We start from the raw sequence: 72,089 nt of genomic DNA, 5'->3' as shown, positions 1-72,089 counted from the left end.
TAACCAAACACCACACCCAATTTGCACAACACCCCAGTTTGTTTGCAAAATTTAACATATCAGCCAAAACCATAAACACATTGATAAAAATCTTATTTTGTTCTCATGTCACTAAGTCTTTCACCGATCATGCACTGTTTCAGTCTATTACATACTACCATAATGAATTCAAAACACATTTGTAAAAACCCTTTTAAGAAATAGTGATGGAATTTATTCAGAAATATTTTTTGAGAGCATGGTTAGGGAATAATTTAGATGACAAACATACACTGACAAACCCAATACATTCTTCATGATTACTTAGTACACAAATACTATAAACATACCAAGCACTGCACAACACTGATGCTGCAGACTGAAAATATTTATTTCTTACCATATTCTCAGTTATAGTAACATGTCAATCAACAAGGAAAATCAGAACAAAATAGTAGTTTTCTTATCTGTAGACAAACAGGACACTGAGGGAAGCTGGACAGAGTTCTGCCAAATCTCAGCAGAAATACAGCAGCGACAGTAATTCTTCTTTGTTCAGGTGTTATCACTTCTTCAGGTCCCTCTCTACCTCTTCCTCTACCTCGGCCTCTTCCTCGTCAGGCCCCTGGTTGATGCTGGGGCACGTTGAAGCAATAAACAGTAGGAGCCGCTTCACTCTGCACGAATATAATAAACGTAAGAGTACTCACAGTAGCAGAGTTCAAGTCCTGAGTCCCAATTCACCTCCCAACAGTGGTATCCGACTGGCTAATGGTGGCAGGCTAACCGTAGCCTGGCCTGAAGACGAGGATGGTGCGGTGAAGAGTGATGTGGCGTGGACACGGTGGTGGCGTGCCAAAGAGCGGTGTGACGGACGGCCAGGGGGAAATCTTTCTCCCACGTTGCCAGAGGAGCTACCGGGCTTTCTCCTGGTCACCCGGAGCGCTATCTGGGCCGCTACGTCCCACGCGGGCAGTTAGCTGGGCTTGCTAACAAGCAGGCTAATACACAATATCGGCTACAGCGTAGCTACCAAACTTATCACAGTGCACGCGCCGACTCACACACTGGAACTTTACTGATGTGCCGTGTTAGGCTATATATTCTGAACAGCACTACAACTCACAAACACCCTTTTCACCTTACTTGTTACTATATTTCTCAGTCCTTTCTTCTCTGGTTTTCGCCACTGCTTTTGGCGTCTCCGTCACCGCTCCCTCACTCCCTCTTCCTCGACCACTCACTCCCGCACCTCCCGCCCCACAGCCAATCACAAACAAGAACAAGTGACATGAACCATAAACAACCAATTAAATGTGAGAAAACGAAACAACAGAGGTCTTCATGTCAATAACATACAGGCTTACTATATACCTGCCAATAATGTATACTGAGACAGTTTTAAACTCGAATTGGACATAATAATATCAACAAAAACATTAACCTTTAACAAAACATATGTATTTCGAGCACTATAACCATCACATTAATGATAATGATTATTAAAGGCAAATTAAATTGCCTGGGGTTACGTGAGAGAGAGAGAGAGAGAGAGAGAGAGAGAGAGAGAGAGAGAGAGAGAGAGAGGATGCTGATATTCATTTATACTCTATTACACAGGAATTTCCCACACAACATATATCTTATGTGAAAGGTGTTATGCTACACATTATTTTCTTGATGCAGTAACACGAGCGGCGCTTCTCCAGCAGATGGCGCCATCGGCTAGCCTTAACCGACTGTACAGCCTATACTCAGAGCCGGTCCTGTGCACAGACAAGGTAGACTCGACGCCTCATGGTGGAATCCCAGTAGACTGACATCCGACGGCGGCGGCCATCTTGCCGCGGTCAACCCCGCGATTCACTGTGCATTATTGTATAACCAATACAAGCTTTCAGAAATAAATATCTATTCCCCTTGAATATTTTGAAGTTGTAGTGGTATAGTTATCACACAAGACTTATTATTTATAGACCCGGGTTAAATTCTCGCCAGAAGCATGTTTTTTTCCCCTCAGATGCCCAGGCCTATGGAAGAAATATACACTACTCACAAAAAGTTAGGGATATTTGGGTTTCGGGTGAAATTTCAGGATGAACCTAAAATGCATTATAACCTTTACAGGTGAACTTAATGTGACCCTTTGTAAACTTTTGAATGCACATGTCCAACTGTTCAGTGTTTCAGTATTTTTTGCACAAGTTGCTGTTCTCTAACAAGGAGCTTAACGGCAAAATTCACAACAGGTGTTTGATCCATGAATCGACCAATAAATTTCCTGGTTCAATTAAAATTGGTATTTAAACAGTCCTCCTCATCATGCTGTTCACATTTTGACATCATGAGACCAAGACGACACCTAACAACTGATCAAAAGTACCTCGCCATTGCGAGGCTTCAAACAGGATGTTCTCAGACGGAAGTGGCCACTGAGCTTAGAGTGTCACAGAGTGTCATCAGCAGATTGCAACAGAGATAGAGAGAGACTGGAAGAGTCACAGAAAGGCATAGAAGTGGACGTCCTTTGGCCACATCCCACACTGATGACCGCTTCATTGTAAACAGTGCCCTGTGGAACCGGATGATGAATGCCATTCAACTCCAGGCACTTTTAAGGGAGGTGAGAGTCACCCAAGTGTCACGTCAGACCATTCAAAACCGTTTACATCAGCATGGTCTGCGTGCTAGACGACCTGCAAGGGTACCTGACCACACCACCAGGCACAGGTGTCATCGTCTTGCATGGGCCAGGGAGCATTTACGCTGGACGAGGGACCAGTGGGCCTCAGTGCTGTTCTCTGATGAAAACCGATTCATGTTGAGCAGAAATGATGGCCGCCAGCGATGTTGGGGACGTCAAGGAGAGCGCTATGCATCAGTCACTGTTGTCACCAGATGAGCCTTTGGTGGTGGTGGTGTTACTGTGTGGGCAGTTGTGTCTAGTCAGTACAGAACTGCCCTACACTTTGTGAATGGTACAGTGACAAGCCCATACTACCTGAATAACATCATTAATCCAGTCATTGTGCCCCTGCATGACCAACACAGGCCTAATTTCATCTTAATGGACGACAATGCTCCAGCTCATCGACGTCGCATCATTAGGGAACGGCTGCTGGAGACTGGGTTACCTCAGATGGAGTGGCCTGAACTTGCTTCAGACCTGAATCCCATAGAAAACCTATGGGATCAGCTGAGTCGCCATGTAGAGGCTCGTAACTCTGTACCCCGGAACCTCAATGTCCTGAGGGCCGCCCTTCAAGAAGAGTGGGATGCCATGCCTCAGCAGACAATAAGTCGACTTGTGAACAGCATGAGACGTTGCTGTCAAGCTGTAATTGATGCAGAAGGGCACATGACAAGTTATTGACACTGACATTTTTTGTTGTGGTATACCCACCACTGTTGTTGGCTTTTGTTTCAAGAAATTGCTTGAGATGAGGAAATCACCAGTGCATGCGTCTACTTAAATGCCCTACTTTCATGATATAATATCACTGTAGCGTGAACTTTTTCCATTTTCCATAAATTTCACCCGAAACCCAAATATCCCTAACTTTTTGTGAGTAGTGTATTTTGTCAGCAGAATAAGGACACGTTATCAATTTTCAAGGTAAATATATGCACATTAATGTGACAGGCATATTAGTCTAAATAGTGTAATGTTGATGATTATCTAAAATGTGAAAACATGCATATATGGTTCTTTGTCAGAGGGCCTCATTTCATCATTTTCTTTCTGATATAATCAAATTCTCAAGGTAAATATATACACATTAATGTGATAGTCTAAATAGTGTAATAGTGATGATTATCTAAAATGTGAAAAAATATGGTTCTTCATCTGAGGTTCTCATGTAGTTATTGTACCTGTGAACACTCTGCCAGACCACCAAGGATCACACACACATTCATTCATTCATTCATCTTCTAAACCGCTTATCCTCACAAGGGTCGCGTGGGGTTCCTGGAGCCTATCCCAGCGCACATAGGGCGGAAGGCAGTGAAACACCCTGGACAGGTCGCCAGTCCATCGCAGGGCAGACAGACAAACACTGACATCCACACACACAATCACACCTAGGGGCAATTTAGCTTCTCCAATTCACCTGACCTGCATGTCTTTGGACAGTGGGAGGAAACCAGAGTGCCCAGCGGAAACCCACGCAGACACAGGGACAACATGCAAACTCCACACACAAAGGACCCTGGGTGGGACACACACACATTAGTATTCAAATAGACTTACTTTCTTTATTGTCATTGCACAGAAAAAAGAAAAAAAAAAAAACACACAGCAGTGACTTTTTTGCAACAAAATGTAGTTGCTTGGCTTCCGGATTACAACAGAGATGGAATTGTGGGGCAGTTTAAATAATTAAAATATAATCTATATAACTAGTCTGTAAAAAAAACAAGAGCTAAATAATAATGAGTGCAATGGCTCAGTAGAAAGTCAAGCATTAACATTAGACCCAAAATATACATTAAACAGTCTATGCTGTGGGAATGGCTTGAGGGAATTTGTTTAAAATGCACACTGAGTAAAAGGTTTTCCCTGGCTTTTGGGGGGGGGCTCAGGTGGTCTCTGGTAGGCTAAGTAATAATGGGTAAGTTATAATGACCAAATTAAACTAAACATGTGTCTCACATGTGGAAGGCCATGAAAAAAGGGGGAGTGGCTAATCTAGCCTCTTTCTATGTCTATGATCCTGTGTGTGTGTGTGTGGGGTGTGAGTGAGTGAGAGAGAGAGAGAGGCTGCTGATATTCATTTATTCTCTATTACACATGAATTTCCCACACAACATATATCTTACGTGAAAGGAGATATACTACACATTTTTTTTCTTGATGCAGTAACACAAGCAGCGCTCCTCCAACAGATGGCGCCATTGTCTAGTCTTAACCGACTGTACAGCCTATGCCCAGAGCTGGTCCTGTGTCTGTGAGTGAGAGAGAGAGAGAGAGAGAGAGAGAGAGAGAGAGAGAGAGAGAGAGAGAGAGAGAGAGAGAGAGAGAGACTGCTGATATTCATTTATTCTCTATTACACAGGAACTTCTCACACAACAAACATCTTATGTGAAAGGAGTTCTACTACACATTTTCTTCTTGATGCAGTAACACCAGTGGCGCTCCTACTTCAGATGGTGCCGTAGGATAGCCTCTACAGCCTATTACAGTTTTTTTTTCAATTGTTTACACACAATTTTGAAAACAGGGCCTCTTTTTTTCTAAACACCTCACACAATTAACCAAACACCACACCCAATTTGCACAACACCCCAGTTTGTTTGCAAAATGAAACATATCAGCCAAAACCATAAACAAATTGATAAAAAATCTTATTTTGTTCTCATGTCGCTAACACAGACTTTCACTGATCGTACACTGTTTCAGTCTATTACATACTACCGTAATGAATTCAAAACACATTTGTAAAAACCCTTTTTAAGAAATAGTGATGGAATTTATTCAGAAATATTTTTTGAGAGCATGGTTAGGGGATAATTTAGATGACAAACATACACTGACAAACCCAATACATTCTTCATGATTACTTAGTACACAAATACTATAAACATACCAAGCACCGCACAACACTGATGCTGCAGACTGAAAATATTTATTTCTTACCATATTCTCAGTTACAGTAACATGTCAATCAACAAGGAAAATCAGAACAAAATAGTAGTTTTCTTATCTGTAGACAAACAGGACACTGAGGGAAGCTGGACAGAGTTCTGCCAAATCTCAGCAGAAATACAGCAGCGACAGTAATTCTTCTTTGTTCAGGTGCTATCACTTCTTCAGGTCCCTCTCTACCTCTTCCGGCCCCTGGTTGATGCTGGGGCACGTTGAAGCAATAAACAGTAGGAGCCGCTTCACTCTGCACGAATATAATAAACGTAAGAGTACTCACAGTAGCAGAGTTCAAGTCCTGAGTCCCAATTCACCTCCCAACAGTGGTATCCGACAGGCTAATGGTGGCAGGCTAACCGTAGCCTGGCCTGAAGACGAGGATGGTGCGGTGAAGAGTGATGTGGCGTGGACACGGTGGTAGCGTGCCAAAGAGCGGTGTGACGGACGGCCAGGGGGAAATCTTTCTCCCACGTTGCCAGAGGAGCTACAGGGCTTTCTCCTGGTCACCCGGAGCGCTATATGGGCCGCTACGTCCCACGCGGGCAGTTAGCTGGGCTTGCTAACAAGCAGGCTAATACACAATATCGGCTACAGCGTAGCTACCAAACTTATCACAGTGCACTCGTCGACTCACACACTGGAACTTTACTGATGTGCCGTGTTAGGCTATATATTCTGAACAGCACTACAACTCACAAACACCCTTTTCACCTTACTTGTTACTATATTTCTGTCCTTTCTTCTCTGGTTTTCGACCTTGCTTTTGGCATCTCCGTCGCCGCTCCCTCACTCCCTCTTGTCTTGCTCGACCACTCACTCCCGCAGCTCCCGCCCCACAGCCCTATGCCACCATAGACATAATATACGTAGACGCCTCATAGGCTGCCGCTGCCTATTGGAGCTGACGTAGCAGCCGGCCGCCATCTTGGATGGGTCTCTAATGCGCTCCCAGTGCATTTATTTCTACTGTATCCCCAACTTTAATAATCCATAACTCCCCGAATTTTTACCCAATTTTCCCACGGTTTGGTTTGTTACAAACAGCAGAGTTTCAGTTATGATACAGGATGCTGTCACACATTAAAAATACGTACTTTCATGCTTAAAGACGTTGTATTATAACAAAAACATATGGTATGGCATATAGATACATGTATAAATGAATTAATTTTATAATTTAAAAAAGAAACAAGTTTGATTGTTCATTTGAATTTATTTCTCTCTCTTTCTCTCTCTCTCTCACTCACACACACACACAGAGGACATCACTGACAGTCTGACCCGTCCTGTCAAAATCATCAGGCTTGAAGTGCTCAGTACAGAGCTTTGACAACTCGGTCGCAACAAAACCCTCCCGTCTTATAGCAACTTCCCACTGCCTCCTCAAGCACGTATCACTGGGAAACCTTTAAAAAGAAAAAGAAAAAAAAAAAACAGCAAGAGTCAAAGAGAGAGAGAGAGAGAGAGAGAGAGAGAGAGAGAGAGAGAGAGAGAGAACCAGTTCCTGCTGTAATAACGTTACACGTAAGTAATGATGATATATTATAAATGGTAAAATAACCAAAATTATTGTTCAGTCTTACTTCTGAAAGGTAATCCCACGCGTTCTGGTTTAAATCCTGTGCCGGTTATTGCAATTATAAGCTGCACAAAATACCGGCATTTTTGCTAGCTCTCCATTGACTCTGGTGCTAGCCTAGAGTGAAGAGACCCATCCAATATGGCGGCGACGCTGCTCACGTTCCAGCACGTCATGAGGCGTCTATGTATGCCACAGCCAATCACTTCTTCTTCTTCTTCTTCTTCTTCTTCTTCTTCTTCTTCTTCTTCTTCTTCTTCTTCTTCTTCTTCTTCTTCTTCTTCTTCTTCTTCTTCTTCTTCTTGGGTTTTATTGGCGGTTGGCAAACATTGAATAGCAGCATTACCGCCACCTACTGGTTTGGAGTGTGGATCAGTATGACTACCTCCCCATACAATTAAATAAAAATAAATAAATAAATAAAATAAAGTAAATAAAGTTATATCCTCCTAATTAAATCACTTCTTCTCAAAAACTCAAACATAAACTCATAACTCTTATTCCCTGACTGTTGTTGTAATATTGTCCTGATGTCAAATGGCATTTTATTGTCTTTAAGCTGTTTAATCCATTTTTGCCTGTTTACTTCATAACCCTGACAATGTATCATTACATGTTCTATGGTTTCTTGTTGCCCACATTTCCCACATTCCCCTGTATTGTGTTTTCCCATTTTTGCTAATGTGTTATTAAGTGCAGTATGTCCAAACCTAAGTCTTGATATTATTGTTTCCTCTCTTCGGTTCCGTCTTGTAGCTCTCATTCCTCCCACTTCCCTTTGTATTGTGTAACACCAACGCCCTGTCCTGTCTTCCTCCCATTGCTTTTGCCATCTACTCCTCAATCTTTGTTTAATTATATTCTTGATTTCTGATTTACTAATATTAATTTCCAATTCAATATTTCTGCTTTTTGTTGCTTCTTTCGCAGCCTTATCTGCCTCCTCATTCCCTTTCACCCCAATGTGCGCCGGTACCCACAAAAATACCACTGTAATCCCCATCATTTGTATTCTGTATAGTGTTTGTTGTATCTCGATCAAAATGTCTGACCTGCTGTGTGACTGACTGTTTTGTAAACTGGTTAGTGCTGAACTTGAATCTGAACAAATCACTGTTCTCAGTGGCCTTATTTCTTCCACCCACTGCATTGCTAATAATATTGCCAACATTTCCCCTGTGTACACAGACACTTCCCCACTGATCCTTTTCCCTACTGTGACGTGAAACTCTGGGACAATAAACGCTACTCCTGTCTTGACTGAATTCTTTGATGCATCTGTGTATACCTTAACGTAATTACTATAACCTTCTATGTATATCTGAATGGTCTGAAAATTATAAACACCCTTTCTGTCCTTGCTTTGTGTTAGTAGAGTGAAATCCACTGTGGCATTTGGCAATATCCAAGGTGGTATAGCTGGCAATGGTACTGTCTGACTCACGTTTAAATGTGCTATTTCAATTTCTTTTGTTTTCTGATTCATTACCCAACCAAAGCTTTTACTGTCCCTTTTTTCCTTTTCCCAGCATGGTTCTAGAGTGAGTTTTGTCGGATGTTCTTTACTGTGACCCTTTAAGTTGACCCAATACACCAATGATATCTGCAACCTCCTCATATCTAATGGTAATTCTCCCATTTCTACCTGTAATGCTGCTGTTGGAGTTGTTTTAATTGCACCTGTACATAGTCTCAATGCTTGGTATTGAATATTATCCAGCTTTTTTAATGTTGTATTTGCTGCTGATCCATACACAACACATCCATAATCTAAAACAGATCTAATCAATCCACAATAAATGGCCTTTAGTGCGCTTCTATCTGCCCCCCATTCAGTTCCTACCAAGCACCTCATCACATTTAACACTTTTTTACATTTATCCACCACCTTTTGAATATGTACTGCCCATGTGATTCTCTCATCAAACCATATTCCTAAAAACTTAAATTGCTTCACTCTCTCCAGTTCTTGATTGTACAATTTTAGTTTTATTGCTTTATCAATTCTTTTCCTTGTAAAAAACATCGTCTTTGTTTTATCCACTGAAAATTTAAATCCCCATTTATATGACCACTCCTCTATTTTTGATTGCATTTTGCATATTTTTAACAATGAATTCTAAATTTCTTCCCCTTTTCCAAATTGCCCCATCATCCGCAAAAAGAGATACCCCCATTTCATTTTCTAAACTCATAAATACATCATTTATCATTATAGAAAACAATAATGGACTTATTATACTCCCTTGAGGCGTTCCGTTTTCAATATACATTTTCCCTGAGTACCTTTTCCCTATTCTTACTTGTATACATCTTTCAAATAAGAAATTCTTAATCCATCTATATATACGCCCTTTGATACCTAATTTCCACAGTTTTATTAATAATCCCTCTCCCCACATCATGTCATATGCCTTCTCTACATCGAAGAACACAGCCACTACACTTTCTCTATTTATCTGTGCCTTTCTCACCTCATATTCTAAACTTACAGCTGGATCCATAGTGTTTCTTCCTTTTCTAAAACCACTCTGATATTTGGTTATATACCCTTTACTTTCTACATAATATGTTAACCTGTCATTTATCATTTTCTCCATTACTTTACAGATGTTAGATGTTAAAGCAATAGGTCGATAATTCCCTGGATTTGTGCAGTCTTTCCCTGGTTTGCGTATTGGAACTACCACCGCCTCTTTCCAACTTTTTGGCAATTTCCCACCCTCCCACACTTTATTATATAATTCCAATAAAATTTCCTTGGATGATTCACTGAGATGTTCCAACATTATAAAACCAATCTGGTCTTTTCCTGGTGCTGACATCTTGGTTTTGTTGAGAGCGCGGTTTAGTTCTGTCTTTGAAAATGTCTCATTTAATAAATCATTGGGATCTTCTTCAAACTGTATCAACTCTTCATTCTCTACTATTGTGGTTTCCCTCCCTCTTCTCCCTTCCCCACTGATATTTTCTGAGCTATGAATTTTTGCAAACACCTTTACCAGCATCTCTGCTTTATCTTCATCTTTCACTGCTATTGTTTCACCTTCCTTTAATACTGGATATCCATATTCTCTTTTAATCCCATTCATTCTTTTTATCATTCCCCAAATTTTCCCAATTTCTGTCTCTCTTCCTACTGTGTTACAAAATGCCCTCCAATATTTCTTCTTTGCGTTCTTTATGACTCGCCTTACATTTGCCACCATTCTTTTGTATTCAATGAGATTCTGAAAACTGTGATTTCTTTTCAACATTTTAAAAGCTTTATTTCGCTGTTTAATTGCTTTGTCACACTCATTTGTCCACCACGGAACAATCTTTTTTATGTGCTTACCTCCCTTCTTCTGAATGGTTTTCCTTGCTGCCTCTAAAATAGCTTCACAAACAGAAAGATTCAATTTATCAACATCTTCATTAATATCAATCATTTCCATTTTTTTTGCACAAATATATTCAAATTTCTCCCAATCAGCCCTCCCAAAAGCCCACATCTCCACTCCTTCACTATCATATTTTTCTAATTCCACACCTAATACAGTGTTAATAGGATAGTGATCACTGCCAACAGTCGTTTCTTTTATCACTTTCCATGTACAAACACCTGCCAATGAATGTGACACAATTGTAAGATCTATCGCCGATTCCAAACCTGTTCTCATATTAATTCTTGTCCCACTCCCATCATTTAAACATACTAGATTTTTACTCTCCATTAACTCCTCTATCACCATACCATTCTCATCATTACAGCTACCCCATAATGTACTGTGGGCATTAAAATCCCCACACCATATCACTTTCCCCTCTAAATGCCCAGCTAGTTCATCCAATAACTCCACTGATAACCTTTTACATGGGTTGTAAAAGTTTACTATTTTAATATTACCTTCCTTTGTCCAAATTTAAACTATTATGTATTCTAACAGTGTTCCTTTCCTCAAAACTTGGTATTGTATTCCTTGTTTCACAAATATTGCACATCCTCCTCCACTGCCCTCTCCTCTATCTCTGCGAATATTATCATATCCTTTAATTACAAATTCTAATGATGGTTTAAGCCAGGTTTCCTGAACACATATTATTTCTGGTTTCTTTTCCAAATCTTTAATGAATCCTTTAAATTCTTGACCGTTTGCTAGGAGACTTCTTGCGTTCCACTGTATAATAATCAGTTTGCTTTCTCACTTGAGCCTCCTGGTTTTCCTTCTGTTTCAAGTCTTTTGTTAATTTGTTCCCAAGACATCCCTTTCATACCCAAAAACTTTTCAGCACCCCTCACAATTATTTTAACCTTCTCTGTTTTGTGTTTAACTTGATCTGTGCAATTAATAACATAGGCCATGAACAGAATTAATTTGTCGACTGGCAGTTCTATATTGGTCTTCTCTGTTCGATCTTCCTCTACTCTAGGACCTGGGTTCATTGTGTCACCCCTTCCCTTTTGTCCTTGTACCCTCTTCACTGCTTCTGCATAGCTTATGTTGTTAGTCACTTTGACTTGCTCAACTTCAACAGCCCTTTTCCTCACTTCACAGCCACCAAACGTAGCCCTGTGTTGCCCACCACAATTGCAACATTTATTTTGTGCATCCTCTTTGCACTCCTCCATTCTATGCTCACCTCCACATTTGGGACACCTCTGCTTCCCTCTACACACCACTGCAATATGTCCATATCTCTGGCATTTGTAGCATCGAAGTGGCGGCGGAACATATGGCCTAACTGGAAAGCTCATACACCCTATTTTGACTTTTCCTGGAAGCACTGATCCCTGAAACTCCAGAAGAACAGACAAACTGTCCACCCTTTCCCCATCAAGTGTTTTCTGCAGTCTCTTTGCTCTACTTACCTCGCCCCCCACAATACTCCTTTTAATCCTATCCAAATCTTCATCCACCGGAATCCCTGTTATTACTCCTCTTACCACTTTATTCTCTCCCAGAATCCTTCTTTCACTAATTACCTTCTTGCAAACACTTTCCATTGCCAAGGCCCTTTTCTTCTGATCCTCCGATCCACAAATAATCAACAGGTTTCCATCCCTGAGAGTCTTAGCCGTCTCCACCTCTCCTAATTTCTTTCTCAATTCCCTAGACAGCACTACCGGACTCAGATTAACACGCTTATCTTCCTCTCTGAATTTAAGGATTATTTTGAATTCCTCCCTTACCAGTTTTTTCCGAGCACCTCTCCTGTCTTCCTCTGAACTATTCCCGTCCCGGTTTCTTTTACTATTTTGGTTAATTCCCTCACGCCTGCCTCTTCCTCGCCTTCCTCCACTAGAAACTAGAGACCATTCATCAAACTCCATTTCATCATCATCATCATCCACTTCCACCCCCTGATTCGCCATCCTGATCCAGTCACAAACCAGTTTATGTCAACCGCCTCGTCCAGAATCCAGAAATCGTCGTCAGCAAAACAGTCCGTGTCCTTACAATCCGTACCAAACAATTTTTCGCAGTCTCACCAAACAATCTTCTTCTTCTTCTTCTTCTTCTTCTTCTTCTTCTTCTTCTTCTTCTTCTTCTTCTGGTTTCCGGCAGACTAGACGCGTCAAAGGCGTATTGCTGCCCTCTACTGGTCGTTAATGCTGGTTAAACAGCGTCTCAAATTCTTTTATACATTCCAGTCATGTGAAGAAATTTTAAAACAGCTTTAGCCGTTTCGTGATGATCCCAGCTGAGAAGTGCCGCAGTTGAAGTGTCCTTGATTCCAGATGCAGTCAGGTCTGCTTGCATAATAATTCTCTCCTTGTTATATTTGGTGCATACTGTAAGGACATGATTTACACTCTCTTCCTCTCCACAGGAGCATTTTCCATCGGGATGTTTACCTACCATTGCCAGCCCATGATTTAGTGCACAATGCCCCAGCCTCAATCTTGTGATCACCACAGTGTCCCTCCTCCCCATTTTTAAACTCTGTGTTATTTTGATATTTGGTTGTATTGCAAAATAAAATCTGCCTTTGCTCCCCTGTTCCCACTCTTTCTGCCAAGTTCTTGCTATTTCTTGTTGGATTAAGCTCTTATACTCAGTTCTTCCATATTGTACTTGTATTGCTACTTTCTTTCTGCTGAGTGCTCTTCTTGCTGCCTCGTCGGCCTCCTCATTACCCTGAACTCCAACATGGGCTGGTACCCAGACAAATCCAACTGTGCAACCTAATTTTTCTATTTTGTTAAGAATAATCTTTATTTCAGTTATTAAGTCAGGCCTGGCCCCACTTTCCCCCTTCATTGCCATTAGTGCTGCTGCTGAGTCTGAACATATAACTGCATGCTCTGGTCTGATTTCCTCCACCCACCCAAGTGCCCATAATATTGCCACAAGCTCTGTAGTGAAAACTGAAACCCAGTCTGATACCCGCTTTCCATATTGTAATTGTAAATGTGGAATGCTCACTCCTATTGCTGCCCTTCCGTGGATCTGATTTCTGGAGCCATCAGTGTAGATCTGCATATACCCTGCCCATTTTTCCTTCAGATGTTTGCTTGTTAGAGCCACTGGGTTGCCTGCATTCTTACTCTTTATTTTATCTAAAATCAAGAGATCTACGTCTGGCTCTGGTAGGAGCCACGGTGGGACAGGTGGCCTAAATACCACAGGGCCAAAGGGTAAATTTGGTATTCCTAGCTCCACTGCTTTTCCTCTCAAGGAGTGCATTAGATTCCCTTTCCTCCCTTTTGCACTATTCCCTTGCAATTCCCAATGCTCTCCCAAGATTCTTGTGGCAGGATTGAGGGACCCCCAGCTCTGTAATTTTGCCCAGAAGTTCAGTGCTAGTTTGCGCCTTCTCAACTCTAATGGGGTTTCCCCCATTTCCACCAGAAGTGCTTGAATGGGGGTAGTTCTAAAAGCTCCTCCGCATATCCGTAGTGCCTTGGCCTGTATTACATCCAACTGCTTGAACACAGAAGGAGCTGCTGCCCCGTATACCAAACAACCATAATCTATGCTGGATCTTATAACTGCTCTGTATATTGTCATTAGGGTTTCTCTACTTCCTCCCCAGTCAGTTCCCACCAGGCATCTCAAAACATTGATAATCTTTTCACATTTGGTAACTGTTTTCTTTACATGCTCCTTCCATGTCATTCTTTCCTCAAACCAAACACCAAGGAATTTAAATGTTTTAACCCTTTCAATAGGGCTTTTATACAGTTTGAGGTCCAGTTTTGACATTTTCCTTTTATATCCAAAAACAACATACTTGGATTTTGTAGCTGAGATTTTAAACCCCATTCCTCTGCCCAAGCCTCCACTCGCTCTAGCGCTTGCTGCAGTTCTCTATAGATATAGTCCAGATTTCGTCCTCTCTTCCATATGGCCCCGTCATCTGCGAACAGCGACAAGCCAAATCCATGGCCCACTCCACAAAAAATATTATTGATCATGATATTAAACAAGACTGGGCTGATCACACTTCCCTGTGGGGTTCCATTAGTTACAGCTTCTACAGATGATAAAGCCCCACCTACCCTTACTTGGATGGTGCGCTCCCTCAGAAAATTATTTATCCAGTTTAGCATTCTTCCTCTGATTCCAGCGTCGTATAGCTTTAAACCTAATCCCTCCTTCCACAGCATGTCGTACGCCTTCTCTATATCCAAAAACACCCCCACTACACATTCTTTATTTGCTAGAGCCTTCCTGATTTCTAAATCTAACATCAAGATTGAATCCATGGTGGATCGGCCTGCCCTAAAACCACTCTGATAAGGAACAAAATATCCCCACTTCTCAAGAATGTATACTAGTCTATCTGTAACCATACGTTCCATAATTTTACTCAACACTGCTGTCAATGCAATTGGACGATATGATGTAGGGTCATTAGCTGGTTTATCAGGTTTCCGAATGGGAACAATAATTGAGTGTTTCCATTCCATTGGCAACGTGCCATTTTGCCATATTGTATTGATTAATGCAAGAACTTCCTCTAGCACTATATCTTCCAGGTGACTAAAAATCTGATACCCCAGTCCATCCCTCCCAGGAGTTGTGTCCTTACCTCTCTGAATAGCTAGTTTTAATTCTTGCATTGAGAAAAAATTGTTTATCACATTCGTATTATCATGATTGTGCTCTAGCTTGAAGCTTTCATTTCTGAGTTTCTCTTCTCTTTTATTTTTGCTCATAGCACTTAAGTTTTCTGAGCTGTGTATCACTTGAAATGTCTTAACTAGCATATCTGCCTTGGTATTATTATCAACTGCTTCCTTCCCTTCCTTCAGCAGGACTGGCACTGCTGACACCCTGTACACTCCTGCCATTTTATGTACAACTGTCCATAATTTCCTTATTTCTGTATGCGGTCCTAGAGTATTACAGAATTTCTGCCAGCTCTCTTTTTTTGTATCTTTTATGACCCTTCTAGCTCTAGCTCTGAGCCTCTTATACTCTATTGCATTTCTTTCAGTAGGGCTTTTTTTAAATTTCCTATAGGCTTTATTTCGGGCACGAATGGCACAATTACAAGAATCATTCCACCATGGTACTACCTGACGCTCTTTTGGGCCTTTTGTTCTTGGGATACACTCATCAGCCACCTTTGTCAACATTTTGCATAAAGATCTATTCCAACTATCTATGTTAATATCACACACATTCCCAACCTCCTCCTGAGTCCTTCCTCTGAAATCCTCCCACCTAGCTCTAGAGTAGCTAAACCTCTCTGGCCTATTCTTTTGTTCCTTTATTAACTCCTTACCAAACCTGCTAATAATTGGAGCATGATCGCTTCCCATTGTGTTCCTATCCATTACTTCCCATTCTCCTACTAAGGCAAGCTCAGCTGATGCTAAGGTTAGATCTATACATGATTTTGCTCCCCGACTTACCTGAAACCATGTCGGTCTCCCATCATTTAGGACTACTAATCCTTGATTATCTATAAAATCCTCCAATACAGCACCATTTTTATCTTGTTTGTCACTCCCCCAGACCACACTATGTGCATTGAAATCACCCACCCAGATTACAGGTTTCTCTACTGTACCCATTAGATTTTCAAGTAGTCCACTTTCCAATTGTGCTCCAGGGTTATAGAAATTAATTACACTGATTCTCCCTTTGGTTGACCATATTTTTACAACTACACATTCAATCTCTGTATTAGTTTCTACTTTACTGAACTGTATGCCTTTCTTTATGAATGTGGCACACCCACCCCCCGGTCTGTTTGCTCTATCTGCTCTTACACTTTCATATCCAGGAATTACAAAATCTAAACATGGCTTCAGCCAGGTCTCCTGTACACAAACTAAATCCGGTTTATCTTTAACCATATCAACAAAGTGTTTTAACTCCTGCCCATTAGCTACCAGACTCCTGGCATTCCATTGTAGGATATAAAACATAAACCAGTATTTAATTATCCATTTCATTTCCATCTGAGAATATGTACTCCTCATCTGATATATCTCTGTCCTGACTCCTAGTTGATTTCTGACTTCCAGTCAGTCCTGAGTGAATGTACTTATAAAGGGTTTCAGGAGAAATGTCACCAACATCAAGAAATTTGTTTGCCGCTGATACTACTTCCCTTGCAACATCTGACCTATTTTTTGCCACCTCTTTAATGCGCCACACTGCCTCAGAGAAGAACGCAAGGAATGCACTCTTTTTGATCACTATAGAATCTTCTGGCTCTGCCACCGGGGGCGCTTGCTGTGTCAGAGGCCTTGCTGCCTGGCTGCAATGATTTGTTCCCTCAATTCTCTTCAGAGCCTCCGCATAAGAAATATTGTTCTCATCCCTAACTTTCTGTACCAATTCAGCCCTTTCACGATGCGGGCATCCCCGATATCCCACCATGTGACTTCCACCACAGTTACAACACTTGACAGGACCTTTACACTCTTTAATGTCGTGATCCTCCCCACACTTCCCACATCTGCGTTTTCCCCTGCACACTGCTGCTACATGACCAAAACGCTGACATTTGAAACATCTTAGTGGTGGTCTTTCATACACTTTAACTGTGAAGCACAGATAGCCCAGCATAACCTTCTCTGGTAATTCTTTCCCCTGAAACGTCAGCAACACAGGGGAGCTTCCTCGTCCTTCCCTGATACTTTTCCCCATGCGATTTGCTTTTATCACTTTTCCTCCCTTTAAATTGGCCTTAAGTTCTTCTTCTGAGATGTCTTTTGCCACATTGTAAATCACTCCTTTTACACCTCTGACTCCGGGTATAAAGCTCTCCACATTCTTCCCACCGATGATGTTCATTTTACTTGCTTTAGCTTGCTGCTCAGCAGATTTACAAATCACAAGCAACATCCCATTTGCTAACGTTTTAGCATGACGGACCTCCCCAAGCTCCCGTTTTATCACACTGGTTAGTTTTAGGGGGTTTACAGCTCCAAATCCAGCTCCTGCATCTTTGATCTTAAACATCACTTTAAATCCCTCCTCGTCGTTACCGACGTCAACCTTTCTGCTCTTTGCCTGCATGTCTATGTCACTATCAGCTGATACTTCAGCCTCTTGAGTTGCTTTACGCTCTCTCTTTTTCCTTCTGCTTTCCACCACTTTCCACTCCCCTCCACCCTTCCATTTCCCTTCACCCTCCCCAGTCATGGGCTGGCTTCTGGTGAAACAACCAAAGGGTACCTGTGTGCACCGACCGATTGACAAAAGATCTCAGTTTGTCTCTCGTTTAATTTGTTGATACAAACAATTGAAATCTGCCGCCGCGTGTCTCCGTCATCCACTCCGTCCGTCTCCAAGCTCCTTCCCCCTCTTCTTCTTCTTCTTCTTCTTCTTCTTCTTCTTCTTTGATGTTTATTGGCGGTTAGCAAACCAGCTTAAGTGCATTACCGCCACCAACTGGACTGGAGTGTGGACGAGAGATTATGCAGTAAAAAAAAAAAAAACAACAACAACAACAACAACTAGATTCTGCTGTCTAACTTTGTGTCCTTAGTGAATTTGACAATGTCGTAATGTATTTTCCTTGCTGAATTTCCCAAAAGCCCTGCTATTGTAAAAGTGTAATGTTTCCTTTTCTTTAATTCCTATCTAAGAGTCCTCCTCTGTATTTCATATTTCTTGCAGTGAATTATTACATGTTCAACTGTTTCCGGTTGGTTACAGTGTGTGCACTTTCCGGTAGAGTGTTTTCCTTTTTTGTATAATGTATGATTGAGACCTGTATGACGTGTGATGATGTTTTCTTCCCTGCGTTTGTAGCTCACTTTCCTCCCATCACCCACGTGTCTTTGTATGCTATATAAGTGTCTTCCAGTTTCACTGTTGTCCCAATATTCCTGCCATGTAGATTGTGTATATTTCCTAATAACTGATTTAACTTCTGCTTTACTTAGTAGAATGTGAATGTTTATCTGTGTATTTTGAAGTGTTTGCTTGGCCAGAATGTCTACCTGCTCATTTCCTTCCACACCCACATGAGCAGGGACCCAGATGAATTGTGTGAATATGCCCTTAACATGCATTCTGTACATGACTAGGAATATTTCATTGATTATATCCATTCTGAATGTTGATCTGCCTGACAGCTGAAAAACTGTCTGATGCAATAACTGTTGTTTGCATTTCCTTCTCCTCTATCCACTGCAATGCCAATAGTATAGCCAACAGCTCTGTGGTGTATACTGAGAGATGATCTGTTACCCTTTTCTTAATGTATGTGTCACTCACCGGGATATACACTGCTGCACCTGCACATCCAGTATCTGGATCTTTGGATCCATCTGTAAAAATAAACACTGATTCTGGGAAATGCCGATCAAAATAATTCTGAACTGAACGCCAAACCGGAAGTTTTCCTGACTTTTCCTTCAATTCTTGTTTGATTTGGTGAAGGGAATAACCAAGCAGGAATGGAAGATATTGAGACTGTGGGGCTGTACTGTAAATTTCCTAATCCTACATTTTGTGCTTTTGTGTCACCAATCCAACCAAAACTCCTGAAATTTGTCTCATTGTGTTCCCAGCAATCTGCTACAATCTTCTTGGCAGGATGTTCATCACAGTGCCCCTGGAGATTGACCCAGTATGCCAACATGAGTTTAATTCTCCTGATTCGCAGAGGCAACTCTCCCATTTCCACCTGCATTGCTGTCACTGGAGATGTTTTAAATGCCCCGCTACAGATTCTAAGGGCCTGAGCTTGCAAAACATCCAGCTTCTTAAGGTTTGTTTCTGCTGCTGACATATAAGCTATACACCCATAATCCAATACTGATCTCATGAGTGCCCAGTATATATTTTGTAGAGATGATCTACTTGCTCCCCACTCTTGTCCTGCCAAACACCTCATTACATTCAACACCTTTTTACTTTTACTTATTACTTTACCTAAGTGAGTGCTCCATGTAAGTTTCTCATCAAAGCAGACCCCAAGAAATTTGATGACTTTAACCTGTTCAAGATGCTGTCCACAAAGTTTCAATGATACTGGTGTAATTTTCCGTCGCCTTGAGAAGCAAATCACTTGAGTTTTTGCCACCGACAATCTAAACCCCCACTTATTTGCCCACTCCTCCACCTCAAGTATTGCGTCTTGCATTTTCTTACTCACATGAACTACATTACGGCCCCTTGCCCACAGAGCTCCGTCATCCGCATACAAAGACTTCCCTACATTTCGCTCTACCTTGTATGTCATTAATCATTATATTGAATAATAACGGACTACACACACTTCCTTGTGGGGTACCATTCTCTACCTCATATATACTGGAGCATTCTGCCCAAACTCACTTGGATTTTCCTATTGATTAAAAAATCCAACACCCAGTTATATGCCCTTCCACCAATTCCCAGTGATTTTAATTTAATGAGTAGACCTTCTTTCCAGAGCATGTCATATGCTTTTTCAACATCAAAGAAGACAGCTATCACCACTTCTTTATCGGTCTGTGCTTTTCTAATGTCTGACTCTAAACACAATATAGAGTCCATTGTGTTCCGACCCCTACGGAAACCACTTTGATATGGAGTCAAAAGATTTTTACTCTCTAGGAAATATACTAACCTTTCTGTGACCATTCTCTCCATGATTTTACATAGGTGTGACGTTAAAGCAATAGGTCTGTAGCTAGATGGATCTGATGGGTCCTTTCCTGGTTTTTGCACAGGTATTATTATTGCTTGTTTCCACACTGAGGGAAGTTGGCCACACTCCCAAACCCTATTAAACAATCTTAACACTATGGCTAGCGCCTCCTCTGTTAGATGTTCCAACATTTTATAACACACACCATCTTTCCCAGGGGTAGTTTGCCGTGCATTAATGATTGCTCTCCTCAGTTCAAACATACTAAAAGGCAGGTCTAACTGATCTCCTGTCATCTCCATTTTCTCCAGTATATTGGGGTTCCTTACTAAGGTTCTACTTCTATTCTGCCTGGCGGCCTCTGTGAGATTATCTGAACTGTGCACTTTCCTAAATGTTTGAGTTTATAGTTCAGCCTTTTCTAAATTGTTGACAGCCATTTTGTCTCCGCTATTTAATACTGGTAATTCATAATTTCTTCTGATCCCCCCCATTCTCCTAATCATGCCCCAGATATCTGAAAGCTGTACCTCACTACCAATACTACTGCAATATTGCCTCCATAATGAGCGTTTTTGAGTTCTTATAGTTCTCCTTACTATTGCCTGGGCCCTTTTATACTGCAACAGAGCATCCTGAGAATGAAATTTTTTGAGTTGCCTAAACGCTTTATTTCTGACTTTAATTGCTTTGTCACAATCACTATTCCACCAGGGTACATTCTTGGTACGTCCACCTCCTGTACTTTTCGGGATTGCTTCCTCAGCAGATTGAATTATTTCATGAACTAAGTCCTCATTAAATATGTTAAGATCCACCTGGTTTTCCTCTTTAAATTTTTCAAACCTGTCTGTACTGATCTTTTGGAAAGCATCCCAAATAGCCTTTTCCAATTTCCATCTAGGAATCTGCTTTTCCTTTTCAAAGCTTATCATCATGCCTACAATAGTCCTCACAGGATAGTGATCGCTACCCACTGTTGTATTATTTAGCACTTCCCATGTGCTTATTCCTGCTATTGCACTGGTTCCAAACGTCAGGTCAATTGCTGATTCTGTATTTTGTGTGCTATTATATCTTGTTCCTTTTCCTGTGTTAAGACACACCAGACCATTATCCTCTAAAAATTCCTCTACAACTACACCATTAGCATCTGTGTTATTGCTTCCCCATAAAGAATTATGTGAGTTGAAATCCCCACACCACATTACATTTCCTTGCACTGATCCCCCAACATTACTTAATATATCTAGACTTAATTTCTCACATGGATTATAGTAATTAACTATATCTATATAACATTTATCTGTCCATATCCTACTCATAACTGCTTCATGATCTGTGTTTATTTGTATAATTTTGTATCTCATTCCATTCTGTATGAATGTTGCAACTCCTCCCCCTCTACCAGATTCTCGATCTCTTCTAATTGCAGTATATCCCTTTATAACAAAATCCAACTGTGGTTTCAGCCATGTCTCCTGAATACAAATTACATTAGGTCTTTTTCTCAAATTATTAATATATTTTTTAAACTCTTGACCATTTGCAATTAAGCTTCTTGCATTCCACTGCAGTAATATCAAGACCATTAAGATGATCCAGTCCATGCCTGAGATGGTTGGGCATCTTCATTAAGAATATCTCTAACATCATCACAACTCATCCCCTTCACTTCAAGGTACTTTTCAGCTGATTTGACAATTATTTTGATCCTTTCAGTCTTGCTCTTTGTCTGTGCTGAACAGTTAATTATATCTGCCATAAACAGTACAAAGTCATTTTTATTCACTAACAGAGTTTCCTCCTTTAACTTATCACATCTTTTGCAATTTCCTACACCTTTGTTCTTAGTGTCATTTTGTTTTGTTACCTGTATGTTTCCTGACACCACTTTTGCTGCTTCTGCATAGCTCATTCCCTGGGAAACCCTGATTCTCTGCACCTCTGCTGCTTTTTTGCTAACCTCGCATCCACGGTACGCGGAGCTATGTTCCCCTCCACAGTTGCAACATTTCAGTTTTGCCCCTTCATCACATCTGCCATATTCATGTTCTCCTCCACACCCGCCACATCTTTGCTTTCCCTTGCAAACCGCCGCTACATGCCCAAATCTCTGACACTTAAAGCATCTTAAGGGTGGGGGAACATATGGTCTCACATCATAGCACATATACCCAATAAATATCTTTTCTGGGAGTTTTTCTTCATCAAAAATGATCAGAACCGATAGACTGTCACTTTTAATGCCATTTCTACTTGTTTTCAGATGTTTGACCTCACTCACTTTTGCATTTGATATATTTTCTTTCACATCATCATTAGATACTCTTACTGGAATCCCTGTCACAACTCCCCTGACTAGTTTCCTGCTTCTTGCCAATGTACATTGCACTTCCTTGCCATTTATTTTATACATTTTAAGTGCTCTCCTTTGTTGTCCACCATCCCGACATACAATCAGCAACAAGCCATTTCTCAATATCTTAGCACTCCTTACCTCCCCGATCTCTCTGTTTATGCTTTTAGTAAGCCGAATTGGATTCCAGTCCCTGAACGAAGCTCCCTCTTGTGCAAGATTAGCGATTACCTTAAACTCCTCTCTCCTTTCCTCTGTAACCGCTGCTCTCTCTTCAAAATCACTTTCCTCCGACCGATTTCCATTTTTTCCTCTTTTAATTCCTGACTATATTCCATTCTCCTTCATACCTCCCGCCACCTTCTTCCATCTCACTTCCCGCACCGTCACTTCCTTCTGCCATCTCTCTCATCCAGTCACAGCCCAGTGTTGCCACCGCCAATCCAACCAACCACCATCAGCTGATCCTCTCAACAGCCACAGCCAATCACAAACAAGAACAAGTGACATGAACCATAAACAACCAATTAAATGTGATAAAACGAAACAACAGAGGTCTTCACGCCAATAACATACAGGCTTACTATATACGTGCCAATAATGTATATCGAATAAAAGATAGTTTTAAACTCGAATTGGACATATTAATATCAACAAAAACATCTACTTTTAACAAAACATATGTATGTCGAGCACTATAACCATCACATTAATGATAATGATTATTAAAGGCAAATTAAATTGCCTGGGGTTACGTGTGAGAGAGAGAGAGACAGAGAGAGAGACACAGAGAGAGAGGGAGAGAGAGAGAGAGAGAGAGAGAGACACAGAGAGAGAGAGAGAGAGAGAGAGAGAGAGAGAGGATGCTGATATTCATTTATTCTCTATTACACAGGAATTTCCCACACAACATATATCTTATGTGAAAGGTGTTATGCTACACATTATTTTCTTGATGTAGTAACACGAGCGGCGCTCCTCCAGCAGATGGCGCCATCGGCTAGCCTTAACCGACTGTACAGCCTATACTCACAGCCGGTCCTGTGCACAGACAAGGTAGACTGGACGCCTCATGGTGGAATCCCAGTAGACTGACGTCCGACGGCGGCGGCCATCTTGCCGCGGTCAACCCCGCGATTCACTGTGCATTATTGTATAACCAATACAAGCTTTCAGAAATAAATATCTATTCCCCTTGATTATTTTGAAGTTGTTTTGGTATAGTTATCACACAAGACTTATTATTTATAGACCCGGGTTAAATTCTCGCTAGAAGCATGTTTTTTTCCCCTCAGATGCCCAGGCCTATGGAAGAAATATATTTTGGCAGCAGAATAAGGACACGTTATCAATTTTCAAGGTAAATATATGCACATTAATGTGACAGGCATATTAGTCTAAATAGTGTAATGTTGATGATTATCTAAAATGTGAAAACATATGGTTCTTTGTCAGAGGGCCTCATTTGATCATTTTCTTTCTGATATAATCAAATTCTCAAGGTAAATATATACATATTAATGTGATAGTCTAAATAGTGTAATAGTGATGATTATCTAAAATGTGAAAAAATATGGTTCTTCATCTGAGGTTCTCGTGTAGTTATTGTACCTGTGAACACTCTGCCAGACCACCAAGGATCACACACACATTCATTCATTCATTCATTCATTCATCTTCTAAACTGCTTATCCTCACAAGGGTTGCGTGGGGTTCCTGGAGCCTATCCCAGCGCACATAGGGCGGAAGGCAGTGAAACACCCTGGACAGGTCGCCAGTCCATCGCAGGGCAGACAGACAATCACTGATATCCACACATACAATCACACCTGGAGGCAATTTAGCTTCTCCAATTCACCTGACCTGCATGTCTTTGGACGGTGGGAGGAAACCGGAGTGCCCGGCGGAAACCCACGCAGACACGGGGACAACATGCAAACTCCACACACAAAGGACCCTGGGTGGGACACACACATTAGTATTCAAATAGACTTAGACTTTCTTTATTATCATTGCACAAAAAAAAAGAAAAAAAACACAGCAGTGAGTTTTTTGCAACAACATGTAGTTGCTTGGCTTCCGGATTACAACAGAGATGGAATTGTGGGGCAGTTTAAATAATTAAAATATAATCTATATAACTGGTCCGTAAAAAAAAAACAAGAGCTAAATAATAGTGAGTGCAATGGCTCAGTAGAAAGTCAAGCATTAACATTAGACCCAAAATATACATTAAACAGTCTATGCTGTGGGAATGGCTTGAGGGAATTTGTTTAAAATGCACACTGAGTACAGGGTTTTCCCTGGCTTTTGGGGGGGCTCAGGTGGTCCCTGGTAAGTAATAATGGGTAAGTTATAATGACCAAATTAAACTAAACATGTGTCTTACATGTGGAAGGTGATTGCCTGTTGTCTGCATTGTGCAGTACGTCGGTTTTTACAATCGTAGGCTGCACAATGTTGAGGCATTTTCCATCCATTTTCCATTTTCCATATTCATTTATTCTCTATTACACAGGAATTTCCCACACAACATATATCTTATGTGAAAGGAGTTATACTACACATTTTTTTCTTGATGCAGTAACACCAGCGGCGCTCCTCCAACAGATGGCGCCATTGGCTAGCCTTAACCAACTGTACAGCCTATGCCCACAGCTGGTCCAGTGTGTGTGTGTGTGTGTGTGTGTGTGTGTGTGTGTGTGTGTGTGAGAGAGAGAGAGAGAGAGAGAGAGAGAGAGAGAGAGAGGCTGCTGATATTCATTTATTCTCTATTACACATGAATTTCCCACACAACATATATCTTACGTGAAAGGAGATATACTACACATTTTTTTCTTGATGTAGTAACATAAGCGGCGCTCCTCCAGCAGATGGTGCCGTAGGATAGCCTCTACAGCCTATTACAGTTTTTTTCAATTGTTTACACACAATTTTGAAAACAGGGCCTCTTTTTTCTAAACACCTCACACAATTAACCAAACACCACACCCAATTTGCACAACACCCCAGTTTGTTTGCAAAATGAAACATATCAGCCAAAACCATAAACAAATTGATAAAAATCTTATTTTGTTCTCATGTCACTAACACAGACTTTCACCGATCGTGCACTGTTTCAGTCTATTACATACTACCGTAATGAATTCAAAACACATTTGTAAAAACCCTTTTTAAGAAATAGTGATGGAATTTATTCAGAAATATTTTTTGAGAGCATGGTTAGGGGATAATTTAGATGACAAAAACATATTGACAAACCCAATACATTCTTCATGATTACTTAGTATAAGTACACAAATACTATAAACATACCAAGCACTGCACAACACTGATGCTGCAGACTGAAAATATTTATTTCTTACCATATTCTCAGTTATAGTAACATGTCAATCAACAAGGAAAATCAGAACCAAATAGTAGTTTTCTTAACTGTAGACAAACAGGACACTGAGGGAAGCTGAACTGAGAGTTCTGCCAAATCTCAGCAGAAATACAGCAGCAACAGTAATTCTTCTTCTTTGTTCAGGTGCTATCACTTCAGGTCCCTCTCTACCTCTTCCTCTACCTCGGCCTCTTCCTCTACCTCCTTCTTCTCCTCTTTGAGCTCCTCCTCTCATTCTCACTCTTCTTCTTCTAACTTCTTCCATTTTTGTTGAATACAGGTGAACTTACCTGCTGGCTATTATACCTACCTGAGTGCTGTATTTTCAATTTAGCACGTGTGTTTCCACACCAGGTCGATGTGCTTATCCAGTTTGTTCATTAGTGTGGTCACTGGCAAGCCAGGGCTTTGTAATGAGAAGGAAATAGCCTCACAATCCTTATCTGTGTCTAAGGTGTGAAAATGCATGTAGAGTTTTGCAAATCACTTTCTGTAATGTTTTGCAAAAAGTGTGAAGCTGAGTCTGTGCTTATTGTTGTGCAACTCTGCACAGGTGTTTTGCTTCTTGTGTGTAAAGATTTGTTAATTGTGTGAAAATGTTCATCTTCACACAATTAACAGACACACTGTAACAAATCCAGTGTGTCTTTCCTCCATGGTTAATTTTACAATGACTTTTATCAACTTGTGTAGTGCCCTGCTTAAAATGTTAATGTTATCTTGATCTAAATATGTGTTCACTTAACAAATATGCAGTACATTTTGAATTATTGTTGGTTAAAGTACTGTTGTTGTGAAATAAGATATCTTTAATGTAGAGAAATTTATATTTGTTACTCTATTTTGGGGAGATACTGATATGTCCTATGCTCTCAATGGTTCTTGAATGTCTCATGTTGTTTCCTTTGTTTATTTGGGTTACGAGATGTCAATCTTCCATTAGCCAATTAGTTTCAGTCAGAGGTGAGCGTCAACTACCTACCGGATTCTGAGAAGGGGGTGGGACTAAAAGAGTTGGAGACGAAGCTCAGACTGATGTCGGAAGAGAAAACCGAGGGAAAGAAAAACGGCAAATATAAGAGCTAGTTGTAATCTGTTAAAACTGTTAAAAGTTGATATTTTTACTGAAACTGAAAGCCGGAGGGTTTTATCTGTTTGTTATTGTGTACCACATGTAAGAGTGAGCCGTGTTGGAGCTATTTTCAGACGGGAATTATCCCAAGTGTCGTCGACGCCATTTTCTGTTGCGCAGTAGTGCTAGTTAGCCTCGTCCGCGCTAGCCGGGATAAAAAGGACACCGTGCGTGTGTGGGAGAGAATATTTTGCGCCGGAATTCCTGAGTGAGTATGGACATTATGAACTGGTGACAATACGAACATTTATGGAAATGAACAGTGGATTTATTAGTTTTGTGAATTTCTGCTTAGTGTGCCTACTTCGATGCCGCCTGCCTCGAGGCCTACATGCTAGTCTGCTGTTGCTGTAGAGGGTGCTCAGGACTTCACGCTAGCGCCAGGAAACCTGCTGTGCACACGGACATGTCTCCAGGATCCGGTTCTCCATCTCATCTCATCTTTTGCCACTGAATGGAAGGTTTGGCTGCTGCAAACCATTTCTGAATTTCCAAGGATCAGTGAGTACTGATAATATACGTTTCTTGTGGATTCTCATGAGCTCCAACATGCGCGCCAACGACATGGTACCATAACTAGGTTTTGAAAACCCCGGGTATTATTTTATTTCTTTTAAATGGTGAATGCTCACATTTTTTGTTTGTGTGGGTGTCAATAAATATTTCATGTGTTGCAAAGTATATCTTGAGCTGAAATGTGTCTGAATACTGTGGTTAATGTTGGGCTATGATGTGGAAAGTGAATGCATGGGAGTGTATAAGCTCATAAACAATATAGCTATGGTATCAGCTAACCAGGCCTCTCTGCACCCTAGGCAGAGTCATATGCTCTAGTTAAGGTAAAGATACTAAGGTTTATATATTTTTGTAGACTCCCTTCAACTCGTCTCCCATGCAGGGGTTATTAGGTGTACAGGGGCAGTACAGGATAACTCTTTAACAAATTAGAGTTGAGCGGGAGGGGCTACACTTGTTTATTAATTTGTTTTAATATATAAACCTTTTTTTAAAAGGGTTTTTAGGGATTGATGATGGTTACGAGTGGGTTCATGTTTTTCTATTTAAATGTTGCATGTTTATTTATTCTATTTATGGCTTGTTCCTGCTTTTATGTATTTTACGTGTGTGAAATGTTTTTTACTGCTTGTTTTAGCACTTATATTTTACAGCACTTACTATTCTTTTAACTGGAGCCAGCCCTCTCTCTCTCCATGTACCCCCTCTTTTTAAACAATTTTATAAATACAGGAATTACACGCCAACCACAAATGTGTCTTTGGAGACCCTGTGGAGCTGGAGTTCCTTGTTAAAAATAAATACCCCCGCCTTCTTATCTATCCGTTGGTCCAATTTACTTTACACCATTTTACATTATTTTATGGGGCTTTTAAGGACCCTTTTGGTCTTTTAAAAGGAGACTTTTAAAATTCATGGAATTCTTTTAGGACCCCTGAGAGCCTGTGCCTCCCGGAGTGCCCTCCTTTGGGACACTGCGACCCTAACCTAACCTAACCTCATAGAGTTGGAGTGGAATTTCATATAGGTCAGTGAAAGCTCTCTACATCAACACAGCCACGATTATTTCACACTGTTTGTCTTAAGTTATGTGTTCTTGTTTGCCTGTCTACTAAATTTGCTATATTTCACTTCAAAAATGTATGCTGTAGAACTACTATTTATGTTAACAAGAAAGGATCCTGTTCACTTGTCAGGAAAGGAGTACTCTTGTATAAGTTCATTTTGGTCAGTCAGCAGAATCTTGTCAGGCTCTCGGTTGTATTCTAAGAGCACTAAAAGCCTTCTCTTTATGTTTTAAGATACCTGTTTAAGTTACAGTTTTGTTTTGTTTTGTTTTCACACTAAAAACATATGCTTAAACCAATGTGGCAAAACTTTAACTCATTGTAACTAAACCTTATACACAGCGTGGCCATACCTTAGACACATGTGCTGCTTTGTACTGTGTTTGCTATTCTGCAGCACATTTCCTCCGGAACACCAAATGCTATTTCATACAGTGTTACAATTGGCCGTATAGTTCAATGTTTCTTGCATTATCCAATGTATTACATAGTTCAGGGCAGCTTGGCTGCTAAGCAGAGAATAGACACAGCAGGAGCCAGATGTACTTTCTCTATCTTGTTATTTAGGTCTGTTGCATTAGATACACGCCCAGTCAACATCCACACACTAGCATCACACATTCCGGGAACAAGGCATGGACAGTGGTTGGTCTGTCCATGTCCGGGTAACTGGCCAATTATTCTCGGTTGCGTTTAAGTCCAACCTATGTACGGGGCAGGCCCAGCCCAAGAACATAAATGTGCATCATTTCCTGATATCGGGGCTCATTCTGACTGAGATCCTGCGGGAGCTCTGTCACACTGAGACCAGCGTTGCCTTGCTTTATATGTGACCATAATAAATATTGCATCAGAAAATTGAAGACTGACTCCGGTCTGCTCTTGGGCTTTCAACAAAAGAATCGGGAGCTAACACAGAAGACACCTCGCTCAAACATGAAATCATGTGGTTACCATGGGAAAAACACTTATGTTCAAAATATAAAACACATCGGGTAATTACAAAACCTGAGACACACACCTGAAAGCTCTTACTTAGAAAACTGAACACCAGTCAGTCAGGGCCTCAGCACTGCAAACAGGCCCCAGGTCAGCCATATTGAGTACCATGCAGGCATGGAGGCGCTGAGAGAAAGAGGCAGAGGAAGACATCGTCTGCGATGTGGACGAGATTTTGTGGCCGGACCCTAACAGACGACAGGATCCGCAGCAGAACCTTCTGCTACTTACTGTGCATAGTTTGATTTTATTGTATTGTTTTATTTTTGCTTTACATACTATGTTTTATATTGTTTTTTTGCTATTGTTTTATGTTTCGTTTACTGTACCATAAAGTACAGTATATTGTATACAATTTTGAGTTGACACCTTATATATTTTTATTTTTTGTTATTTTGGAAACAGTTGTTACTATGAAAAAGATGCTTAATTTCTACTTTGAGCTTTGCAAAATTCTTTTTGAAGAAATATATGAAAAGCAGTGAAATGCAGTGTTTTGTGTTCAGTGTGTTATTGTGTTGCTGCTGATGTGAAAGTGTGTTCATATGGTGGAAATGTGTTTCCTTTTGTCATCAGAGTTACTTTTTGATAGAGGATTTTGAAGTTTTGATGACAGAGTTTCAGTTTGCCATAAATGTGAATGGTTTACAGTTTTTTTTTTTCCATTGCTTACACACTAAGAACATATGCTTAAACCACAGGTGTCAAACTCGTGCCATGGAAGGCCAAAAGGCTGCAGGTTTTCATTCCAACCAGCAACTCCACCAGGTGATTTCACTGATTAGTCCCGCCTCTCTGTTTGGAGGTAGGGTGATCAGTGAAATCACCTGGTGGAGTTTTTGGTTGGAATGAAAACCTGCAGCCTCTTGGCCCTCCATGGCACGAGTTTGACACCCCTGGCTTGAACCAATGTGACAAAACTTGAACTCCAGTTTGTTCCTGGATTTTAGCCAGCCTGTACCCCCCCCCCCTCTAGAGAGGTCTACTGAAATTAAACTGTTTCTGTGCCTGTAGCTTTAAATGCTAATGAGCTGGTCTGTCCACGCCTGGTTCATGCCCCTCTCTGGAAGGGGCTGTGGCTTGCGCTCCGGTACCATGCGCTACTGTTTACAGAAAGTAGGTATGGCTCGTAGAAGCGATGTGATACAGTCATACCAATGTGATCCAGAATCTGACCCAGAAGGAGAGGCTCCTGAAGAAATTCAAACTCTGCGGCTGCAGCAGGACGTTTCTGAATGGTTAGTTACAAATATTATGTGTCTTTATATTTTACCTTTTACTTTGTTCGTGTGTGTTGTTACACTGTTACTTACATGGAGCTAGGTAACGTTAGCTCCTGCTAACGGTTACGTCTCCGCTGTCTCGTCGGAGTTCTTTTGGTGAATGTGCGATATTGTGAAAAGCGGAATAACGTTATAGTTATCTATATTCTTGCAGTCTACGGAAAAGGTTTTGTCGTCAGAGGACTGTTACTAGCCTCAACATATGCTCAGTTAGACTGCTTCAAGCATGTCATGTCAAGACTAGTAACATGTAATCGATGCTGACAAAGTAGGCCTAAGGTTTTGTGATGTTTTGCGCAGAGATGTTTATCATAACAGCGCCCTGTCATTTATTTTTCACAATATAATGTACTTACCTCGCTATAATTCAGCATAAATATGTCTGTCTGTATCAATAATGTTTTAGTCAGTTTAGTCAAAATTTGGGGCAGTGTTGTGTAAATGATACTGTTCTCCAGCTCCACATTAATCACATGACACAAATGACTTATGCACTTGAAAGGGTTAGGCCAAGCTTACTTCTTATCCACCTCTGCTTGTCCACTTACATTTTGGTGAAATGTTCACTTTTTTCCTTGGATAGGTGCTCCTGTGGAAACTGTGCTACCATGCCCACAGAAGCTGAGAATATCTGCTGTTTGGAGATACTACAGGTAGTATCGCCATACCCAACGAGAAAACTGGAACGGGGATGGCCAATACTGCATCTGTGTATGGTGCTGGGTCCACAAAGACTTTACGGCTGAGAGGAATACACCAGTATGTTATGCTTTGCAAAATGCTATAGTTCGTATCTAAATCAAAGATATTATGTAGCCTTGCTTTGCTTCAGTGGGCATAATCTTACAACTGTAATAACATGTGACAAATGTGAGTACTGTACAGTTAAATAAATTGATTTAGCTATTTTTTTTATTTGTATAGTTTTTCCATAAGCAGGTGGTGTGTAAATTATTTATGTATTCACAGGAGTCATTTCTGTAGACACTTTCAAGCATTTATTGACATCAAATAATTTACATATAAGTAATACCAGTGATAATCATACCATGGGGCCAGCCTAGCAGGCAATGCACATAAGAAGAAGAGAAAAAAAAGTGTGACATACACCATAAAAAAAATATTTGCAAGACTAAATGTCCTGTCAAATTGTTTGGAGTTGTTACAGGTATCCAGCATATCGCAGCTTCGTAAGCTGGTGCTGGGGCTTCCTGGGGCGCAGAATCCGGGTCGTCATTCCAGCTTGTGTGGTCCTTCGCATCCGCACGGAGTTTCCTGATGCTGAAGGCCACTGCGTGGGACTTAAACTGGCCCTCGATTGAACCGGGACACATAGCTGGCAATGACCTCCTCCTTGTCAGGCCGCTCGAACTGTGCAGTTAGGTCCTCTGGAACGGGAATGGCCAATACTGCATCTGTGTATGGTGCTGGGTCCACAAAGACAACATACCCTGTTTTATAAAATACATGCACAAACACTTTGTTTACCTTTTTTTCACAATGACTGAAAGTGTTCCTCTAAATACCTCCTGACATTTGACACTTTATCTAATTTATTGTTTTTATAAGGTTGTTTTTTGTGTGTTTTAGTTTTTACTGTTATTTTATGTTGAAATTCGTGTAACATGTAAGAGCAATACCCGACACATATGTTTTGGTTGAAAAATTAAAAAAAAGAATTTAACACTTACGGAATGTCGGGTCTGTCTTTAGTGGTTTAGCTCTGCATTCTCCCTTCACGGCCTTTGGAAAGTGGACCTTGAAGAGGGGTACATCTTCAAGTGTAGTCTGGCATGTAACATCTCTTGATGCAGGAAACTGTATGGATGCACTTGATGTGCTGGCCTGTATAAAGGAAACAGGGTTACACCAACATTTTCTCAAATATGTAGTTATAACAGCTCCAAGCAGTGCAAAAATTATGACAACAAATGCACACAATTATAAAAAGTAATGTGTTATACAGACTATTTCACTTCCAGTGTAAACTGTATTGTAACATAACCAAAGCTTGTAAATCCAATAAATGTTGCATGTGCAAAATGTATATTCTATCCCCTTTCACATATTACCTACTGTAACTCCGCGCTTATCTATACGTGAGACATTAAGACAACAATGTAACATGATATACTGAGTGGGGGAAGGGAGCGGTGGTAGCGAAAAACCATTGAATCCGAGAAATAAAACTTTATTTATGACAAGCCCAAACACCTACCCTTATCTCTGCAAAGCCTTTTTGTCTGAATGCAGCCTTATCAGCTTGATTTTGCAGACACAAACACCTCTTTTAAGTTCCTGGGAATCAACATAACAGAGAACCTGACATGGACTTCACATATCTCTGCCCTGGTTTAAAAAGCTCAGAAACGGCTGTATTTCTTAAGGAAACTTCAGAAAGCAAAATTCCCACGACAAGTTCTTGTCAGCTTCTACAAAGCATCCTGACTGGAAACATCACAAACTGGCATGGGATGTGCACGGCCCAGGACAGGAAGACTCTGCAACGAGTGATTAAAACTGCCCAAAACATCATTGGCACCCATCTACCAAGCATCAGTGATATTGGGGAGGTGAGGTGCCTGCACAGAGCCAAAAGGATCCTAAAAGACAACACCCACCCCAGCCACAGCCTGTTCACCCTGCTGCCGTCAGGCAAAAGATACAGAAGTATTCGCTGCCGTACCACCAGACTACAGAGCAGCTTCTTCCCTCAGGCTGTGAGACTACTAAATGCACCATCTGAACTCCTCCAGGCTTAATAGTTCTATTTTAGAATTACTAGATTTCTATATCTTGTTAACTCTTGTATTGTGTTAGAAAGCTGACACTTTTGGTGCTAGTGGGTCAAATTTGACCCATGACTTAACTCCCAAAATAGTAAAAAAAAAAAAAAAAAAAAAAAAAAAAAAAAACGATTATCATCCAAAAAAAAAAAAATTAAATAATAATAATAATAATAATAATTCTATTTTCTACACAATCAATCAATTAATCAATCAAGAGGGAACCACACTTTAATTTCATTATTCAACCTGTTGTATAATGACAAATAAACTTCCTTGTATCCTCTCAGGTTAGCCTCAACTGTAGCGGCTAACATCATTCATTCATTCATTCATCTTCTAAACCGCTTATCCTCACTAGGGTCACGGGGGGTTGCTGGAGCCAATCCCAGCGCTCATAGGGCGAAGGCAGTGAAACACCCTGGACAGGTGGCCAGTCCATCGCAGGGCTGGCTAACATCAGGTTACTGAAATTTACGTTAGCAGCTTGGTACTAACCAAAGTTACACGATCATACCGAGCAGAAGAACTGCGTACAACCAGGGCCATTAGTTTTTCGGAAAAGTACCACAGGAGATATCTATCAAGCACTAACATTTAAGCAATAAGCCCCTCGAAGCCTCGAAGTGGGTTACAGTGATTTTACAACGGCTGAGGGGCGCTGTAAAATCACTGTAACCCACGGCTTCGAGGGGCTTATTGCTTAAGCAACACACACTTTAGTGACGACTGCGGTCGTAGCGTCCATAACAACAACAGCTGAGAGTACGTTAGCTCCCCTGTGATACAACATTAGCTACACAGAAAGCACCATGAAAAGTGGCCACATGCATCCAAATTACAAATAACGCTGTGTGTATAGAGCTAGCTTCAAATTACATATATGTTCACACAGCTTCTCTTCAACGTCCTCTGGTATTATTTACTGTTGCGTATTACCCTAACTAGTATAAGGAAGCTATGTTACCAACAGTAACTTACGTTAGCTGCCATGCTAAAACCACATTCAACAGGCTATCACGCTAAATAGGCTTATACAGTAAAGCAACATAAAGTGGTAAAACTTACAGCTCCCACGTTTGTAGTTGGGTCACGGACAGTTGGTACCGATCCATGCTTTATCTTCAGATTCTTAGCGAATCCTGATTTGTCCTGGCCCTCGTTGAGAAAGCAGTCCGCAGTGAAATGGTGAGCACATACAACATTTTAGGAATTGTTGTGGGTACATTTCCATCGAAAATAAAATGAATCCACTGGGTCTTCAAAACCTCTGACGAAGGAGGTAGAAATAGACTTTTGTGCTCGCTTGTGCAGCCAACAACAGAGCAGCTTCCGTGCTTTGCTCGTATCTTCGACATGATTGTTTTACCGGACCTGCGTTTGCGAGGGGAGTTCTTCTTCTTCTTCTTCTTCTTGTTTTACGGCGGTTGGCATCCAGCTTATCGGTGCATTACCGCCACCTACTGTTCCGGAGTGTGGATCAGACAATAGACTTACAGACTAACAATATTATACACTTGTGCCAAAAAAAAAAAAAAAGAAAGAAAGAAAGAAAATTATAAAATTATATATATATATATATATATATATATATATATATATATATATATACACACACACACACTTCCTACTATTAATGCCCTACCCATGTAACAAACTGCCACCTAGACTCTAACCCTCCTTATCCATCAGATTCTATAATAAACACCTGTATCCCTTAAGAAAGCCATCAGTATCCTAACCAGCTCTCTCCTTTCCATACTCAACAATACTTTTAATGTAAGATCCTGTATCCCTAAGTCCCTCATCTTATTCCTCATCACCTCTCTCTGCATCTCATATTTCTGACACCTCAAGACCACATGCTCCACTGATTCCTCCTCCTGACATCCCTCACACAGACCAGTCTGGTGTTTCCCTAACAATTTCAATGTTTTGTTCAGTGCACAATGCCCCAACCTTAATCTAGTCATCACAATCTCCTCTCTCCTATGCCCACTTCCCTTCCTTTCACCTCGAACACTTTTTTGAATTTGATAAAAATGCCTCCCTTTCTCCTCACCATCCCACCTTTCTTGCCACATCTGAATTGTCCTCTCCCATATTGCACATTTAACCTCTGCTTTGCTAATACTCACTTGCATTTCTACACTTCCTTTCCTCAACGCCCTCCCTGCTAACTTATCTGCCCTCTCATTCCCCCTCACCCCTACATGTGCTGGAACCCACAGAAACCTTACCTGACCTCCCTGACTAACTGTTCTTGTGACTGACTGAAGTACTTGATAAAGAATATCTTGACGACTGCTTGAATTAAAAGACCTTAAACTAGCTAGGACTGAGGATGAATCAGAACAAATCAGCACCTTCTTTTGACTGCTTTTTTCCACCCACCTTAATGCAACCAGCACCGCCAGCATTTCCACTGTATATACCCCTAACTTACTGGATGTTCTTCTATTTATCCCAATTCCTTTCCCTGGCACCGCCACCCCAAACCCTGTCACCTCTGTGTCTGGTTGTTTAGCACCGTCTGTGTATACCTGTGTGAAATCACTATATTCTTCCATTACATGACACTTGAATGTATTCACCAAATATATTGTACCCTTTCCCTTCCTTTTCACCTCTAACAGGTACCAGTCCACCTCAGGCCACACAAGCTTCCATGGAGCCATCACTGGAAAAAGTACTGTTGGGCTTATCTTCATCTCAAATATCCCATATTCTTTTGCTATATCATTCCCTATTCTGGCAAAGTTGTCCCTGTGGATCCTCCCATTCTCCCAACACTCCTGCAATACTCCTTTCGTGGGGTGAAAATTGTTGTGCCCCTGCAAATTTGCCCAATAATTATTCATCAACTGCATCCTTCTTAATTCTAGAGGCAATTCTCCCAATTCTACCTGTAAAGCAGGCACTGGTGAAGACTTGATAGCCCCACTACAGACTCTCAAAGCCTGCGCTTGAATCACATCCAGTCTCCGTAGAACAGATTTAGCTGCTGACCCATATGCTATACTGCCGTAATCCAGCACCGATCTTATCATAGCTACATACAGCTTCTTCAACGCTGAACTTCCTGCCCCCCATTCCCTTCCAGTCAAACATCTCATCACATTTATTACTTTTTTGCATTTTATTTCTATTTTCCTGATATGATCTGCCCATGTCAGTCGAGAATCAAATAGAACTCCCAAAAATTTGAACGTTCCAACCCTTTCTAATGCTTTCCCATACATACTCAGCTTCATTCTTTCCTCAGTTCTTTTCCTGGTAAAAAACACTGTTTGAGTTTTTTCCACTGAGAACCTGCACCCCCAATCAAAACCCCATTCCACCACCTCATCAATTGCACTTTGGACTTTCCTGATTGCATGTTCTACATTCCTTCCTCGTTTCCACAGGGCTCCATCATCTGCAAAAAGTGATCTCCCTATATCCATCGGCACTTTTAAAAATACATCATTTATCATGATGATAAAGAGCAACGGACTTATCACGCTCCCTTGAGGTGTACCATTTTCAACTGTATACTGGTTAGATAAATCTGGCCCAATGCGTACCTGGATCTTCCTATCATATAAAAAATCCTTTATCCAGTTAAATACTCTCCCCCCACCACCCATCTTGTGTAGTTTTATTAGCAATCCCTCCTTCCACATCATGTCATAAGCCTTTTCAATATCAAAAAACACTGCTATAACTGATTCCTTATTTGCCTGAGCCTTTCTTATTTCAGTTTCTAACCTTATCACAGAGTCCATGGTATTCCTCCCCCTCCTAAATCCACTCTGGCAACTATCCAACAATCCCTTCCTCTCAAGTTCATATGACAATCTTTCTGTTACCATCCTCTCCATTATCTTACATATATTTGACGTTAGTGCTATTGGTCTATAGCTAGTAGGTTTAGATGGATCCTTTCCCGGTTTCCTAATTGGAATCACTACTGCTTCTTTCCAAGCTCCTGGTAACCTCCCCTCCTCCCACACTCTGTTATAAAGCTTCAGCAACTTCAATAGCGCTCCTTCCCTAGATGTTTTAACATAATGTAACAAACCTGATCTTTCCCTGGAGAAGTTGGTCGTGATCTCTTTATAGCTCTCACCATCTCTGCCAAAGTAAATGGCTCATCAATTATTTCATCTGTACTCTCCCTCCTCTCTAACACACCTGGATACTGATTCATAGTTCTGTCTCTTCTCTTTCTTCCTTCTTCCGACAAATTTCCTGAGCTATGTATATTTACAAAAGCCTTGACCATGATCTCTGCCTTATCCCTGTTGGATATTGCTGTTTCTCTCTCTGATATTATGACTGGATAATCCCATTCCCTTCTGTCTCCCCCCATCCTCTTTACCATTCCCCAAACCTCTCCAACTGGTGTCGTTCTTCCTATTTTGTTGCAGAAATTCCTCCAACTTGCCTTCTTAGCTTGACGTACTGTTCTTCTCACCACTGCCTGCGCCTTTTTGTACTCTATTAAATTCTGCATGTTATGGGTTCTTTTAACTAGCCTGAAAGCTCTATTCCTGTTTCTTACAGCCTGACGGCATTCCTCTGTCCACCATGGTACCAGTTTTCTGTTCTTCTTGTTTTTACTCCTGGGTATAGCTCTTTCTGCCGCCATTATGATTGCTGACGTTACCTGATTATTTAGTTCATCAATATCTCCAAACATATCTATCCCATTCATCATTTCCTTACTCAGGCTCTTGAACTTATCCCACTCTGCCTTTCCAAAAACCCACTTTCTGATTCCCTCACTTCCTCTCACTTCCACTCTTTCTCCCACCATACACAAAACTGGGTAATGATCACTGCCTATTGTTGATGCTGACCAAACTTCCCAGTTACCTATTCCAGCCAGGGTGTTAGATACTAGAGTTATATCCAATACTGACTCTGTACCAGTTGTTACATTTATCCTTGTTCCTCTGCCATCATTCATACATACCAACTCCCTTTCATCCATCAGATCTTCAATTACCTGTCCATTTAAGTCTGTTTGTGTCTTTGTGTTTTAAGTCTGTTCCTGGCCATTAGCCAGTAAGCTCCTCGCATTCCATTGTAAAATAATGACCATAACTATTATCAACAGGTTCATGGTGTCTCCAAACTTGACTGATTAGTGAGGTTATCCCTCACTTCTTCCCATGTCAGTCCCACTAGTCCCAGATGATGCACTGCTGCCCTAACAATCAGCTGGATTTTTTCACTCTTTGACTTCACTTCTGCTGTGCTGTTAACCACTCCTGCAATAAATGTTACTAAATCCCTTTTGTCCACATACATCCTGTCATTTATTTTTTGTTGCTGCTCTCTACCTCCCATTGCTCCTTGATCATTAGTTCCAACATGCTGCTCTCTTGATACTCTTACAGCTTCTGCATAAGATAGCCTTCTTTCCACTCTTATTTTCTGGATACCATTCTCCCTTTTCATAGCCTCACATCCCCCATATGCCACAGTATGAGCTCCTCCACAGCTAGCAGTAGTGGTATAGTTATCACACAAGACTTGTTATTTATAAACCCGGGTTAAATTCTCGCTAGAAGCATGTTTGTTTCCCCTCAGATGCCCAGGCCTATGGAAGAAATATATTTTGTCAGTAGAATAAGGACACATTATCAATTTTCAAGGTAAATATATGCACATTAATGTGACAGGCATATTAGTCTAAATAGTGTAATGTTGATGATTATCTAAAATGTGAAAACATGCATATATGGTTCTTTGTCAGAGGGCCTCATTTCATCATTTTCTTTCTGATATAATCAAATTCTCAAGGTAAATATATACACATTAATGTGATAGTCTAAATAGTGTAATATTGATGATTATCTAAAATGTGAAAAAATATGGTTCTTCATCTGAGGTTCTCATGTAGTTATTGTACCTGTGAACACTCTGCCAGACCACCAAGGATCACACACACACATTCATTCATTCATCTTCTAAACCGCTTATCCTCACAAGGGTCGCGGGGGGGTCCTGGAGCCTATCCCAGCGCACATACGGCAGTGAAACACCCTGGACAGGTCGCCAGTCCATCGCAGGGCAGACAGACAAACACTGACAACCACACACACAATCACACCTAGGGGCAATTTAGCTTCTCCAATTCACCTGACCTGCATGTCTTTGGACGGTGGGAGGAAACCGGAGTGCCCGGCGGAAACCCACGCAGACACGGGGAGAACATGCAAACTCCACACACAAAGGACCCTGGGTGGGACACACACACATTAGTATTCAAATAGACTTAGAGTTTCTTTACTGTCATTGCACAAAAATAAATAAATAAATAACACAGCAGTGAGTTTTTTGCAACAAAATGTAGTTGCTTGGTTTCCGGATTACAACAGAGATGGAATTGTGGGGCAGTTTAAATAATTAAAATATAATCTATATAACTAGTCCATAAAAAAACAAGAGCTAAATAATAATGAGTGCAATGGCTCAGTAGAAAGTCAAGCATTAACATTAGACCCAAAATATACATTAAACAGTCTATGCTGTGGGAATGGCTTGAGGGAATTTGTTTAAAATGCACACTGAGTACAGGGTTTTCCCTGGCTTTTGGGGGGGCTCAGGTGGTCCCTGGTCAGTAATAATGGGTAAGTTATAATGACCAAATTAAACTAAACATGTGTCTTACATGTGGAAGGTGATTCCCTGTTGTCTGGATTGTGCAGTACGTCGGTTTTTACAATCATAGGCTGCACAATGTTGAGGCATTTTCCATTTTCCATATTCATTTATTCTCTATTACACAGCAATTTCCCACACAACAAATATCTTATGTGAAAGGAGTTCTACTACACATTTTCTTCTGGATGCAGTAACACCAGTGGCGCTCCTCCAGCAGATGGCGCCGTAGGATAGCCTCTACAGCCTATTACAGTTTTTTTCAATTGTTTACACACAATTTTGAAAACAGGGCCTCTTTTTTTCTAAACACCTCACACAATTAACCAAACACCACACCCAATTTGCAGAACACTCCAGTTTGTTTGCAAAATGAAACATATCAGCCAAAACCATAAACAAATTGATAAAACCATATGCTCAGTTATAGTAACATGTCAATCAACAAGGAAAATCAGAACAAAATAGTAGTTTTCTTATCTGTAGACAAACAGGACACTGAGGGAAGCTGGACTGAGAGTTCAGCCAAATCTCAGCAGAAATACAGCAGCGACAGTAATTCTTCTTCTTTGTTCAGGTGCTATCACTTCAGGTCCCTCTCTACCTCTTCCTCTACCTTGGCCTCTTCCTCTACCTCCTTCTTCTCCTCTTTGAGCTCCTCCTCTCATTCTCACTCTTCTTCTTTTAACTTCTTCCATTTTTGTTGAAGACAGGTGAACTTACCTGCTGGCTATTATACCTACCTGAGTGCTGTATTTTCAATTTAGCACATGTGTGTTTCCACACCAGGTCGATGTGCTTATCCAGTTCGTTCATTAGTGTGGTCACTGGCAAGCCAGGGCTTTGTAATGAGAAGGAAATAGCCTCACAATCCTTATCTGTGTCTAAGGTGTGAAAATGCGTGTAGAGTTTTGCAAATCACTTTCTGTAATGTTTTGCAAAAAGTGTGAAGCTGAGTCTGTGCTTATTGTTGTGCAACTCTGCACAGGTGTTTTGCTTCTTGTGTGTAAAGATTTGTTAATTGTGTGAAAATTTTAGTGTGTAAACAACTGTAAAAAACTGTAACAAATCCAGTGTGTCTTTCCTCCATGGTTAATTTTACAATGACTTTTATCAACTTATTTATTCATTTGTTTTAATATATAAACCTTTTTTTCAAAGGGTTTTTAGGGATTGATGATGGTTACGAGTGGGTTCATGTTTTTCTATTTAAATGTTACATGTTTATTTATTCCATTTATGCCTTATTCATGCTTTTATGTATTTTACGTGTGTGAATGTTTTTTACTGCTTGTTTTTAGCACTTATCTTTTACAGCACTTACTATTCTTTTAACTGGAGCCAGCCCTCTCTCTCCATGTACCCCCTCTTTTTAAACAATTTTATAAATACAGGAATTACACGCCAACCACAAATGTGTCTCTGGAGACCCTGTGGAGCTTGAGTTCCTTGTTAAAAATAAATACTCCTGTTAGGACCCGATTCTTTTGTTGAATGCCCAAGGACAGACCGGAGTCAATCTTCAGCTCTCAGATATAATATTTATTTGGTCACATGTAAAGCAAAGCAGCGCTGGTCTCAGTGTGACAGAGCTCTCGCAGGATCTCAGTCAGAATGAGTGTCGATATCAGGAAATGGTACGTATTTATGTTCTTGGGCTTGGGCCTGCCCCGTACATAGGTTGGACTTTAAACGCAACCGAGAGTAATTGGCCAGTTACCGGACATGGACAGGCCAACCACTGTCCATGCCTTGATCTCGGAATGTGTGATGCTATGTGTATGTATGTTGATTGGGCGTGTATCTAACGCAATAGACCTAACAAATAAGATAGAGAAAATATGTCTGGTTCCAGCTTTGTTTACCTTCTGCTAATAGCCAAGCTGTTCTGAATAATACAAGAAGCATTGAACTTTAACATGCATTGAATACTGCAAGAGACATGAACTATAAGGCCAATTATAACAATCCCCCTTTTGACATAATTTTATTATGTCAATCAAACTAGGTAAAAATGTTATTCTGTACTGTGGTACCGCTTTAGGCGGAAAACCAACCAGTCAGCCCCCCAAACTGCCAGTGATTCCCAGCCTAAATAAGCAACACAATCAACACAATTGAGGGTTTTAATGCCCCCTTTTGGTATATTCTTATCTCATCAACAAAAAAACCCATAATATAAATCTTAAGCAGAAGCATATGTATCTACCTTCCTAGCAACCTATATGTCAGCGGATATGTGTAAGCTGGCTATGTGTAAGTATGATTAGCATCTATCAGCAGTAATTCATCTTGCACAGTTTATGGAAAACACTAAACATTTCTATGAAAACCTATGAGTCTCACGCCCCTATATGTATGCGAGTAAATATATGGTTATGTATTAGCAGTAGCGTATATCATGTGACTATATGGGGTTCAGGGATACAAAAAACGGTCTTCTTGGGTGTCGTAGTCGAGTCCGTCCAGGTCCACTTCAGTCTCGTCCTCCCCGGGCTCAGGGAGGGAGACCATAGGAATCGTGTCGCCATGGTATTGAATTAATTGATAAGGAGGTGGTGCGGGAAATCTGTCATTAATTGCCCTAGTGATGCATTGCAGACAGAGATGTCTGATGCATGGTATGCAACAGCATCCGCATAGCGTGAGTACTGTAACGGCAAAGAGCAAAGATGTCAATACAGAAACGATCACAGTTTTCCACTTTCCAAATGAATGATCAAGCCAATTAGCCAAGGGATTTGTTATCCCTGAGTGTGCTACCAATTCGTCTGCCATGGTCTTTAAGCCAGAAAGAGCCCGAGTTACAGAGCCGTCCGGTGCTGTATTGTTTGGAATGAAGATGCAACAGTCATGAGAGAACATAGCGCACACACCTCCTTTTTCAGCTAAGAGAAAATCGAGGGCCAATCGGTTTTGGTAAGTCATTAATGAAGTAGCAGCCAATTGTTCATGCAGACCAAAGATAGCATCTCGTGTCATGTTGCTCAGCCGTTGCACATTGAAATGTATGAAATTTATCCTGTCAACATTCTTATTTATAGTGACCCACCAGAATAACGAGGATTCAAAGCCTGCTGCAACCTGGTCCACTAATTTGTATTCATCAGGCACACCCCGTGGGATCCCAATTGCGTCAATGTATATGGGAGAATTGTGGTAAAGGTCGAATGCAGCTCGTTTGTGCAGGTGTGATTTGGCGACAGGCTGGAAATCATAGTGAAATTTGTCATAATGAGAAACAAGTTCAGCTGCTGTAATTTTTATCAATGTAATGGGTGCAATCAAGGATAGTATGGTGCATGTTCCTGTCCAGCTAGAAGGAAGTGTATTCCTTAGGCGATTCCCACCACAATACCAATAAACATCTGAACGAGAGTAAGTCAGTGTGGTTGCATTTGGCCAGTCGGTAACATTAATGGTAGTTGTGCACCAATCCTCTGGTATGTCGCCTACATTCAGACCAGATATGTCGAATTTAGTGAGACAGGTGTGATTGTTTCTGACAGGTGTAAATATTGGTGGGATCGCCTTTGGTGGGGACAACGGGTACGTTGTCTCCAGATGTTTGCATGCTTCTGTGGGATTTTCAGTGGTGTGTAAGTGCATCATGCAAAAGGTCTCATTTTCAGAAAATGGTGATGGAACAGTTAACAAAGTTGGTCTAGGAGTTGAGCACACTACACAGTCTTCTCTAGTGGCCATTCTGGCTGCGTTCTCTACCCAGTCCAGCCAATAATTTTTCTCAGTGAAACCCGTTTCAATTTCCAATACATCTGTTACAGAAAGGTTAGCAACGTCTTTGGCCATGATGCCGTCGGTAACCAATTTAGTAGTATTGCTCATTTCAGGAGGTTGTTGTGCTGTCACAGTTATCATGAAATAGCCTAAGGGATCAGTTCCAGTTTCGTAAGCCCCAAGGACGTAGTGGTTTGTGTCTGACAGTTGTGGTTTTTTCAGTGTGAGGATCAATGGGTTGCAAGATTCGTCATTACAGGGGTATCGTGGGGTACCCTTAATCAGTGCCAATCGTGATTTTAATGGGTTGTCCAGTTGGTAGCCCCAGTCTAGCGGGCCAGTATTCACCACGACAAGATCCCAACCAACACCACAGTAGGGGCGACCCAGATAATATTCACCATCATGATGGCCCTGGTTCCTGGTACCATCACTGCATATGTATTTTTCAGACAACCCATGTGCTTGTTCATTAGGGCCACACGTGATGACAGCACACAAATCAAAAGTTATGACCCCATCTTGGTTTTCAACAAATTGCAGGTTAATCAGGTGGCTTCTCCCGCTTACAGATCTCTTTGTCAGGTGGCGTGGTGTGGTGGTAGGATAGATCAATTCAGGGTCAGTGTGGTTTTGCTTAGCTGTGTGGGACTTGGAAGTTACGATTTCCCACACCAAAACAGGCAGAACTATCATCAACGTTAGTGTCACCAAAATAGCTACAGCTACCCTGGTGCCACAACCCAGTCTCCAGAGAGGAGTTCTCCTGGATATCTCCCTTGTCATGTGCCTGTCCACTCGACTGTATGGTCTCATTTCCAGTGTAGTCATTGTCAGTGCCTTACTATCTAAGTGTGCCCCAGTCGGGGTCACGGGTCAGTGTCAGTCGGCAAGGTTAGTAAGTCAGTCCGAACCTCAGTCAGTGTTCTGTCATTCGGGTCTTTTGTCAGTGCACAATGTGTCTTGTGGATCCAGTTACTCAGTCTGTCGTCTGTCAGCCAGACCTTCACACAGTGTGATGTGACCTCAGCCACCTTATACGGTCCCTTCCATCTCGGAGAGGACCAGTTCAGCTTGTTGACCTTTCTGAGCACCCAGTCTCCAACCTCCACTGGTGAGGTTTCCTGGTCCTGTTCCTTGGAGAGTATTGCGGTCACCTGTTGAGAGATACTCATCACAGTATTGTTCAGCTGTTTCACATATTCACCCAGATTCTCATATTGTAACAGCACAGGCGGTGTGTCGGTTGGTGCAGTGGTGAACGGACAGGGCATCTTTCTTCCTGTCAAAATCTCATGCGGGCTGACATTCAGGGTCGCATTTGGAGTCGACCTCAAGCTGAATAGCACAATGGGTAGGGCCTCAACCCATGTTAATTTGGTGTCTGCGCAGACCTTAGCCAATCCTTCTTTAATAGTTCTGTTTGCCCTTTCCACCAGCCCTTGAGAGGCCGCATGATAAACTGCACCAAACTTGTGTTTAATCCCAAACCGCCTTTCCACTTCTCTCAACTCTTCACCAGTGAAACAAGGACCATTGTCAGACCTGATCAGCTCAGGTACTCCAAATCTGGGTATTATCTCTCTCGTCAACCATTTAATCACTTCCTTCCCCTTCTCAGTTCTGGTGGGTGTGGCCTCAACCCACCTAGAGAAAGGATCAACACAGACAAGAAGATATCTCTTGCCCTCGGTCCTGTGCTCCGCTCCCATATCAGTAAAATCAATCACTATCTCTTTCCAGGGAGCATCAGGCACAGGAAAGGTCCCCAGACCTGCTTTCAGTGAAACCTTTGGATTGAAGTGATTGCATATCTCACATGACTGTACAAAATATTTGGCAATGTCCTTCAAGTGAGGATGCCACCAATGTTGCGAGATGAGGGCTGTTACTCTAGAACTAGCGCAGTGCGCTCTGCTGTGTGCCTCTTGGCATAACAAGTTCAGTAGTCCCGCTGGAGCTACTATTTTGCCCTCATGGTTTCTCCAGAGCCCTGTACAGTCTTTTGTGGCTCCCTTTTCCAGCCATGCTTGCTTCTCAGCTGGAGCAGCTGCCTGTTGCAGCTCCTTGATATTCTGTACACATAGGTCCCTATGTGGTTTATCATCAGTTTTCTTTTGAGACATCTGTTTATGCACATTGTACCCAGCTACATCTTTTGCTGCCATGTCTGCCGCATTGTTGCCTCTAGCCACTTTGCCATCCCCCTTTTGGTGTCCTCTGCACTTAACTATGGCAACCTGATTTGGTTCTAGCAGAGCATAATAAAGATCCATGAGCTGATTCAAATGTTTAACAGGGGTGCCGTCTGAAGTCACAAAACCTTTCCTTCTCCAATGACACATGTCCACGTGTACTGCTTGAACTGCATAGGCCGAATCAGTGTAAACAGTGGCAGTTTTCCCTTGTGCTAATTTACATGCTTCTGTTAGCGCAACCAATTCTGCCATTTGAGCTGATGCTGGTTGAGGAATTAAATGTGCCTGTCTCGTCTCTAAACCTGCTGCTGTTTCCTCCACAACAGCATACGACGTCACTAACCCGCCAGTGGGAGAGTGATGGCTGTGACCGTCGCAGTACAGTGTCATCTGAGCATCTTTAAGTGGTTCTTTGTGTAGGGTGGGATGTAACTGCATTTCCTTATCAGTCTCTGCTGCACAATCGTGATCTTGCTCAGTGTCCATACGTGTTGCCATATTAGCCCCTTCGCTGGTGAAGTGGATGTGAGGTTTGTTAAGAAGATGTTGCAAGCCGTGGATCCTGTGTGCTGACAATGTGAATGCATTGGAGTCAAGAAATGCTTTCACTCCATGTGCTGTGTGCACAATGGTGTGGTTGCTCATTGTGATGTGGGATGTTTTGTGCACTGCTTTGCCTATGGCGGCGACATGTCTGACGCAAGTGGGGTGTCCAATCTCAACATTGTCTAATTTTGAGCTATAGTACATCAGTATTTTTCTGTCTGTTGTACTCCTACTCTCCCCCTTTTGGTAAAGAACGGCATTGACAAACCCGTTCTTTTCATCAACATCCAAGTGAAATGGCTCAGAGTAATTAGGAGCATGGAGAGCACATGCCGATGACAGTGCTGTTTTGACGTCAACAAAAGGTTTTTCAGCTGCGGCAGTCCACTGCAATGGGGAGTTGTAGTTTTTGTATCCTGCTTGAGTCATCAATGCTCTGAGTGGTGCCAATTGCAACAACCCATTTTTGACAACCACTAATGGAGACACATCAGCAGTGGTAGTGTGAAGTGTGCAAGGTTTCTTAGAGCTAGTGGCATCACTCAGAGGCATCTGATGTTGGACAGCTTCCAACATGCTCCTCGCCTCGGCATAGGGAGAGGGGGAGGTCACGGGTGCTGGAGCAATTTCAGTTACCATGGGTGACAATGTTTTGGTTTTGATCACGGCCTGTTGTGCCTGAATTGTGTTCGCTTGGGACGTGTTATCTGTAAACTCGGCAGCTTCCGACTGAATTGTTTTTGTTATGAATGTCTTATCGGTACTCTCGGCACAGTGTGTCTCTGGAGAAGGCAAGGGTTTAGCTGGCACCTGTTGTTGTGGTTGTGCAGAGGACTTCTGAATGGAGAGCTTAACCTCTCCCAAAAAACAGTGGCAATTCGCAAGAAATGTTTCTGTGTGTTTTACCTCTTTCCCTGCTCTTCCTTTCCCTACTCTCCCTAATCCTCTCTGCCACACACCTGTTTCCTGCAACTTTTCTTTTGCCTGGGTCACACTTCTTGCTGCCTGTTGCCAAATGTAGGTAAATGCACTCAGTTCAGGTGGAGCGCTTTCGCACCCCCCAAACATTCCCCTCTCCTGCATTTCCCTCACCCAATACACAAACCTATCCATGGCTTTCTTTTCTTCCTCCTTTGGAACCTTTTTCTGCCATCTTGTCAAGGTTTCTAACAGCACCGAGCCCAGGGACCCGGGTTTGCAATCCTTCCATTTATCAACAACTTTTTGCGACATCTTTAAATGTAGACACGTGTCAACAGAGAGGGCAAATGGCTCAGCGCCCGAGTGGGGACCCGATTAAGAAGCTTCTACACGGAGCCTAGTGCTCTGTGCGCTTAATCGCTGGGGGTTCTCCCAGTCTATCCACTCGTTTTAATTCACCACCTCTGCAACACCTTAAGCTAGAAAATCCCCGTTCTAACCTGTTCCAATGCCCCCCTTGCAGAACTACTTGAGATCTGTATCAGGGCAGGAATTCTCGACCAGTCTCAACTGTTCGATACACTGCCACAGGCACAGTAAAATATCAATCAAGTAGGAAACCACCCCGCATTGGTATGAAAAACAACAGACCTTTCCCTGTGTCCTTATAGAGCTTTAGGCCTATTCTCTATAGCAATTGTGAGAGAAAAAAAAAATTCCCACTTCCAGTGGCCTCAGACGCAGCCTGGCAACGCCCCCAATGGTGTCGCACTCAGCAGCATCAAAATGTCTCCTGACACCAGACTATTTGGCAGTAATCCGGCCTCAGTTTATGTGGGACCTCTAGCGTCCTATAAAACTTCTCTTTTTTTCTTTTAGATTTACCAGTTTAATCTAGACTAGGACACTTATTCACTTTCCCTCACGTGAGTCTATGTGATTGATACTTTACATGTGACCATTCAGTTGATAAACACATACAGTTATGTATTTCCCCCCAAATTTATCACAATTTTTCAATCAGAGAGTAGCATTAATCAGACAATCTAATTTAGTATGACCAATGTGCAGAAATTTTTGATAGAAAAAGGTTTTCTGCTCACCTTTGTCTTAGGCGCCTGGAATTGTCTGAGAAAGGTTCTCCTCCAGCCGTCTCCGGCGGTCCCCAATGGGACACGGCCTCAGAGTCAGTCAATCCGGGTCACCGGCACCAATTGTTAGGACCCGATTCTTTTGTTGAATGCCCAAGGACAGACCGGAGTCAATCTTCAGCTCTCAGATATAATATTTATTTGGTCACATGTAAAGCAAAGCAGCGCTGGTCTCAGTGTGACAGAGCTCTCGCAGGATCTCAGTCAGAATGAGTGTCGATATCAGGAAATGGTACATATTTATGTTCTTGGGCTTGGGCCTGCCCCGTACATAGGTTGGACTTTAAACGCAACCGAGAGTAATTGGCCAGTTACCGGACATGGACAGGCCAACCACTGTCCATGCCTTGATCTCGGAATGTGTGATGCTATGTGTATGTATGTTGATTGGGCGTGTATCTAACGCAATAGACCTAACAAATAAGATAGAGAAAATATGTCTGGTTCCAGCTTTGTTTACCTTCTGCTAATAGCCAAGCTGTTCTGAATAATACAAGAAGCATTGAACTTTAACATGCATTGAATACTGCAAGAGACATGAACTATAAGGCCAATTATAACACTCCCGCCTTCTTATCTATCCGTTGGTCCAATTTACTTTACACCATTTTACATTATTTTATGGGGCTTTTAAGGACCCTTTTGATCTTTTAACAAGAGACTTTTCAAATTCATGGAATTCTTTTAGGACCCCTGAGAGCCTGTGCCTCCCGGAGTGCCCTCCTTTGGGACACTGCGACCCTAACCTAACCTCATAGAGTTGGAGTGGAATTTCATATAGGTCAGTGAAAGCTCTCTACATCAACACAGCCACAATTATTTCACACTGTTTGTCTTAAGTTATGTGTTCTTGTTTGCCTGTCTACTAAATTTGCTATATTTCACTTCAAAATGTATGCTGTAGAACTACTATTTATGTTAACAAGAAGGGATCCTGTTCACTTGTCAGGAAAGGAGTACTCTTGTATAAGTTCATTTTGGTCAGTCAGCAGAATCTTGTCAGGTTCTTGGTTCTCGGTTGTATTCTAAGAGCACTAAAAGCCTTCTCTTTATGTTTTAAGATACCTGTTTAAGTTACAGTTTTGTTTTGTTTTGTTTTCACACTAAAAATATATGCTTAAACCAATGTGGCAACACTTTAACTCATTGTAACTAAACCTTAAACACAGCGTGGCCATACCTTAGACACATGTGCTGCTTTGAACAGTGTTTGCTATTCTGCAGCACATTTCCTCCGGAACACCAAACACTATTTCATACAGTGTTACAATTGGCCGTATAGTTCAATGTTTCTTGCATTATCCAATGTATTACATAGTTCAGGGCAGCTTGGCTGCTAAGCAGAGGATAGACACAGCAGGAGCCAGATGTACTTTCTCTATCTTGTTATTTAGGTCTGTTGCATTAGATACAGGCCCAGTCAACATCCACACACTAGCATCACACATTCCGGGAACAAGGCATGGACAGTCATTGGCCTGTCCATGTCCAGGTAACTGGCCAATTATTCTCGGTTGCGTTTAAGTCCAACCTATGTACGGGGCAGGCCCAGCCCAAGAACATAAATGTGTATCATTTCCTGATATCGGGGCTCATTCTGACTGAGATCCTGCGGGAGCTCTGTCACACTGAGACCAGCGCTGCCTTGCTTTATATGTGACCATAATAAATATTGCATCAGAAAATTGAAGACTGACTCCGGTCTGTTCTTGGGCTTTCAACAAAAGAATCGGGACCTAACACAGAAGACACCTCGCTCAAACATGAAATCATGTGGTTACCATGGGGAAAACACTTATGTTCAAAATATAAAACACATCGGGTAATTAAAAAACCTGAGACACACACCTGAAAGCTCTTACTTAGAAAACTGAACACCAGTCAGTCAGGGCCTCAGCACTGCAAACAGGCCCCAGGTCAGCCATATTGAGTACTATGCAGGCATGGAGGCGCTGAGAGAAAGAGGCAGAGGAAGACATCGTCTGCGATGTGGACGAGATTTTGTGGCCAGACCCTAACAGACGACAGGATCCGCAGCAGAACCTTCTGCTACTTACTGTGCATAGTTTGATTTTATTGTATTGTTTTATTTTTGCTTTACATACTATGTTTTATATTGTTTTTTTGCTATTGTTTTATGTTTGCTTTACTGTACCGTAAAGTACAGTATATTGTATACAGTTTTGAGTTGACACCTTATATATTTTTATTTTTTGTTATTTTGGAAACAGTTGTTACTATGAAAAAGATGCTTAATTTCTACTTTGAGCTTTGCAAAATTCTTTTTGAAGAAATATATGAAAAGCAGTGAAATGCAGTGTTTTGTGTTCAATGTGTTATTGTGTTGCTGCTGATGTGAAAGTGTGTTCATATGGTGGAAATGTGTTTCCTTTTGTCATCAGAGTTACGTTTTGATAGAGGATTTTAAAGTTTTGATGACAGAGTTTCAGTTTGCCATAAATGTGAATGGTTTACAGTTTGTTTTTTTTTTCTTCGATTGCTTACACACTAAGAACATATGCTTAAACCACAGGTGTCAAACTCGTGCCATGGAGGGCCAAGAGGCTGCAGGTTTTCATTCCAACCAAAATGTGCGATATTGTGAAAAGCGGAATAATGTTATAGTTATCTATATTCTTGCAGTCTACGGAAAAAGTTTTGTCGTCAGAGGACTGTTACTAGCCTCAACATATGCTCAGTTAGACTGCTTCAAGCATGTAATGTCAAGACTGGTGTGAATAACGGTAAATCCCCTGTGCCCCTTCTGTGTTTGTTGGGACTCCTCTTTTTTGTGTGTAAAATGCAAATAAATTGTCTTTGACTGCCAACTAGTGGCCAGGGTTGGTAAGGGGAAGCTATATAAGGGAGGAGACTAACGCGCCCGGTAACCTGGCCTGTGCGCATATTCACCTGCGCATCCAGCATCTCATCCTTTTGTCTCCAGTGGGTTGGTGCGGCGTGTGCTGCTGGGTTTTCTTTGTATTGGCGATTTTTTTTGAGTAAGTTTCTCTTTTTCTTTTTTCTTCTCTTCCTTTTTGGATTATGTATTGTGCTTATGTATTGCTTTTGTGTCGATTGGGTTTTTGCAGTCTGTTTAAGTTTGTTTCATTGATTGTTAGGAGGTAGATGGGTTCACCGACTGGCGACTTCGGCCTTAAAGGAAATTAGCCCCCTTGGTAGAGTGGAATGAGGTAGGCTATGTTGATGTATTTCTAAGCTTTTACCCTTCAGCTCCATGTCTGGTTGTATTTTATTTTGAAGGATGCCGTGCACTCTATTTTTTATGCTTTGATTGAGTTTAAGAGTGACGAAATGTTTGTTTCATGTTTTTAACCTAAATTTCCTTTTTCTGTATTTCCCCTTTGTAGTTTTCACGGTGCCATGTCTATTAATAAAGTTAAGCACCCGTAAGGAATCTCGTCACGTCATTTATTGAACCAAGGGTCCGCTACAGTGAAAACTCAACCATTACGTCCGAGCCATCTTCCTTCATCACCTGATGTCAGCAGCCGACGCAGCCCATGCAGTCTACACCTTGGCACACATGCAAGATCAGTTAATGAACAGTAACCCTCTTCTAAAGGTACAGCCAAAAATGCAGTGAGAGACATTGGACTGAAATAATAAGGAAACGGGAGAAAGAAAATGGAGCAACGCACTGCATTTCTTCTCTGAGTTAAATGGCAAGAATAAACCTACAGTTTGTAATCAAAGGACTCAAGGGTTTAAGAGTTTTATTATATTTTCTGTCTTTAAATGATATATTTACAATGTCCTTTTAAATGAAAAGGTTGAAAGGGTAAAGTGCAATATAAGTTTTATAGTGTGTATGATATATTTGGTCAAAGAATTTGTGAATGTGTGAAGGCATCACCTTGTGAACTAAAAGAAGCATAACTCAGAATTTTGAATTTAAATCATTAATACATCAAGCCTCACAAATGTCACTCAAATCAGAAAGGATGGATAATGTTAAGGGTCAGTCATCCAGGTCTAGCTCCCGTGGAAGAGCTCTAACTGACAAGGGTAGGGAGCTGCGAGAGGAGAGGGCTAAACAACATGAGAAGGATTTCAGTAAGGCATACAACTCTTGGAAACAAATAGCAAGGGACTCTAGAATGAAACTGAAGGCATTTTGCACACTAGATGACCTCGACAGCATTCAGCAAAACATAAAAACCAAACATGACACAGTGCGTGATTTCTATGAGCCTATTAGACGCAACTGTACTTCCACCCCAGAAATTACTAAGAAAATGGATGCTTGCATCTCCCTCACAGCTGAGATCTGTGACCTTGCGTGTAGAAGAAAGGGAACTATTGAACATACATTTAATGATGAACTGGAAAAGGAGAGGGTGAGGGAGATACTAAGTAAAAAGAACTATGGCTCCATTTTTGGATATACCAACACAGAGACAGTAATCTCAGAGGCATCTTCAACACACTCCTCTGCCTCTAGTAAACAAGCCAAGACCAAAGCAGAGCCCTCAGTAAAGCTGGGAAAGGCGAAGGCAATGCAGAAAACAGACACATCCTCAGTTCACTCCTCTCTCTCCACAGTCTCTAGCAAACGAGCTGAGGCTGAAGCAGAGCTTTTAGTAAAGCTGGAAAAGGCAAAGGCAATGCAGAAAATACAAGCTCAACAAGCAAAATTGTGCCAAATGGAAAATGAATGGAAACAGAGTGAAGCAAAAATGTTGGCAGAAATAAAGCATAAGGAGGCTGAAATGCACTTAAAACGAGAAGAGGAGAAGTTGAGGTTAAAACAGCTAGAAGCTGAAAATGAGGTGAAAGTAGCAGCAGCCCGGGTGAGAGCCTATAAAAATCTTGAAGGCAGCATGAAGAATCATGAAGAAGAGAGTGAGCCTGCTGAGACTCACTCTATGCATCAAAGGGTGGAGTCCGGCTATCCTCTAAACCCACGGGCCATACCATTCCAACCTCTGACACCTCCTGAAATAACAAGTCAAGACACAGTCAGTCTTGCCCAAGCTATTGTAAGCTCTTTAAGTGTAAGCAGGCTGTCTCCCCCTGAACCGATAACATTCTCTGGTGACCCTTTAAAATTTATTGACTGGAAGATTTCCTTTATGGCCCTTATTGACCAGAAGCCCCTCCCGGTTTGTGAAAAGATGCTGTATCTTAAACACTATCTTGCGGGAGAAGCACGTAAGGCTGTGGAGGGATTCTTTTACAGGAATTCTGAAGATGCCTATCACAGCGCTTTGGCATTGTTGCAGGAAAGATATGGAAATCCTTTCATCGTTCAAAAGGCCTTCCGTGACAAACTTTTGAAATGGCCCAAAATCAGTGGAAGTGACCCTACAGCCCTCAGAGAATTTGCAGATTTCTTAAAGGGCTGTGCTGAGGCTATGCCCCATGTTAAAGGGCTAACCATCTTAAATGACTGTGAGGAAAATCATAAACTACTCAAGAAATTACCAGACTGGATTGTGCACAGATGGAGCAGAATCGTTGTAGATGAGTTGGATGCATCTGGTGATTATCCAAGCTTTTCTCATTTTGCAGATTTTATGCAAAAGGAAGCCCGGATAGTATGCAATCCCATTGCCTCCCCATTTCTGATGAACTCCAAAGTAATGGACGACAGAATACCCAAAAGGGCAAATACTCTGAATACAACCACCCAATCTAATAACTCCTCTGTTGTGGTACATAAATCAACCTATTCTAAATCAAAACCACCTTGCCCAGTCTGTGAGGATGAAATGCATGGCATAGCTAAGTGCCCTACCTTTGCAGAAAGAACTACTGAAGATAAAAGGGCATTTATTCGGGAAAATCAACTTTGCTTTGGCTGCCTGTGGAAGGGACATGTCATGAAGGATTGCAAAAGGCGACACACATGTAGTTCATGTGGTCGACGTCATCCGACCTGCCTGCATGAAGAGAAGGGGGCTGCAGCTGTGGCAGCCTTGGAGCCAAATCCTACTTCCACAGAAGATGCCAGAGGTCAGGAAGCCCACAATGCATTGTCCCACGCTGTGACTCAAAGTTCTTCCTCCACTTCGAATATTGTACCTGTATTTTTGTCATCAGTGAAAGACCCAAATAGAGAGCTACTCACCTACGCGTTACTCGACACGCAGAGTGACACAACGTTTATTTTGGAAGATATGCTCAAAGAACTTAATGTGAACGCATCATCTGTTCAATTGAAGCTAAGCACAATGACGGCTGTCAACACTGTCATAGCAAGCAAGATTGTCCATGGTCTGCAAGTTAGAGGAATTCACTCTGAAACCCATGTTCAGCTACATAAGGCTTACTCTAGGGATTTCATCCCAGTGGACAGATCTCATATCCCGACCGCCAAGACAGCACTTCAGTGGCCACACTTGAGACATCTGGCAGACAAACTTTCACCACTGCAAGACTGTGAAGTGGGACTGCTGATTGGATATGATTGTCCATTAGCATTAGCACCGTTGGAGGTCATCAGAGGCGATGGGAATGAACCTTTTGCACAGAGAACCGAGCTTGGGTGGAGTATAACAGGATCCTCCAATCCCCATCTCGACAGACTGGGAAACCAGAGCTTTGTACATAGAGTTGCAGTGAAGGAAATGCCAACGCCATCAGCCGCTGACGTTCTTAAAATTCTTGAATCAGACTTTAATGAGAAGGGAGACGAAGACAGGTATGTGTCACAGGACGATGTCCGCTTCATTCAACTCCTTAGTGACAACATAAACCAGAGAGGAGATGGACATTATGAGCTCCCCCTCCCCTTTAAGAGCAGTACTCCTCCCTCACTACCAAATAACAAAAGGCTGGCTATTGTTCGCCTGCAACATTTAAGGAGAAAATTAAAGAACAATAAACAATATTATGATCATTATAAGGCCTTTATGGAGGAAATTATCAGCAGAGGGGATGCGGAGCCAGCCCCCCCCATGGCTGAGGGAGATGTTGTGTGGTACATACCTCATCATGGTGTATACCACCCGCAAAAACCAGACAAGTTAAGGGTAGTTTTTGATTGCTCAGCAAAGTTTCGTGGAGTCTCCCTCAATGACACACTCTTGACTGGTCCAGACCTAATTAACTCACTGGTGGGAGTCCTTTGTCGCTTCCGGAAAGAGGCTGTGGCTGTGGTATGTGATGTTGAAAGGATGTTTCACCAGTTTTTTGTTCCACCCAGAGTACGGAACTATCTGAGGTTTCTATGGTGGGAGCACGGAGATTTGGAAACAGAACCCCAAGAATACCAGATGGCTGTTCATCTTTTTGGGGCCGCCTCATCGCCTGGCTGTGCCAACTTCGGTCTTAAGTATTTAGCACAGCAACACAAATCCGCTCATCCTTCAGCCTCGGCCTTTGTCGAGAAGAACTTTTATGTAGACGACGGCTTGACCAGTGTCTCTTCGATCAAGGAAGCCAAGGACTTGATTGTTGAAGCACAAAGATTGTGCAAAAGGGGAGGTTTGCATTTGCATAAGTTCAACTCAAATATGCAGGAAGTTCTTGACTGTGTTGATCCTTCAGAAAGGGCAGCAACTGCTAAATCCTATGATCTCAGTCTAGATGTGACACCAGTTGGGTGTGCACTTGGCATTCAGTGGTCATTAGAAGATGACACCTTCAGTTTCAATGTCAACTTCAAGGACCAACCAGCTACTCGCCGGGGTGTTCTCTCCGTTATTGCCTCCCTGTACGACCCACTGGGCTTTGTCTCCCCTTTTGCCCTGCTTGGGAAGTGTATTTTACAGGAGCTGTGCCGTATGGGTAAGGGATGGGATGAGCCCCTTCCTGAGGATGTATACTTAAGGTGGGAGGAGTGGAAAAGTGGTCTCCAAAAACTGAGAGAAGTAAAGATTCCCAGATGCTATCACCCATACAACTTTGGTGACATCATGAGGATAGAACTGCACCACTTCTCGGATGCCAGTAATGTTGGTTATGGTGCATGTTCCTATGTTAGGTATATCAATGACAGGAATGAAATCTACTGTAGCCTTGTGATGGCTAAGGCAAGAGTAGCGCCCACAAAAATGATGAGCATTCCAAGACTGGAACTTTCTGCTGCTGTAGTCTCTGCCAGAACAAGTGCCATGTTGAAAACTGAACTGGAAATGAAAATTGATGAGGAGTTCTTTTGGACTGACTCCCAAGTCGTGCTGGCATACATCCATAATGACTCAAGAAGGTTTCATGTGTTTGTCGCAAATCGCCTTCAAGTGATAAAGGACAGAACAGATCCCTGTCAGTGGCATTATGTTGACACATTAGAGAATCCAGCTGACCATGCCTCCAGAGGCCTTCATGTCTCCGACCTCTCTTCGACAACCTGGATGTCAGGACCTAAATTCCTGTGGGAGCAAGAAGTGAAACCTAGATCTAACTTCTTCACTGAACTGCTGGTTGGGGACCCTGAAGTTAGAGCGGTTCAAGTGAATGTAGCCACTACCACCACCAATGACTTTAACAACATGCTCGGCAGTTTGAGTCGATTTTCATCTTGGATGAAACTCCTCAAGGTTGTTGCGAGAATTAAGAGGCTGGCATCCAAGCGAGGCCATCACAGTAATCATGTGACTATTGAAGAACGAGAAAGAGCGGCTGAGGCGGTCATTAAGCTCGCTCAGCACCAAGCATTCTCCCACGAGATGAAAACACTTGAAAGAGGAGGTAGTCTCCCTAGTTCCAGCCCTCTTTTCCGCCTTGACCCTATTGTGGATAAGGGCCTTCTTCGGATTGGTGGGAGGCTGAAGCAATCATCCCTCAGTCAAGAATTAAAACACCCAGTCATTCTTCCAAAAAACTCTCACATTACTAAGCTCATCATGTCATACTACCATGACAGAATTTGTCATCAAGGCCGAGGCCAAACCCAAATGGAGCTCAGAGCCAATGGGTTCTGGCTTATTGGTGGGAGTAAATCTGTCGCCAAGCTGATATACAATTGTGTGAAGTGTAGGAAACTTCGACGCCCAGTAGAGGAGCAACGTATGGCTGAGCTTCCGAAGGAACGAGTCGAGATGTCAGCTCCATTTACATATTGTGGCATGGATGTGTTTGGCCCATTCATCATCAAGAGAGCACGCAAGGAATACAAGAGGTATGGACTGATCCTAACTTGCCTCTCTTCCCGAGCTGTTCATATTGAAATGTTGGAGGATCTGTCTACAGACACATTTATCAATGCTTTGAGGTGTTTCATTAGCCTTAGAGGAGCTGTACGTCAACTCCATTGTGATCATGGCACAAACTTTGTAGGAGCCAGAAATGAGCTCAGAGAGGCACTTAAGCAGTGTGACATGACTCAACTTGAGGTTTACATGGCAGAGAAACAATGTGAGTTCATCTTCAACGCCCCTGCAGCAAGCCATGCGGGTGGTGTTTGGGAACGCCAAATCCGGACTGTTAGAAATGTATTGAATGCCACTCTTTCTCTCTGTCCTGGCAGACTTGATGATGCGTCACTTCGAACTTTGTTCTATGAGGCCATGGCCATTGTTAACAGCCGCCCACTAAATACAGATGGAATCAATGATCCCACATCACTGGAGCCCTTGACACCCAACCATCTCATTCTGATGAAATCTAAAGTCGCTCTCCCACCTCCTGGAAAGTTTGTAAGGGAAGACATGTATGCAACAAAGCGGTGGCGGCGGGTGCAATATTTGATTGAACAGTTTTGGAGTCGCTGGAGGAAGGAATACCTCTTGAATATTACTATACGACAGAAGTGGCATGTGCCTCGGCGCAACCTTAAAGTTAATGATGTCATCATTATCAAGGATGATTTTCTCCCCAGAAACCAGTGGCTGTTAGGACGAGTGGTTGAGCCTATTCAAGGAGAGGATGGCCTAGTGCGTAGGGTCAAAGTGCAAGTGGGAGATCGAAAATCATCAGGGAAACTTTTAATTGTTGAAAGACCTATCCAGAAGTTAGTGCTCCTTTTAGAGGGTGAGTGACTTGGTGTATTCTATTATCATGCTAACCTGTTGGTATTGGTGGTTTAATGCAAGAATGTTAAACTTATGAACTTGAGCCTTTCAAATTTTGCCACATAATATGTAAAAATCATGTATGATTCTTGTGGTGTTAAATTCATCATAACATGATTGGTGGGAGTGTGAATAACGGTAAATCCCCTGTGCCCCTTCTGTGTTTGTTGGGACTCCTCTTTTTTGTGTGTAAAATGCAAATAAATTGTCTTTGACTGCCAACTAGTGGCCAGGGTTGGTAAGGGGAAGCTATATAAGGGAGGAGACTAACGCGCCCGGTAACCTGGCCTGTGCGCATATTCACCTGCGCATCCAGCATCTCATCCTTTTGTCTCCAGTGGGTTGGTGCGGCGTGTGCTGCTGGGTTTTCTTTGTATTGGCGATTTTTTTTGAGTAAGTTTCTCTTTTTCTTTTTTCTTCTCTTCCTTTTTGGATTATGTATTGTGCTTATGTATTGCTTTTGTGTCGATTGGGTTTTTGCAGTCTGTTTAAGTTTGTTTCATTGATTGTTAGGAGGTAGATGGGTTCACCGACTGGCGACTTCGGCCTTAAAGGAAATTAGCCCCCTTGGTAGAGTGGAATGAGGTAGGCTACGTTGATGTATTTCTAAGCTTTTACCCTTCAGCTCCATGTCTGGTTGTATTTTATTTTGAAGGATGCCGTGCACTCTATTTTTTATGCTTTGATTGAGTTTAAGAGTGACGAAATGTTTGTTTCATGTTTTTAACCTAAATTTCCTTTTTCTGTATTTCCCCTTTGTAGTTTTCACGGTGCCATGTCTATTAATAAAGTTAAGCACCCGTAAGGAATCTCGTCACGTCATTTATTGAACCAAGGGTCCGCTACAACTGGTAACATGTAATCGATGCTGACAAAGTAGGCCTAAGGTTTTGTGATGTTTTGAGCAGAGGTGTTTATCATAACAGCGCCCTGTCATTTATTTTTCACAATATAATGTACTTACCTCGCTATAATTCAGCATAAATATGTCTGTCTATATCAATAATGTTTTAGTCAGTTTAGTCAAAATTTGGGGCAGTGTTGTGTAAATGATACTGTTCTCCAGCTCCACATTAGTCACATGATACAAATGACTTATGTTTTATGCACTTGAAAGGGTTAGGCCAAGCTTACTTCTTATCCACCTCTGCTTGTCCACTTACATTTTGGTGAAATGTTCACTTTTTTCCTTGGATAGGTGCTCCTGTGGAAACTGTGCTACCATGCCCACAGAAGCTGAGAATATCTGCTGTCTGGAGATACCACAGGTAGTATCGCCATACCCAACGAGAAAACTGGAACGGGGATGGCCAATACTGCATCTGTGTACGGTGCTGGGTCCACAAAGACTTTACGGCTGAGAGGAATACACCAGTATGTTATGCTTTGCAAAATGTTATAGTTTGTATCTAAATCAAAGATATTACGTAGCCTTGCTTTGCTTCAGTGGGCATAATCTTACAACTGTAATAACGTGACAAATATAAGTACCGTACAGTTAAATAAATTGATTTAGCTATTTTTTTTATTTGTATAGTTTTTCCATAAGCAGGTGGTGTGTAAATTATTTATGTATTCACAGGAGTCATTTCTGTAGACACTTTCAAGCATTTATTGACATCAAATAATTTACATATAAGTAATACCAGTGATAATCATACCACGGGGCCAGCCTAGCAGGCAATGCACATAAGAAGAAGAGAAAAAAAAGTGTGACACACAATAAAAAAATATTTGCAAGACTAAATATCCTGTCAAATTGTTTGGAGTTGTTACAGGTATCCAGCATATCGCAGCTTCGTGAGCTGGTGCTGGGGCTTCCTGGGGCGCAGAATCCGGGTCGTCATTCCAGCTTGTGTGGTCGATCGCATCCGCACGGAGTTTCCTGATGCTGAAGGCCACTGCGTGGGACTTAAACTGGCCCTCGATTGAACCGGGACACATAGCTGGCAATGACCTCCTCCTTGTCAGGCCGCTCGAACTGTGCAGTTAGGTCCTCTGGAACGGGGATGGCCAATACTGCATCTGTGTATGGTGCTGGGTCCGCAAAGACAACATACCCTGTTTTATAAAATACATGCACAAACACTTTACCTTTTTTTTCACAATGACTGAAAGTGTTCCTCTAAATACCTCCTGACATTTGACACTTTATCTAATTTATTGTTTTTATAAGGTTGTTTTTTTGTGTGTTTTAGTTTTTACTGTTATTTTATGTTGAAATTCGTATAACATGTAAGAGCAATACCTAATACAACAGGCCCAAAACATATGTTTTGGTTGAAAAATAAAAAAAAGAAACACTTACGGAATGTCGGGTCTGTCTTTAGTGGTTTAGCTCTGCATTCTCCCTTCATGGCCTTTGGAAAGTGGACCTTGAAGAGGGGTACATCTTCAAGTGTAGTCTGGCATGTAACATCTCTTGATGCAGGAAACTGTATGGATGCACTTGATGTGCTGGCCTGTATAGAGGAAACGGTTACACCAACATTTTCTCAAATATGTAGTTATAACAGCTCCAAGCAGTGCAAAAATTACGACAACAAATGCACACAATTATAAAAAGTAATGTTATACAGGACTATTTCACTTCCGGTGTAAATTGTATTGTAACATAACCAAAGCTTGTAAATCCAATAAATGTTGCATGTGCAAAATGTATATTCTATTCCCTTTCACATATTCCCTACTGTAACTCCGCGCTTATCTATACGTGAGACATTAAGACAACAATGTAACATGATATACTGAGTCGGGGAAGGGAGCGGTGGTAGCGAAAAACCATTGAATCCGAGAAATAAAACTTTATTTATGACAAGCCCAAACACCTACCCTTATCTCTGCAAAGCCTTTTTGTCTAAATGCAGCCTTATCAGTTTGATTTTGCAGACACAAACACCTCTCAGGTTAGCCTCAACTGTAGCGGCTAACATCAGGTTACTGAAATTTACGTTAGCAGCTTGGTACTAACCAAAGTTACACGATCATACCGAGCAGAAGAACTGCGTACAACCAGGGCCATTAGCTTTTCGGAAAAGTACCACGGGAGATATCTATCAAGCACTAACATTTAAGCAATAAGCCCCTTGAAGCCGTGGGTTACAGTGATTTTACAACGCCCCTCAGCCGTTGTTATTGCTTAAGCAACACACAGTTTAGTGACGACTGCGGTCGTAGCGTCCATAACAACAACAGCTGAGAGTACGTTAGCTACACTGTGATACAACATTAGCCACACAGAAAGCACCATTAAAAGTGGCCACATGCATCCAAATTACAAATAACGCTGTGTGTATAGAGCTAGCTTCAAATTACATATACGTTCACAAAGCTTCTCCTCAACGTCCTCTGGTATTATTTACTGTTGCGTATTAACCTAACTAGTATAAGGAAGCTATGTTACCAACAGTAACTTACGTTAGCTGCCATGCTAAAACCACATTCAACAGGCTATCACGCTAAATAGGCTTATACAGTAAAGCAACATAAAGCGGTAAAACTTACAGCTCCCACGTTTGTAGTTGGGTCACGGACAGTTGGTACCGATCCATGCTTTATCTTCAGATTCTTAGCGAATCCTGATTTGTACTGGCCCTCGTTGACAAAGCAGTGCGCAGTGAAATGGTGAGCACATACAACAATTTAGGAATTGTTGTGAGTACATTTCCATCCACTGGGTCTTCAAAACCTCTGACGAAGGAGGTAGAAATAGACTTTTGTGCTCGCTTGTGCAGCCAACAACAGAGCAGCTTCCGTGCTTTGCTCGTATCTTCGACATGATTGTTTGCGATCGATTGACCGGCGTTTGCGAGGGGAGTTTCTGAGGGCAGGGCAAACATTTCTCTGGGGCGATGGCACCAAGGCCGGATTATGCTTACAGGGGCGAGTCGTATAGGTGCGGGTACTTGCGCACCTCCTCGGCCAGGCGTTCTTCCGCGAGATCCAGCATTCTCCAAAGTTTTCAAACACAATTTCAAAACGGCCTGCTTGAGCACACATTTTCTGAAAGGTGGAGCAAGCAAGAGAGAGAGAGACGATAAACTTTTTTTTTTTTTTATTTTGGGGGGGTTTGTAAACAGGCTAGGGGACACATATTATTGTTAGAAAACCACTCAAAAGTGAATTTTCTTAATATGGGACCTTTAAACACAGCATGGCCATACCTTAGACACATGTGCTGCTTTGAACTGTGTTTGCTATTCTACAACACACTTCCTCCATAACACTAGACACTATTTCATACAGAAGACACCTCGCTCAAAAATTAAATAATGTGGTGACATTGGGAAAACACTTAGGCCTATGTTCAAAATATAAAACACATCGGGTAACCTGAGACACACACATGAAAGCACTTACTTAGAAAAGTGAAAACCAGTCAGTCAGGGCCGAAGCACTACAAACAGGCCCCAGGTCAGCCATGTTGAGTACTTTGCAAGCATGGAGGCGGTGAGAGAAAGAGGCACAGGAGGACATTGTATTCGATGAGGATGAGATGTGGCTGTGCGTAGTTTGATTTTGTTGTATTGTTTTATTTTTGCTTTACATACTATGTATGTATGTTTATTTATGTTTGTCAACCATGGTTTCAAAACAGTAAATACATAGGCCTAATGAGAGGTGCTCTGCCCAAAATAACACATTTTGTTTACAAAAGGCTCTTACCATGACAAAACCTTTCAAACATGCAGCAAAAGCATATTTTGTCACCACCCAACACAACTAATCCAGCCGCTCACTCACTTCATACTCAACACCAAAATGCAACATACCCTTTTCAGTCTGAGCAGGTTCAACCTTACTTTCTTCTGCGTGTATTGCAGTCATATTTTTTTTTTGACAATTTACATCGTTACATATTGTAAAGCAAGTACCAAAAGCCAATATTTCCCTCAAACAACTCAACTTATGCCCAAATTAGTAGATTCCTTCAATCAGCTCTACTGTACTGTAACACAGCTGACAGCAGAATACAAAGTACAGCTATCAGTTTGAACAAGGTTCTCCTGTGTGCTACACATTCAAATGTGAACTTACTGTAAAGAATTGCATCCAAACTCAGAAAGACTTTGAAGTGAAATTTTACTGTATTGATGGAAAAAACTGAAATACTGTAATTCACATACAGTATTACACAGAAAAACTCAAAGGAGTTGAAAAAAAAAATACAGAATACAATTTACAGGCCCTTTTTTTGTAGATGCATACTGATTGATTGGTGAATGGTGATTTGTGGAAAGGGTAGTGATGCAGGTGCACTAGTGATTTCATAGTAATGCAGGTGCAAAAGAGTGTGGAAAATGTGTGAATCCAATGAAAAGGTATGAACAGCCATTTACAAAAGAAAACTTCTGCTGTGGTTTGGAGGTGAAGTTGACAACAAAGTGGATCCCAGTTTCATTATACTGGAAAAAGTGATTGAAAAAACTGTACTGTAAAGTACAATATAATGTATACTGTATACAGTTGACAGAGTTGACACCTTTCGTATTTATTTTTAGTTTTTGGTTATTTTGGAAACAGTTGTTACTGTGAAAAAGATGCTTAATTTCTATTTTGAGCTTTGCAGAACTATTTTTGAAGAAATAAATGAAAAGCAGTAAAAAATGCAGTGTTTTGTGTTAAGTATATTATTGTGTTGCTTGCTGCTGTGAAAGTGTGTTCATATGATGGAAATGTGTATCCTTTTGTCATCAGAGTTACATTTTGACAGGATTGTTAAGTTTTGACTGAGTTTCAGTTTGCCATAAATGTGAATGGTTTATTTCCAGGTGTTGTGTCTTATTTGTGTTGTGCTTAGAGTTTTGGCACAATGAGCGAAGCATTTGCAAAATGAGTTCAAGCAATCAAAAAAAACAAAAAAAAAAACAAAACTGTATTTCCAGGTGTTGTGCCTTATTTGCTTGTGTTTAGAATTTTGGCACAGTGAGCAAAGCATTTCCAAAATGAGTTCAAGCAATCGCAAAAAAACTGTAATTTAAAAACGCTTGCTTTTAAACACTGAAATTTGGATTATCAAACTGTTAAAATTTGAACATGGGTGTCTGAGCTGTTGTTTGTGAGGGACAGGCACTGGTGAGCCTGTGATTTCATAGCATGGTGGATTGCTGTTATTTTTCAATCTCACTGACAAATTGTGCATTTTGTATCAAAAATAAGATAAGATAAGAGATAAGATAAGATATTCCTTTATTAGTCCCACGGTGGGGAAATTTCACGCATCACAGCAGCAAAGTGGATAGCAAGATAAAAAATATAAAAATGCAGATAAATGCAGATAAAAATGCAGTGATGCTCACAATTTTTAGATTCATCATTCCACCAAGGTTATTAAAAAGTTTATTAGTGTTATCATATTTGATGAGTGAATAGACTGCCTTGCTCTGGTAGGCGTACTTTCTAATTTCTAACTGTACTGGAAAAAACGATTTGTTTTGTATCAAAAAATGAAGTATGTCAGTTGGTGCTGCCTTTTTAAATAAATCTTGGGTTGCGTCTTGTGTGTGAGTTTTTGTGTGTGTGTGTGTGCGTGTGTGTGTGTGTGTGTGTGTGTGTGAGAGAGAGAGAGAGAGAGAGGCGGTTGATATTCATTTAATTCTCTTAATATATATTTTTTTCTATATGCAGTAACACTAGCAGCGCCCCTCCAGAAGATGGCGCCATAGGCTAGCCTTAACCGCCTATGCACAGAGCCGGCCCTTTGTGTGTGTGTGTGTGTGTGTGTGAGAGAGAGAGAGAGAGAGAGAGAGAGGCAGTTGATATTCATTTTTTAACTAAATGCAGTAAGTGCATTATCATTAACTAGTATTCATTCTCAAACTTAGGTATTAAACCACAGACAGTGAATTCTTGTAGCATCTATTGACACATTAACAAATTACTTCACAACCACTCCCAGTAAACATTAAAGTACAACTTCTGAAATACTGTGCTGGCGCATGTGGAGCTGAACAGAAGAGTCTTTCTTTGAATTTAGGCCTTAGTCAGAATATTGAAATCATGAGGTCAAAACACCTACACCATTAGTTGAGGTAATTTACCTATGAATCTGGAATTTTTACAATATGTAAACTTCTTACATTAGTTTAGACTAAGCTATTTGTTATTTATTTAAACCCAGCAGGGTTTGAAAGATCAACAACCTCTGAATTTCTATGTTTTGCCGATATTTTTTACATATATTATATTGGACTGAATGGGTTTAAAAGGTGTTTCCTAATATCTTGACAATTTATTTGACAATATACATTTTAATTTTAGGCTTTAACACAATCTTGGCTCTTCAGTAAGTAATGTTTGAGTGGCATCAATGAAGCCATGTTCAATTTTACAGCTATAAAAATCACCACATACCTTTTACCTCATGTGAACTACATTTGTGTAAGATTTTAGACCTGTGGCTTAACATTTATAGGAGCTTGTAAATTTTATTTTGTGGTGTTACTGGTATCCCTAAAACTTAACCCTGATCCACTGCACTGCCGGTTGGGTGGATTTTAACAGGTAAATCAAAATCACAGACATCATTTTCATCCTCTTCTTCATCACCATCATCATCATCCATATTTGCATGGATGTCATCTAATTGGTCATCCTTGTCTATCTTTTGTAACATAATAGTTGAAGTGTTAATAATTTAGTTAATTCATAGTTGATTGATTGATTTGAAAGCTGCTAAAAAGTATTATTATTATTTACAGTTTAAAAAGAGTAAAAAGAATTTATATTTATGTTTGACATTTGCACTACAGTTGTTATTGATGCACTAAGTTGACTTTTGAAGGTGATTTGACCTATTTTCTATTGTATTGAACGAGAAACTGCTAAGAGACTGCATTTACCATAATGCATTGCAGCTAAACCAGGAAGTGACATTTTAGATTTGCCGCGAATTGTGTTTGTTGTTATACAGTTTCAGTGTTGAACAGATTCATGCCAAGTGATGTATGGAGAAAAGATAACCTTTTGCGTGTTTTGTATGCACCCAATATTTCTATATAAAGCTCCGTTTAAGTTCCGTATTCCGTCGTCCTGTCAAGTCACTCTGAAGGTAGTTATTCTACACTGTCTCCTCTTCAGCCAAGACATAAATGAAGGCATTAGGGATGATATCACCCTCAAACCACAGTGGTTCTAACTTGCCATTTTCAGAGCTGACATGAAACCTATGGACAAGATGGGATGAGATTTCTGGGTAGTGTGCATGAACCCTCGTCCAGGTGGATACTTGGAAGTTGGCTCTTTTCATGTGCAACAAGAGGACCCTCTAAAGCAGGTGTTCAATTCAAGTTTTAGAAGGTCTGGTTACTCAAAGTTCCTCTCTAACAAAGGTCCAAGCCATCATATCTAATTTTTTATATGTCTATTCATACGTGTTGGTACAATTCAAATTCCCGTCCCCAGCCAGTCTCACATTAGACACAAGTAGTGTTGCAAAGGAGTGGAAAGTTTCCGAAAATTCCCGTGGGAATTTTCGCTCTGGAATATTGGAAATTTTCAGAAGATTTTTGCTGTCACTTTTTTTTTCAATTTTTCCGAAAATTCCCGGGAAAATTCGGCTCGGGAATTTTCTTTTTTTTTTCTTGTCATCAATTTGAATGAGGTTTTTAAAAAGTTTCCATGGAAATTTAAGCTTTTAAGAAATTAAGAAATTTCATTTTTGTTGTTGTTAACTTAAGGTGAATGGGGCAAAAATAAACAATAATCAATACAAATGAATGTCAACATCAATATCACGATTTTGGAAATGGAAACCCTAATCTCCTGAACTCAGGACTCACCTCTAACCCAAAGGCCACAATGCCAGCATACTGTAAAACATCATCCCCTTACCCAAGTGTGTGAAATAAAACTTAAATATAAAACTTAAATATAAAACTTAAATATAAACAGTTAACTTTGCATTTTGGTGGAAACAAATATGTTGCATGATTCAATATTCAGCTGTGCACCATGATTCACATATGCAAATAATTTCAAGCGCATTTGATCATCATCAATCAGTAGCCTATACTCCACTAGGCTACAGCACTTCCACTGAGACAGACGATCATCACATCAGCATCACGGTTCAATTTCCTGCATTTCTATGCATTTTAATGGGTAGTTTGAACCACTTCATGTGCACACCTTAACAATAGTACTGCACACAGTCCTATGCCTGAATTAATAGCCTACACCTCTTACTAACGCTGTATAACTGCTGGTCGTTGTATTAATATCCTACAACAGAACAGACATAGGATTATTATAAAGAGAAAATTCGTTGCACACGGGTGATACCATTAATATCTTAATGTAGAATATTTACATAAAACGCCCCGATGGATCAGGTTAATTTCATTTGAACAACAGATTTCCTGAGCATTTATATGCGCTACGCAAACTTCAATCCACATGATAAAAATTAATCCACGGACCACCAAAGTAACGTTTGACTGTTTAATTAAATCAACTTAAAATTACTCTGGCATGGTTGAAGGAGGTGTGCTCCAGTACGGTACGGGCGCTCATGCACAAGCACATGCACGGTCACGCACGCAGCGCACGAACGTGGATATGACGTAAATCATGCTGTCCTCCTGCTTCCGCAAAATTGTTTAATGCGCGCAGCGCGATTGATTGCGAATTGCGGCATTGCACAATCAATAATCAGCTGATAATAATAATCAACCAGATCTGTCAGACCTGACCGGGTGGCCACGCACACCGTGCGGTGCTGGCTGGCACCGAGCAGGCACGGCTCCCCCAAAATTTCACAATGTTTCGAATGTAACATGTTTGCATGCATATCTGCTTATAACAAACCAAAATGTTTATTATGTATATATGTATATGACCGGGTGAATGCAGTGAATATAAATTCCCGAAAATTCCCCCAAAATTCCCGTTTATTCCCGTTAATTCCCATTAATTTCCGAAAATTCCCATGGAAATTTTCCAACTTTGAAAATTCTGGGAATTTTGCAACACTAGACACAAGTAAGACAAAATAAATAAGCAGGCCTACTCACAAATAAAAGTATCAAAATGAGTTTCCCTTAAAGATAAATTTAAAAAGAAATGGAAATAAAATACCACTTACATCAGTCCTTGTCTGAACAAAACTGGGTCTTAATCCTGAGCATTTATCAGTAATCTACCAGTAACATAAAGTGCCTGTTGCAAAACTGAGGTAACATTAGGTGGTATGAAAACACAGTAGTTTTACTGAATGAAAAACAAAGTGATTATTTTGAACAATACAAATTAATCTTTATCACATCTTTTTCCTTTTTCCTTTTCTCCTACATGTGATTTAAATAATGCACAGGGTTAGACAAGGCACAGAGACACAGGAGTCACAACAAACCACAACATTAGAACAGGTTTGCAAACTGTTTGATGGTTTGGGTGGAACCGGAACTGGGTCCACTAACTAGTGACCTCTGCCTTAAAACCTGGATTATTAGCTGCATCTGCAGTCTGTAGTGTGCTCGTGAGGACATCAAAAAAAAAAAAAAAATGCTCTGTAAGATTACATATTTCCCGGCTTTTATCAGACACTGGTCACAGGTCTGGCTAGAACGGTCACTTGGTCCATACCCGGATCGGGTCCACCATTTGGTGATGTCTAAGGTAATAAATGAACATCTCTGATCTGATGTGCTATTCCACCTCAACAATTGTTGGGCTCTTCGCAAAAACCGACAAAGCACAAGGGATGTTGAGAATTCACAGCTCCCTTCTCCTAGCCAGTGTGGTCTCAGTTGAGACAATTACATTTCACTGCTGCTGTACCCGTACATTCATGCATGTGACGAATAAATCTTGAACTTGAACTTGAACTTGAGATGGGATTTCCTAATTCTACATCAACAATGTGCCCTAGACAATGAACGCTGCATCAGAGTGCATCTTCAGACGTCTACATACTTCAGCTGAAACAATATTTAGCACAGACACTTATGTTTATGTTTCACCTACAGTATGTTTCCCTTATTATTTATGTTTTTTTATTTATCATAATCAGCTGGGAGGGATCATAGAGGTTGTGGTGGACAATTATTATTCTCTTTTACAATTAATGGGCTGAATTTTCATCAGCCTTCAGACTGTGAAGCATTCCTCACAAATGATGAAAAGAAATTACTCATTCATTTTTACTTCTCACAGCACCTGAAAAGCTTCAACTTCTAAGTATGCATCTGGAAAAGGGCTCATGAACATAACCCAGAAATCCTGTCCCCTCTTGACTATGGATTTCAAGTCAAGTCTGAAAATGGCAAGCTAGAACCACTATGGTTCGAGGGTGACATCATCCCCAAAGCCCTCGCTGATGTCTTGGCTGAAGAAGAAATAGGGGATGATCTAGTTGATGAACTCCATACAAATATGGATGACAATGAGAAAGAGAATAAAAATGATGCATATGATGATGATTACGTGCACACTCAACTGCAATATTCCTAACTATTGATGCTTGGCTTCTTAATCACACGGTAGTAATTTTATTATGTATTGTAACTGTATACTACTGGAGCGTATTGGTTCCGTCAAGCTATCTGTGCATACAGCATAAAAATATTTTGAATGCCATTTAAAAGCACGTTTTCCTACTGTAGTATTCACTTTCATGGTCTTCACTTCAGATAGCAGTAGTAGCAGTACATATAAAAAATATTGTTAGATGCAAGAAATATAGTTTCCCCTCGTCTCGCAGGCCAGTGACTGAAAATTCTGTTTTCTCTGATCTGAGGAATAATGAAGAATTTTGGCCACAGCAAGTGAAATTTTCAAGATAGAAAGGATATCTTGGGCTCAAATTGAAGCTTATGAACTTGGAAAGTTTTCTAGATACAAATGAGGCAGTGATACTCACCATAAAGTGCTGTGATTTATTCATTTTTTATGAGAATTTGCTTAGTGGACAGTCATTTTTTGTTGTTGTTGTTGTTTTGGGGATGTTGTGGGTGATATTTTAAAATGGAATGGCAGCAGGTCCCATAATCTTATTTTGCTACTTTCCCCTTTGTTTCAGGATACTCCTTGCCAAATTCCATACTTAATTATTAATAATGTAAAATATTAATCCATGTTAGAATACATTGTAAAGACAGAGTAGATCATGCATTGTAAAGATAAAGCCACTTTGGAGTGTGGTGGCAATTCTGTACAGAGGCAAAAGGCTGAGACTCAGATTTTCCATAACAGGAGCAGGATCAGCAATGTGAGAGAGGAGAGGAGAGGGAGAGAAACAAGGTGCCTTGACACTTTAGAGCAGCACTGAGGGTGGGGGAGGGGGAGGCACTGACCAACCTGTAGACCCTCAGTGCCAAGTTTTCTCTTTTACAATGAGATGACAGAGCTAAAATATCAAAATCATTGTCAGTCTATCCTAAACATTGTCTGAATATGCCTGTTTCATATTAAATCATTTTTCACAAAGAACAAAACTTTAATATTTTATTTTTTCTAAATTTATATTTTAATTTTAATAATATCTACTATCTGCTGTAAAACATGTTATACTCTCAGTTAAAAATAAACAACAGGAAAAAAAAGTGCAGAGTTCTGTTGGGCTGTTTCTCAGACTGAATTCATGCCATATTACTTGTCCCTCAGTCCCTGAAAATTTCATGTGTCTATCTCTATTAGGAATGAAGTTATGAGGCTCAAAAATGACAGAAAAAACATGAACAAATTATAGCTGCTGCGCAGCGATGGGTTGGGTCCGGGCATTTTTAGGCAATTCTAAGCAACAAGTAGATGATTGATTGACGCACCTGATAAGAAAGGGGCAGGACACAGGCCTGGAGGGGACAGATGATTGGTCGAAACACAACAAAGACATGCAACACGGGGGCAGGGCTAATGAGACAATGCAGGGCAGGTGTGAGGACAAACAAGCTGACAAGACTATGGAGGAACAATAGGGACAAAATGAACACAGCATACTAAAATACAATAAACACTATAGCTGCTGCACAGCAATGGTCGGGGCCAGGCAATTTTAGGCAATTCTGAGCAACAAGTAGAGAATAGGAAGATGAAAAGAAAGGTGGCGTTCTTATGTGAATTTTGCATCATTTGAGACTTGAACTCACAGTTTTTGGCATAAAGGACGAGGCTTTATCTCACTGAGCTAATTGGCAAGTGTCAA

At 41.2% G+C, this 72,089-nt stretch overlaps 1 protein-coding gene across 14 annotated transcripts; it reads left to right on the top strand.

The window, feature by feature from the left end:
* The first annotated feature begins 26,946 nt into the window (after window positions 1–26,946).
* Window positions 26,947–61,139, top strand: LOC115367606 (uncharacterized). Of its 14 annotated transcripts, none has more exons than XR_003928937.1 (6): window positions 26,948–27,320; window positions 27,408–28,655; window positions 49,660–49,752; window positions 51,505–51,562; window positions 60,147–60,216; window positions 60,727–60,822. XR_003928937.1 is itself a non-coding variant. In XM_030063430.1 (4 exons), exon 1 carries the CDS (start codon window positions 54,560–54,562, stop codon window positions 58,913–58,915), a length of 4,356 nt encoding a protein of 1,451 aa, XP_029919290.1. In that variant the 5' UTR covers window positions 54,525–54,559; the 3' UTR covers window positions 58,916–59,341; window positions 59,462–59,533; window positions 59,711–60,322; window positions 60,718–60,856. The 14 variants fall into 14 exon arrangements, 6 of the variants coding, with proteins under 6 accessions (XP_029919290.1, XP_029919289.1, XP_029919288.1 ...); XR_003928931.1 differs by having other exon boundaries at window positions 26,950–27,320; window positions 60,147–60,322; window positions 60,718–60,856; XR_003928933.1 differs by lacking the exon at window positions 51,505–51,562 and having other exon boundaries at window positions 26,958–27,320; window positions 27,408–27,613; window positions 28,558–28,655; window positions 60,147–60,322; window positions 60,718–60,856.
* The last annotated feature ends 10,950 nt before the right edge of the window (window positions 61,140–72,089 follow it).

The sequence above is a fragment of the Myripristis murdjan genome, chromosome 11, assembly GCF_902150065.1.
Source record: "Myripristis murdjan chromosome 11, fMyrMur1.1, whole genome shotgun sequence".
Taxonomy (NCBI): domain Eukaryota; kingdom Metazoa; phylum Chordata; class Actinopteri; order Holocentriformes; family Holocentridae; genus Myripristis; species Myripristis murdjan.
This window is presented reverse-complemented; position numbering and strand designations above follow the sequence as displayed.

Excerpts from the sequence above, each read along its gene's own strand:
- LOC115367606 (XM_030063430.1), top strand. The coding sequence starts at position 54,560 with ATGAACTCCAAAGTAATGGACGACAGAATACCCAAAAGGGCAAATACT.